Raw genomic sequence first — 70423 nt, forward strand, 5'->3', positions numbered from 1 at the left:
CTCCCTCCTTCTGTTTTGGAGCTCCTGGTCCTGACTACTCCTGTGACACCGTTTTCTGCTTTATCTCCTGAAGCCCCTTTTCTTCCTTCTTCCCCTCCTCAGACTCCCTGGTCTCCTCCTTCTCTTTCCTTCTCCTTTCACTTGCTCTTCCTCTTTCCATTTAGTGCCCTAGACCCCTTATTCTCCTTTGAGCCCCTGATCTTCTGCTTCCCGTCTTTAATCTCCTCTTCCTCCTTCACCCAGACCTCCTCTTTCTCTCTTCTCCCTGTCCAGGTCTCCTTCTCCTCCATTCGTTGGACCCCCTCTCTTGTTCTTTATGTCTTTTGCCATTTCTTCATTCCTCCTTCCTCTCCAGGACCCCCGTGTTCTGCTTTGCCCCTTTAAACTCCTCTTCCTCCTGTAATTACGACTCCTTTTTCTTCCTCTCCTTGACTTTCTCTCCCCCTCCTTCTGGTCTCCGAGCTCGATGTCTCCTCTTTTAGGTTCGACATCTTCTCATTTTTTTAAGAACCTCTTTCTCTATTCCCTTTGACCCCCAGGTCTCCTCTTTCTCCTTCACTTCCTCTTTCTTCTGTTTTCCTCTTCCTCCTCTTCCTCCTCTTCTTTCCTCTTGTACATGAAAGTGTCCACACGGTCCTGGGGTTGCTGAGCTCTAGTCAGCTTTTTCTTCCTTCTCTTCCTCATCTTAGTCTACTCCTTCCTCTTCCTCTTCCTCTCCTCATACTTCTTTTACTTCTGTTTCTCCTTCCCCTGCTCTTTCTCTTCTTCTTCTTCCACCTCTTCCTTGTCCTACTGCTGCTTCTACTTCTGCTTCTTCTTCCTCCTCTTTGTCTTCTGAGACTCCTTCCTTTTCTTCTTGCCATTTTCTTCTTCCTCTTCTTAAACCTCTACTTTATTTTCTTCTTTTTCTTTCTTTTCCTTACTCTTTGTCTTCTTCATCTACTTTCTCCTCTTCCTTCCCTTAGTCTACTACTTCCTCTTCTTCTCCTTCTTCTTCTTTTTCATTCTACATCACCCTCTTCCTCTTGAAACCGTTTCTTCCTTTTCTTATTGCTCTTCCTCCTCTTCCTTCTCTTAGACCGATACTTCTGCTTCTTCTTTCTCATCTTCTTCCTCTATTTATCTTCCTTTTCTTTTTCTTCTTCCACTTCTAAAAGCACTGCTGTGTTTTCTTCATTTTTCTTTTTCTCTTCCTTCTCTTAGACTATTGCTACTTCCTCATCTTCCCCCTCTTCTACTTTCCCTTCTACATCCCCATCTTCCTCTTCTTAAAGTCTTCTTCTTTTTCCTCTTCCTCCTCTTAGACTGCCACTACTATTGCTTCTTCTTCCTCATTTTCAGCTACTACTTCTTTTTCTTCCTTTTCTTTTCCCTCTTCTTCCTCTTTCTTCTTCTTCTTCTCCCTCTTTAAAAAGCACTACTGTGTTCTCTTCATTTTCTTCCTTTTTCATCTTCCTCATCTTCCTCCTCTTCTATTTTCCCCTTTTACATCCCCATCTTCCTCTTTTTAAAGTCTTCTTCTTTTTCCTCTTCCTCCTCTGCTACTACTATTGTTTCATCTTCTTCCTCATCTTCAACTACTACTTCCTTTTCTTTTTCTGCCGCTGCTGTTTCTTCCTCGTGCTCTTCTTCTTCTTCTTCTTCTTCTCCTCCTCTTCTTCTTCTTCTTGTTCCGTGTCTCCCGCTCCCATCTGCCCGGGGCCGGTGCGGCGCGAGTCATTCGCCGGGCGCTCCGCGGCGGTGGTCGGCGGCGGTCTGCGGTTAATGAGCTGCGGCGCGCTCGCTAAGTCATCCTGCCAGGCGCGCTGATTCGCTTTGATTGCTGTAATGAAACGGTCAGAGGATTATTAAAGAACGTGCGCCGCGATCTATGAAGATGTGCCCGCCGCTATCGCTCCATCGCGTCCCCGCCCGACTCCAGGCTGCTCGCCGCGATTGGGCAGATAGCGCGCCCGTCAGGCCCATGCATCACGCCGCGTCGATGGCGGAGATTAGCGAGCCGGGGTGGGCCCACGTGCTGCCCCCTGCCACGGCTGCCGACGGGGTGGATGGAGGCGGCTGGCAGTGATGAACGGCTTGTTTTAAGGGTCTAATCCCTCTCGTCGTGGTGGAAGTGCTGCGTGTGCAAGACGCCAGCCGGTGACGGCTCCGAATTCTAATTAGACGCCCGACGACGACTACTTAAGCAGCTTAATTCAGATGAGCGGCCATCAATTCACATGCCAGGCGCCGCGTGCCCCGTCGAGTGCGCCACCTGTCTGCACACCTGACACGCCCCTGCAGGTGTGCGCTGGCATTAGGGTTACCCCCACGCCCACCCCAATATCCCTAACCCTAAGCCTCAGCCTTTTTCTTCGGGGTCACGTGACTAGGCAGCGGCGTACTTGGCATTCCGGGGTGGCAGCGCTCGCCTGACCCGCGCGCAGCTTTCTAATCTTCCTCACAAGACGCGGATGCGACGGCTGGCAGGCTGCGACATTTTTAACAAGTCGAGGAGATGAGAAACTAAAAAAAAAAAAATGACATCTAAAGTGCGGCTAATGGGCTCTCGATCACAATTAGATGTGCGGATAGCGGCGGAGAGCGGCGGGCAATCGGCGAGGCGGCGATTATCACCAAAACGGCGCACTTCATTACAATAACGGATCTCATCTGCTCGCCATACGACACTGGGCATCTGCTGGCGGGGCGGCGCCAGGTCCTCTGTGCCAGGCGGGCCCCAATAGGAGTGGCGCTGCCCACCTGTCTCATTGCTCCTCACATTCATGCTCCTCTCGTGCCAATGGGGGTGACAGGGGAGAATATATAGCGCCTCGCCGGCAGTGGGGAGGAGTACAGGGGTCTGCCTGCCACGTGTCCAGCCGTTTCTAATTTAGGTCCTCACTTGGGCCGTTCACCCCATCGCCACACGTGGTCCCTCAGTGCCCTCGGGCCGCTCTCCATTGCCTGGCACCACGGCTTGTTAAATATGCAGAAAGACGAATCTTTTTATAGAAATCTTCAATTAGATTCACGGATTGCGTCTCCATTTCCATTTAATCTGCATTTGTCTCGAGCGGCCTTGCCCTGCGTGCGGAATTAACCTCGCCGCCCTGGCATGTCTCTATTTAAAAGTCTAATGCCTCCCTTCGGCCGTCTCGTTTGCCTCGCCGCTGGCACCGAGCAATCCCTCCGCTGGCGCCGCTCCGTGTGCTTTTCTGATTTGTCGATTGGGTCCATCTGGGCACGTGGCGCCCCCTACAAGGCCATGCCCCTCACTGACGCAACTTGTGTCCTGTTGGTGCCACCTCCTGGCCGTCTCTGCTCCTGCAGCACCTTTGGAATTCCAACAGGTGGCGCAGACTCCCCTTCATCAGACTCACTTCTCTTTTCAGGAGCGCTCGGTGGGCACTCTTGAACCCGCTGCATGTATGTCCCCCAGTGTTCCAGGATGTCTGCTCCCGATGCCAGCCTTCATTTTCATGCGACTCATCGGTTGAACCCGCAGCCCACGATGTGACAGGAATGTGCAATACGATGACCCGGGGGCAGGAGCCATGTGTGCCCCTCTAGAATGGCCCCGACACGCCATGCTAATGTGCCGCCTAGGGAGCGGGGGGACGCAGGGGGACGCGGATGAGCCACATAATGAATTGGCCATAAAGAGTAAATTCCTCCTCACGCAGGCTCATTCATTTGAAGGAGGCACCTCGGGATTGCCTTGGACCTCGGCCAGCGCGCTCAGATTAAAGCCCTGATGAGATGTCACTCAGCCGATGATACATCCTCGCATCTTCATAATGCCGCCGAAAAGGTGCCGGGATGAATGGAGAGAGGAGCTGCCGCCCCAGGGGGCTCTAGGGAAAGCAAATTGCTGTCTGGCAGAGGAGGTGTGCGTCGCTGGGCCCGGGTGCCAATGACCTGACGGGCCGGGCCTTCTCGTGCCCCCTGGGCAGTGTGCTGCTCACTCTCTTTATGGTGGCACATTTCCAGCTCTTGCTCCACTGGATAGAGGCGGCCCACTCGTGTGCGACCCCTGTGATGTCTCGTGTTCTGCCCACGGCCACTGTCACACTTCTCAATACAGAGCCTCCTTTCTGGTGCCCCCTGTCTGCTGCCCTCTGATTTTGATTTCTGCCCCACAGCAACCTCGCTGTTTGTGATTCTGCCTCCTTTCCTTTTGCCCCGAGTGGTGCCCTCTGTATGCCAGTCATGTCTGTTTCTTCTTGTGTGCCCCTTAGTTGCAGCTGGCAGACATTTCTCTCTCCATTCCTTGCTGTGTGTCTGCAGCGCCCTCTATTGGAGACTCTTTGACTTGTCTCTCTATAGTGCCTGTCACTGTCACATTATTCTTTCTGCCATCCCTCCCCCCCCTCCCCCCACCTTAAGGGTCAATCTCTGACTTTTCTTTTGGTTTGAGTGGCGCCCTCTACCGGCTACACGGAGGATTTTTTATTTATGTCCTCGTTGGGCTCTCTATTGGTGACTTTTGGACTTTTCTGTCACCTCCACTCCCTTTAAAGGTCCCTCTGTGATGCTGTGCCTAAGTGGCGCCCCCTACCTCCTGTTGTCACTTTTTGTTTTCTTTTCTGTCCTGGCAGTGCCCTCTGCTGGTGACTCTCTGACTTTTTCCCTTATCCTATGCAGCAGTCTGTTTTATCTCTGTCCCTTTTTATATGTCAGCCCTGGGTGGTGCCAACCTGCTGCACTCCGTTTTTGATTTTTTCCTCATTGTGCCATCTGTTAATGACTTTTCCCTTTATCCTTGGCAGTGCCCCCTGTCTACTTCTCTCAGATGGAACTTTCTGCCATCTACACCCACTTTATTGGCCACTCTCTGAGTTCTATTTAGGATTTGAGTGGCGCCCCCTACCTGCTACTCTCGGTTTTGTGTTTTATGTCCTCGTTTTACCCTCTCTTGGTGACTTTCTGACTTCTCTCTTTCTGTCACCTCCTCTCTCTTTAATGGCCATTCTCTGGCTTTTTCTTTTCCAGTCCAAGTGTCGCCCTCTACTGGCTGCTCTCAGGTTTGTTCCTTGTTCTATCCTTGTGACGCCCTCTGTTGGGGACTCTCAGGTTCTTCTTTCTGTCACCTCCTTTCCTTTTAAAGGCCACTCTCTTGACTTTTCCAAGAATGGGGCGTGCCTAAGTATGGGCGGGGCTTATCGTTGGACTCCGCCTGTAATTCATTGACGTCACGCATTTGGGTCGGGCTTGAGCTCCGGGCCAGATGGGAAAGATGTGACCTGCACACAAATGATGGCTGGCATGTTCGTGTCACCTGCTTTGCTCGACAGTCGTCGTCATGTGAGTCAGGTAACTCCTCCCACAGCCCAAATCGGAAGGACAGTGTCACCGGGCAGGTCCACCTGATAGTCATCCTCACACAACGGGGCGTGATGCCTGCTGTTTGTGGGCGGGGTTAAACTCAGAGTAACCCTTTTTAGCCCCGCCCCATTCCACTGGTCACAGAGATGGCTACTCGGACTTTCCTGTTGACTGGCGCCCCCTATCTGCTGCTCTCCGTTTTTCTTTTTTTTCTACTCACAGCGCCCTCTTCTGCTGGTCTAAGATTCTCCTTTCTGTCTCCTCCACTCTGACTTTTTCTTCTTTTCAGTGCTGTGCCCCCCGTCTGTCCCTCTCAGATCGGACTTTCTGTCCCCTCCACGCTCTTTTACTTGTCTCTCTCTGACATTTTCTTTCAGCCCTCAGTGGCGCCCTCCACCTGCAGCTCTCCATTTTTTGTTCTCTTTCCTGTCCCCTACTGGTGACTCTCAGAGGTTTCCCTTATCCCTCTTATCCTATACAGCGTGCCAGACACAGATTGTTCATCCTGTCACCTCTGCTCCTTTATTGGTGACTCTCAGTCCTTTCTCTTTATACTGTGTAGTGTTCACTGTCTGCCACCCTCAGGTTGATCTTTCTGTCACCCTTCTGTCCCTTTCCTGCTCCCTCTCTGACATTTCCATCCAGCCATCCATTATCCAACCCACTATATCCTCACTACAGGGTCACGGGGGTCTGCTGGAGCCAATCCCAGCCAACACAGGGCACAAGGCAGGAAACAAACCCCGGGCAGGGTGCCAGCTCTCTGACATTTCTGTTTATCCTATATAGCGCCCCCTGTCTGCCACTCTGTGAATATCCCTGTTGTCACCTCTGCTCCCTCTATTGGTGACCCTCAGTCCTTTCTCTTTGTATAGCGCCCTTTCTGTCCCCCACTGTCCCCTTTCCTGGTCCCTCTCTGACGTTTCCCTCTAGCCGCCGCTCTCTCTCTCTCGTCCTCTCCGCTGTCCTTGCAGCGCCCTCTGTCGGCGACTCGCGGACTTTTTTTCCTCCCGTCTTGTCCCGAACGAGAGCAGAGTATTTGTCTCGGCACTTGAGGCCGCCATTTGTCACTTTGAGCTTGATCTCTTCCCCCGAGGAAAGCAAACATGAGTTCTTCTCTCAGATCATGTATTTAAGCTGTCAGCCGCGCTCTGATGAGTCTCACAACACGCTGTGAATCTTCCTCTTCCCCGGTAATGACCTTCCCTCGACCTTCGCGCGGCGCCCAGCACTGGGATACTTGGCGGCAGCGGCCGGGAAATTGCACTCCGACGCTCGGTGATTTGTGACCCCATTAGGGAATGTCAGCTTTCATAACTCACCGCAGCTTTTTGGGCTAAGAAGGATGCGGCGCTGGCCTTGAATATTGCATCACCTCGCGAGTGGCAGCCGCGGCCCCGGGACTGGCGTGAGTGAGCTGTCGGCAGACGACGTGATTAGGAGGGCGAGGACGAGCCGGGCGTGGCGCCCCCCTCTGGCCGTCGTGAGGCTTGTGACAGGCTGGCCGCCCGGCTGGCCGCCCGGCTGGCCCCGAGTGCAGTCGCGGAGGTGGCGGTGTGACCCTGGCTGTCGCGCTGTCTTGCAGATGGCTGCTGCTGCTCCACTCCGGCCGGTCCCGGCGCTGACCTCAAATTAATTGGACGGGAAAACAAGGAAATAAAAAGCGTCTTCCCACGGCACGCTGGCTGGCGGGGACCCAACACGGCGACCTTGTGAAGAGTAAATTAACGTGATGGATTAACGCGATGGCCGCCGCCAGATCTCCAGGCACAAGAGCAATGGGCTTCGCTAATTCCTCCGAGGCGGGCGGCCGCCTGCTCCCCTCGATGCCCGCCCGCGTGCCCCGACTGGCATGGCAGTCTCTGACCGGGTGGCACATCTTTGGGATGACCCTACCGTCAGGCGTGCTCAAAAGGCGCTATATAAACGTGAAAATGTGGATAGCCTGATCTTTATATAGTGCCTTTCAAACTACTGACCAGCCACTCGTGTACTGGGAGGAGCAGGCTGGCGCCCAAGACTGGCACACACATTCTGGGCAGCGGACACCTTGTGCTGGTTTACCCCACAGAGCCATGGTGACCTCGCTGTGACCAACACCATTATAAAGGACAATGTGCAGGGTGACCAGCAGCCACTGGCACTGAGCTGTGCCCTGTGTGGGGCTGGTAGATGACCTGCTGTGTGTGCACACAGTCAGGGTCGCTGCCAGACCTCAGGTGGATGGGCGCTGCCCAGAAAGAGAGGGTAGGAAGACAAGAAGAGGAAGAAAACAGAAAGTGTCGGGTTCAAGAGCCACAAAGAGCACTGGGCCGGACAGCGGGCAGCAAAAGTGCAATGCATGAGGTGCCGAGGGTCTCACCTGGAAATTAAGATCTGCCAATATGGCACCCAGGGTGAGCGCCAGCTGAGATATTACATGGAATGAAGAGAAATTCAACCTAAGAATGTCCTCCTGATATATAGCGCCTTACTCGACACCTTCAAGTTGTTTCTAACGCCAACACCAACATTTAGTTTATGGAGGACTTTGGGGTGCCAGCTCATTCATCGACATGCTGAGGGCAAAGGGAGGCGAATGACATGACTTGGGCCCACCAGGCAGGACCTCCTCACCCTGCGGGGTCCGCTCTTCATTCTTCAAGGCCACGTCCAGAGGTGAGTTATGCCAGGCTAGGGGTCTCAGAACCAGCTGCGCCCCTGGAGTTTACCTCATCTCTCACACAAGGCGCTATATGACCCGCTCTTTTGTTCGTCTATGTGTGAAACGTCCCTTTAGCTCACTTTTAGTGTCACCTGAGCTCACCTCACGGCTCCTCCTTCTGTGATCCTGCCGACTACACCATTCCTTTCCAGTGAGCTGGAGACCACCTGGCACACGTCCATTGAGACCCCACCACTCTGCGGGTGGCATTTCTTGTAGATTTCACCAGCACTACTCCAGACCAGGCAGTGGGCACTGACCATCTGGGGGGCATTACTCCTTGAACCCTCAGATGTCCTGCTAGAAGAAAGTAGGGGGGTCCGTCTGGGGCAGGGGGCCAGATGACACTAACCTCACTGAGCCGAAATGACCGCCATCTGAGGATGCTGCAGGTCATCTGAGACCCCAAAACAGCACCCCCTAAACATGCTTGGGCATTTCTACCCTCCACAGCACCTCAGGAGGCCCCGAAGAGACCCCAAAGTACACAGACAGCCCAGAGTGTGGATGCCAGCTGATTGCCTGGTGACAAGTTCACTGCCAGCCGGACGGGTCTTGAAAACGAAGCTGGCACCAGAGGGGGACGTCTCCTGTCGCTCTGTGCAGCATCTGCCGGGCTGACGAGGGACGTCAGCGCTCCAGACAGCCGCTTCAAACAGAAGACGTTTCTGGACAGCCGACAGCGGGCCAGCGCGCCAACAGATGCTCCACTTGATTATGCCAGGATGTGCCGGAGTGTGCAGAAGGCCTGCCAGCCTCTCGATTAATCACGACGCCAGGGTGAGCGCTAACCCAGATACTTCACGAAGGCCGGCGAATTCAGCGCAAGACGCTCAGCCTGATGCTACTGCCCCCCTCCCCCATTATATAGTGCCTTACTTGACACATGCGAGGCATTCGGGGGGCAACTTGTTTACAAAGGTCTTCAGAAAGTTGGCACGGTTGTCACCACCCTGAGGACGAAGGGAGGCAAACAAAGTGAGCTGGGCATTCAGGCGGGGGGGGCGAAGACCCCTCACCCTGACCATTCATGTGGGTCTGAGGGGCAACAGGGCACATCTCTGAGGGTGTGTGTGTGTGTGTGTGTGTGAGCCCTGCCAGTGAAACGGGGGGCTCCTGCAGGAAAGTGACCTTCAAGAGTGTGTGAGAGAGAAGGAGACGGTGAGAGTGAGACAAGGGCACACAATACGTGTGTGTGTGTGTGTGTGTGTGTGTGTGTGTCTATGTGAGTGTGTGTGAGAGAGACAGAAAGGAGTGTGCAAGACATGGTGTGTGTGTGTGTATGTGAACATTCCCCCTGCTTTACTCTTCCGTAGCTGATGGCCGCATTTTAGGTCACACCAGCTTGGCATTCCCTGACTGCTTTGCCCCCTTTGCCCCTCCCTCTCCCCTTTAGTTCACTGTGTCTGGTGGTCTCCCACTACTTGACCCCCTCACTTTTCATTTCAGAGGATGCCCTCTGCTGCTTCTGCCCCGTCTCATCACTGAGATTTTGGCACAGTTTGAGCTCTTGTGGGCTTATGGCATTTGCTCTTATAGATTGGCATCACCTAAAGGCCCCAAGCGGATGCCCCCCTCCACATGCCAGTCCTTTGGTGTTGTCACTTCACATGTGTGCCTGTATGGGTGGGTTTGACCCATCGTGGTGCCCTTCATGGCAAGTGCCATCTTGATGAGTTTTAGGACTTGTGTTTCTCGGGTCACACTTAGAATGCACGTGTGTGTGTGAGTGTGTGTGCGTGAGTGTGTGAGTCTATGTGAGTGTGTGTGTGAGTGTGTGATGTGTGTGTCATGTGAGTGTGTGAGTGTGTGTGTGTGAGTGTGTGTGTGTATGTGAGTGTGTGCGTGTGTGTGTGTGTGTGAGTGTGTGTGTCTATGTGTGTGTGTGCGTGAGTGTGTGTGTGTGTGTGTGTGCGTGTGTCTATGTGAGTGTGTGTGTGTTTGTGTGCGTGTGTGGTGTGTGCGTGTGTGGATGTGTGTGTCTGTGTGAGTGTGTGCGTGTGTGTGTCTATGTGTGTGTCTATGTGTGTGTGTGAGTGTGAGTTTGCGTGCATGCGTGTGTGTGTCTATGTGAATGTGTGTCTATGTGTGTGTGTGTGTGCGTGTGTGAGGCTGGACATGTCCACAGACCGGAAGTGCCAGAGCTTCGGTCCTTCATGTCACTTAATGGCAGGCCAGGCACTGAGCTGAACGACTTCTTCCCCGAGCTGACCCAGAGTGACCATTAAAGGCCCGTCTTTGTCCCCTTGGTGTCACCCTAATCCTCCAAGCCCTCCTGTCCGCTCCGGCCGCGTCGGTGCCTTTGCTCCTCCGACTGCGTCCACTAGAGGGCAGTGCTGGCGAGTGGGGCTTTGAGGCCAGTGGTCATCTTAAGGAGGCTCCCCGTCTCTTTCATTCCCTTCCAACTTTTCCAAGGACACTGCGGAGCTGAGCGTTAATTAGCAGCGAGGCCACCGTGACGCGGCCATCTCCAGCAGGCGAGTCCTGCCGCGATGCGCTAAGTGGCTCTGATGACAGGAGGCGGCAGATGCTCCAGGCTGCTTTCTGGCGGCTCCTGCTGCGTCCGGTGCGAGTGACAAGGCCAGAGCGCGACGCTGACGGCCCCCCACATGGGCAGGGGACGGGCGCCCTCTAGTGGACACAAGCAGTGACAGGTGGCGCCTGAGCCTTTTAGTCAAAGCTGCAATGAGCCCCTGATGAGGAGCTGGCGTTGTGTATAGCGCCTTTCACTGTAAACTCGAAGGGAAGAGGCAGGAAGAGATGAAGAACTGAGGGGGGTTGGCTGAGAGAAGGGGGCACTGGGGGCTCTGGAGCAGGGCAGCCTCCTCACGGAGAAGAGGCCCGGGGTACAGACAAAAGAGACCACCAGCTTCTAAGTGCCCACCAATGCCAGCACTCAGAGATGCAGATAGCCTGATGGGCTGAGAAGTTGAGGGCGGGTGATGGAGCCTCAGCAGTAAGTGGCACCCCTAGGGTGGTCATTGTAGCTCTTTGGTTTTAGTGTCACGTTGCCAGGCCCTGCTGTGCCAAGCCCTCCAGCACTGAGTGAAGATCGTCTTGTGGGTGACCAAAGTGCCAGCTTCACAGGACATGACTCCTCAGCGATCGGGTCCACATGCCAGTTGTTCTTATTAATGGGGGCTTAACATAGTCAGTGTTATTGGTTGTGGGGGGTATTTGGGTAGCATTGTCCCACTCAGGGTGTCATTCTCAGGCCCACCTATCACTTTTCCCTGAGACCCCCCCCGTTTGTCATCACATACTCTCAGGTGACTAAGGTGGCCAGACAGGATAGAAAGGAGTTGGTGGTGCTGAGGCTTGGTAACACAGGTGTGTGTGTGTGTGTGTGTGTTCAGGTGCCCTCCCACATTCAGCCACATAGGGGTCCCGGGGTAGGCACTGGGGTGGGGTGGCACTGATTTGCTCTTGTCACTCACCTTCCATTTGCCTCATCAGCCGTGAACGGCGTCCAAGTCCATGAACTTTAGCGGCGCGCTCTTGCACAAAGCGCTGATGACTGTTCATTTGCTGGCGCTAAGGCCCACTGCCTTTGATGGGCTGTCCGCCCGCCGCAGGACATCACGGCATCGCCATTCTGCTAGAAATATGGCGGCCCCAAGCCCAGCGATGCCTGTCAGAATATCGAAATCACCAGCCGCACTGTCAGAGCTCAAAGGCGACACGGACAAAGGGCCTTTAATCAGGGGACATCAAAGGGACACGCAAGGCGAGTGACCACCGGGTCGGCCAAAAATCGAGAAGATGGAGGACGTCGTCAGCATCGGTCAGCCATCGATGTGAGAAGAGCGAGGGTTCAAAGGGACACAGGAAAAGAGACTTGGGGCAGCACGGGGGACACAGAGTGACACGGGTGGCAAGAGGGAGGGGCGGGGAATGAGGGAGTTAATGAGCGAGCAGGAGTGTGTGAGTGTGAGTGTGAGTGTGAGTGAGAGTGTGAGAGTGAGTCAGCACGTGGGTGTGTAGGAGTGAGCGTGTGTGTAAAGTCAGTGTGTGTGTGTGTGTGTGTACACATGCGCCGTACATCCCCCTGTCCTTGTGTGTGTCCATTCCCGCCTGTCTATGAGTGATGCATACTCATGTGTCAGTCCACCAGGTGGACGCCCTGCCCGCTGTGCCAGTCCACGGGCACTGAGAGGTCAGCCCGCCATTGGCTGTCTCTCGTCCGCTGAGCACCGATTGGAGCTCCCGAAGATGGAGATCCCAAAAGGCCAGGGCGGTCAGTGTTGAAGCATCCAGCGTTTTCCCCCAACATCGCGTGTCCTGTTGAGTGTGGCATCAATGCCACCCCGGTCTCCTGAACTGGAGGGGCGCAGTGTGATGAGTTGGTCGGCAGGGGTCTCCAGTGTTGCGCTTGCCCTCTTGATGTTATTGGTGGACCCAGCTGACCTCTGCAGATGACTGCCAAGCTGCCTTTTTCATGAAGGGTTAGTCGTGCCCATTTGTGCCCAGTCGTGCCCAGCGGCCTCTCTTCATGCAAAACTTTTTTCCTTCTCATTTTTCACGGCTGGGGTGGCATGAGAGGCCAACACAAGGAGCCCCAAAGACCCGCCCCGCCCTCTCGCCCCTGTAAACTGGTGCCAGTGCCATGAAGGGCGCTATATCAAAATCTGACTAAGAGGCTAAATGCAAGTCGTGCGCTTCCCCTACCCGGGCCGGCAAACTCACCTCAGCCCCCGTGCTCCTGGTGCCCGCCACTTAGACCCCCGTCAATTCTCAAGCGCCCTCGGCGGTGACACGGAGGAAGACAAAGGGTCGCCGAGGACGAGCGCGCCGGTGATTACTTGTGCTCAGCGGTGCGGAAACGCCGCGGAATTGAAGCGCTCAGGGTGCCGTCTGCCTCCCTATGGTCAATCCATCCGTGTCCGGCTGGCTCGAGTGGCCGCGGGCGGGACACAAATTGAAGTCGGTCAGCCTGGGCGCGGGTCACGCGGCTTCGACGTGCCACTGCTGGGCAGTGAGTGAACCCAAGGGTCGTGGTGGTGGGCGCGAACCTCCTTGAGCAAGGCGCTATATCAACCTGGCTGCTCCTTCGGCGCGTAGTCACTTCGCCCCACCTCCTCTTCCTCTTCCTCCTCTTCCTCCTCCTCCTCCTCCGTCGACAGCCCGGGCGACTCCCGCGGGACCCGAACTCCGGGATCTTTGACTTGCTAATCCCGTCCCTCCAGGCAGCACCGGGAGGTGGCTGTCACCGTGCGGGAGGCACAAGTCACCTTCCGCCAGGGAGAATATAAATGAGAGCGCCAGAGACGCCGGTGACAGATGGCTAAAAGCGGTACTGACAGGCCACTCTGAACGGCCGCCGCTCGTTTAATAATTCATGACGACCGCCGACCGGCCGGCCGGCCGGCCTCTTCCTCCCGACGGAGGGGGGTGGGGGGGTGATTGGGGGTGTTGGTCTTTTGGCACCTGTCTCTCCTGGGGTCACCTGCCGGCGGGGGCGTTGGTGGCACGGCGCCCGGCTCGAGCCAGTAAATTGGATGAATAAACTCCGCCCACTCAAACACCAGAACGTCGGGTGTCAAATCGTTCGTTTGCTGAACAGCCAAAGGTCGTCGTGACAAGCGGCTTAGACGATGATTAGCGCGCTTCTTATTGGCAGCGCGAAAGGAAATGTCAGCTTTGCAATTAGAACAATTTAGACGAGCGTGATTGTCTTTTTGGGAGCTCGCGAGAAGCCAGTAAACACCCGGCTAATTAGCCAGGTCCACCTCCGCGCTGTCCCGGTAATTATTTTGGTCCTGCAAGTGTCTCTGCGCACAGACGGGGTTATTCCCTTTAATTAGCGCGCGCCCCCGCTCGTTCCCCGTTCGCCGGCACGGCCTCTGCTAAGTCGCTCGAGTGCGCGCAAGCTCGTCCACGCGCCGGACGTTTATCGCGAGCGCTGCTGACTGCACTGGCACTGCTGGAGACACGAGTAGCGCCCCCCTGCGGTGCCCTGCAGCGGTCGGCTTGCTTTGAGCGGCTAGCATTTAGAAAAATGACGACTCTCGTGGGGACTGTCACGGCTGTCCAGCTCTCAAGCAGCACTGGCAGTGCAACCCCCCTCACCTCCCCTGCATCTTGTAGTAAGGTGGGGTGTAAACTAAATCTCTTTTGGACAGACGTGACCCCTCGACTTGTGTGCGGGAGTCTGTCACTGTGGGTTCATCGCTACCTTTGTGTCCAATCAGTTCACTAATCAGTTCGAATGATAGCCCCTGCACGCCCTCGCCCCCCCCCCAAAAACATCCACTGCATTGACGATCGATTAACTGTATAGCGCCTTTTATTGCTGGCACCACCGATACGCTGAAAAGGAAAACAAAGGACAAGAGTGTGTGGTGAGATCCGAATTTCATATAGCGCCTTTCAAAGATAAACAGGCAAGAACACACGTGGGCATTAGGAATGCAGAGTACCTCTGGTATGTTATATAGCGCCTTTCACTGCCAACACCAACATTACATTCAACAAAAACACAAAGCAGAGCATTAGGAGTGAGGGCTGAGTGTGACCAGGGCACGAAATAGGCCGACTTTATATTATATAGCGCCTTTCAGAGAAAACAAACAAGAAGACGGATATTTGCAGGAATGTCCAGAACATTAGGAATGCAGAGTGTTCAATCAGTCAATGGGCGGTTATGTTATATAGCGCCCTTCACTTCAAAAGAATCAAACAAAGCAAAACAATAAGAGTGCGTGTTGAGTGTGACCAGGGCACGAAACAGGCCGACTTTATATTATTATATAGCGCCTTTCACTGAAAGCCTCAACTAAATGTTTCATCCCAGGTACACAGATGTGGGCAGGGGGACATCCAGGGGGAAGGCCAGTCAGCTGGGACAGCTGTATATGCTGATAAGTGACACGTGTCATTGCCCTGAGTGGCCAGTGGGCAGTGAGCCGATCATCTGACAATTGGCAATGCTGGCACCCAACGAGGGGCACAAGGTGGCCTTGCTCTGGCTCCCCGCTGACCCCTGCTGACTGACCCTACAGAGGTCGGTGTCATATTTGGCCCGCCAATGTAATGAGTGGGACAGCGTCACACCTGCTGGCAGACCATTCTAAAGATGTGGACACCCTGGAGCGATGGCACCACAACCCTCTTCATGCTTGGCAGGCCTGTAATTTGTGAGTGGACCGTCATTCCTTGTGTGATTGCTCTCTATGAAAGGCGCTATACAGAATAACTGGTGATTTATGGATTTCAAGCCTCTGTCAAGGTTTGCCACCCATCCAGCTAAATTGATGGGTGGAGCTGGGCTCCATATGAAATTGGTAAGATCCTGGGTCTTTGGCATCTGAATGATTGGCAAACTGGCCATTCAGGGAGCTATAAAAACAAGAGGTGACTGTTATCAACCACACACGCGCCATTAATGTCAATCAAAGCTCTCAGGAATGTCATTGTTTTATCCCTTCCCTCCACACTCTTATTTTATGGAATTCTGAGCCCTAACAGGCGACCTTCTTTATCCTAATTTCCCGAGAATCCCTTGTTGCTGTGTTTGTGAAAGGCGCTATATAAGCAAAGGCTGGAAATGAACAACTTCCTCTCAGTGGGCACCTCCAGAACACTTGGCACGGGTGCTACATGCTGTCCCGTCGAGTGCCGCTTGTGCCACCATGTGCTGATGTGAGAAGAGAATCGAGCTCCGCCAAAAAGAGCAAAACGCGTGCCAGCCAGAGAGCGGAGCCGAGCGCAGCCAAGTGACAGGCGAGCGACAAGCAGGCGCGCGGCTCTCACGAGTCGGCAAATGAAAGGCGCAAACCTGTCGTCACAAAATGGCACGCAGCGCCTGAATGGAAATGAGAATGAGATGGCAGGAGGCAGAAGCCCTAATTAGCTGGCATCGCCAAAGTGGGAAAAAAAAAGTATGAAAGGGTGGCCATAAACATCCGGCAGGACCACCGGGATAGGGCTGGGTCTCCCCTGAACCTTGAGGAAAGACACACCTCCCCCTTGCCATCTGGGTGAGCGCTGAACACTTCCGGGGGGCGACAGACCACAATCGCCAGGGAAGCAGATGCCCACCGTGCCGTCGGTCTGATCAGGTGCCATGCAGCAGCGTTTCAAAGTCTAACAGGCGAGCGGTCGTCGGCGGGCCACCCTGGCAGCTCATTAAGTTTTCCTTGTGCTGCATTTTCTCTTGTGAGAGTTGCACGGTGGCGCACTTCGAGGAGGGATGCCCTGGATATTCCTGTTGGCGATGTACAAATTGGAGACAAAGATCTCTTAAGATGGCTCTGTGGCAAGATGTCAGCCAGGAATGAAGCGGAATTCATTAAAATAAACAAGATGCTCGTCCACGAGGAATTCTAGCGGACGATACGCCGGTGACCCGTGCTGGGTTTGCGATCGAGTCCACGGAGCTTCTGGTCAGCCACCCGCATGGCGGTCCGTGTTTGGGACTCCCTTCAAACGGCCAGGCACTTCAGCGGCCAGGAGGGGGGCAGCGGGGATATCTCTGAGGTCGCCCCCCGGGTCCTGCAGCCCATGATAGGAGGGGCTCTGCCAAGACTTATTTGTGGCACAAAGTAAAATGCAAGCCTAAGCAGCGGAGTCAGGAGCCGACGCTTTTAATTACTCCGTCTATCTGCTCCGTGACTTCCTGTGAAGCCCAAGAAAGGACCTGCCAAGGCACTCGTCTGCGATTCCCTTTTTTTTTGCAAAAAAGCACATCTTATTATTTTTAATAGGAATGACAAGTGTGGCTGCTCGGCGCGTTCCTTCAGGACTCGTTTTAGCAGAGCCGAAGCAATTAGGCCGAGAGAGAAGCTCCTCAAACGCGCTTATCCGACACTTTGTGAGTGGCGGGACCGTCTGTGCGGACTGGCGGGGCCGCAGCCAATGGGAGCGTGGAGGGGCTTCTATAGCGCCTTTCGGGATCAGCCTGACGCCCGGCAGAACTAAGCAGCCTTGCATTATATAGCGCCTTTTATACCCGGAGCTGGGATCAGGGTCTCCAGGGGGTTTCTTGTCCAGTTGGTGTAGTTAGCCAATCAAGTAGGCATAACGTGGGAACCAAGCATGAACGCAGTGCCAGTCTGCTACAGGGTACACACACACACAGGGCCAATCAGAAGCCTCAAAGTGACCGAACACCTGAGTTTAGGATAAAAGCCTGCAAAGCCCACCCAGACAAAGGGGAACAAGAAGATTGTGACAGGGACGAGGGTCTCGGATGGAGTTGTGTCCAATCAATTAATATGCTGCTGGAAGAAGAAGGCACAAGGTGGAAACCAAACGTGGATGTGGTGCCAGTCTGCCACCGGGCACTGACACACCACACAGCCAATCAGAAGTCCCAAAATGACTGAACACACGTCTATGGGATTAAAAAACAGCAAATCTGGAAAAAGCCAAAATGGACAAAGGTGATTGAGTTTAGATTTCCATCAGGCATCTAAAAGATTTGAGATGTCCATCCATCCAATTATCCATCCATCTATGGTGACACCTGTTTGCTCCAGGTCCTGGTGATAGAAGTGGGCAGGAAGCTACCAGCATGACGTGCCCATTCAAATAACACCTCTAACTTTCCATGGCACTTTCCAGAGCGAGGAGCCCGCCAGGGTGATTGGCTCTTCTTTTCCTGCCAAAGACACCCCTGGCTCAAACAGTCAATCTTTATGAAATGTATAGCGCCTTTCACACACAGAGAGATGAGGGTCCTGAAGTGGGTTGGTGTCCAGGCAGCCAATTAATTAAACAGTTAATATGGAGCCTGCAAACCAAACCTGGATGCGGGGTGCCAGTCTGCCACAGGGCACTGACACACCACACAGCCAATGGGATTATAAACCGCAAACCTTTGGAAGTCCAAATGGACAACAGTGGCTGGGTTTGAGTTTCCATCGGGCATCTTGGAGATGTGAGATGTCCATCCATCCATTTTAAAGTCCATATAATCCTGGTCAGGTGATGGAAGTGGGCAGGAAGCTACCAGGATTGGGTGCCCATTCAAATAACACACACGCCACTGAAGAACATGACATGGGGAGAACATGCCAACCGCACAGAGACTGTGATCAGGCCAGGATTTGAACCCGGGGCTCTGCTGCCCTCTAACCACATGGGTGACACAGTGGCATGCCCAACCCACCCTAACTTTCCTTAGTGAAGTGCCAGTCAGGGTTATTGGCGACTCTTTATTTTATAGAGCACCTTTCACACTTGGAGGGATGGGGGTCTTGAGGGTGTTTGTGTCCAGATGGTCAAATCAACAATTGGTTAATAAAAGGAAAGCATCAGAATGGAAAACAGATCTGGATGCGGTGCCAGTGTGCCACAGGGCACTCACACATACAGCCAATCAGAAGTTCTAACGTGACTCTGCGCATGTCTTGGGGTAAAGAGCAGCAGACCTGGCGATGTGAGATATCCGTCCACCCATCTGTCCTTTTTAAACACTTGCATGATCCAGGTGGCAGTGATGGAAGTTGGCAGGAAGCCACCTGGGTGGCGTGCCCATTCAGATTACATGCACGTCACCAAAGTACCCCACAGAGACATGAGAGGGAGACTGGAATCTGGCCAGGATTTGAACCCAGGGCTCTGCTGCCCTCTAACTGCAGGGGTGACCCATTGGCATGCTCACCTCACCCTTACTTTCCATTGGCACCTTCCTGAGTGAGGAGCCTGTCGGGTGGTCGCTGATTCTTCTCCTGTCGCAGACCCCCCAGCTGAAGCAGACTGATGGCTCAATTCAGAGCAATGGCTGTTTATACAGTGCCACTCAGAAAGTCACCCATCACCCCTGCCAGGCCAGTCTGTCATTCTATACAGAGGACCATAACAAGTCAGTTTTCAATGTGCCTGGCAGTATATAGCGCCTTATGCACACACGGTTCCCAAGAAGGATGCCAAGTGAAAGCCCCCTCCCTTTGCCAGCTTTGCTGCCCGTTTCACACTGCCAGGTTCCTCTTTGCAGATGTTTAGCACAATTTGTCATCGGCGCGGCACTTCTGTCACACGGCAAGTCTCCGCGCTTTGATCACAATGAATGTAGAAAGCTGGCAGAGCAAAGAACATTTTACTATCAAAGCGAGCGGCGGGCGCGCGGAGCGACTCATCTCCTCACGCGGGCTCCTGCTAAGTGCTTAAAAGCTCAGGGCGCTGCTGCAGCTTCCATAAACACACACTGTCGTCTATCAAGGAAAGGCTGGCAGGGTGCCAGGCAGGAGCATTGTGCCACCTGTGCCAAGACAAGCATGGCCATTGCACAGCTGGGCCATTCAGGAAGTCTCCCCGACCTGCAGGGCTGCTGTTTTGCTGTTGACACGCCAGCTCCACACCATCAGTGCCCATCATGTCCCCGACCCATAAGGCCTCCTCGGGGGTTCAGGTGTAGTTTGTGGTGGGCCGCTCCCCTCAGTGCCCAGTGTGCTCTTTGTGTTTAAAGGGTCTTACATTAGAGAGGTCACTCTGACCCCCTAGTGGTGCCCCTAATATCAGGGTAAAAAAAAAACATGTGCCACCAGGTGGCGTCATTGGTTCAAAGTGGGTAGTGCCCGCTGGCTAGCTGCCAGACTGTGTCTGTAGATGCCTTAGATATCCCACTGCTGACTCCATCATTGTTGACTTAAACCCCAGCAATAGACTCTGAAGTGAAGGCTTTCCCCGGGCAGCGGGCACCACCAGGCCAGCTCAGCAGCCCACATCAAGCAAAATTGTTCACTTAGCAGGGCGCGTCTCTCCAATAAATTCTACTTTGTTCCCCAGTCAAGTGAGCTCCTTTCTTAACTCGACCCAAAATGAAGAGTAATGACTCGCGTGCAGCGCCAGGCACTTCTGCTGCGTCGATTGGCGCGGTGCAAATGAGCTGCTGGACTTAAATGCTGAATGTGGAAAAAGCTCTTTATATCAGCAAATTGTCACTTGATTAAGAAAAGAAGGGCAGCATTCGTCTAGGAGTACGCCGAGCCTGGCAGGTGCCAGCAGAGGGCAGTGGCGACCTGCTGCCTGGTCGAGACAGAAGAGCCCGGCCACACCCTCCAGGACGGGCAGCAACTGGACAATTTGCAGTCACCTGTAGGTGGCACTGCCCCACCACTTCTGATCTGGGAGGCTTACTGGCACAAAGGCTCGACCAGCTCCCAGTGATCATCCCTCTTCTGAACTGCAAACCCCCCATTCTGGTCTGCCCCTGGCATTACCCTTTCTTGTTTGAGGTTGCTCTGTTTTTAGATCGTCTCTCATTCTCTTCGTCACCTGTTTTGTCACAAGGGGATGCAGTGACTCAGAAGACCCCCGAGGGTCACACCCTCCAGCACGGGCAGCAATTTGACCGTTTGCAGTCACCTTAAGGTGCACCCAGCCCTGCCAGCTCCTTGTGATAAACCCTTTACTGCTTCGCAGTCCCCCCCATTCTGGACTCCCCTGGGCACTGGCGTTTCTGTTTGTGGCTGTCAGTTTTTAAATTGTCTCTCATCCTCTTCACCTCATCCTTCTTCTCAGGGGGCAGCTGCGACCTCCTACCTGGTCGAGACAGGAGCACACCCATGACATTAAGTGCCAACCTGTGCCAGGCCTAGGCTATCTGCAGCACTCAGATGATCTGGAAGATGCCAACAGATTAGGACTTGTGTCAGTTCCAGGCTCTCCTTCCGTCCCAAAGCAGGGTGCATTAGGTCACCTTCATTCGACTTGATGAACAGCAGAGGGCAGCAGAGGGTTTGGGTTTACTGGCCTTCAAACAAACAGCTTTGTATTCCGTATGGCGCCTTCCTACCTTTTTACATCTGGGGCCCCAGCGGGTAAGCACTGGCGTTTTGGTTTGTGCCCACTTCGTTTTTAACTGCAAGACCCCCATAGTGGCACTGGCGTTTCCCTCAGGTTTTTACCTTGTCTCTCTCATCCTCTTCATCAGCATGCAGGGTGTCGCATTGCCACCTGGTGGAGCCCGTGGCACAGCGCCACTCAAAGTCTGGCTGGCCAGCGCCCCCTTTCTCTCCTTTTTGTATTTTTTGTACTCCTTTATTTTTTTCAGACGCCTGCCTTTGGGGTGAACGCCGTGCTATTTGTAATTTTATGAAGTGCACGAGAATTGATTTTGCGATCTATGATTCAATCAAACGCAATTATGGATTGTTCCGCGCTCCGCTTATTCCGATCCTGCCGTTTTGCTTTTCCTAACTTGATTAAAATGAGCAAAGACCGCAAAATACCTGCAGCAAGCCGCGGAGGAGCGCGGGGTCATATCGATCGCCGCACGAGGGCGCTAGACCGCTCGCCGGACAGACGGACACGCGGCCTGCCGTGCCGCACCTGCGCGCTCAGGACCGACGGCTTCGCCGAGCGCGACTCGGAAAAAAAAAAGCATAATTCAGGGGCGATCGATAGCGGGGGGCAGGCACCAATATATTTTTTAATTTTCTATAAGATTTGGTGCGCTGCCTTCAGGCGTTTTCATTAAAATGACAATAAAAATGTTCTTGACTGTCATTGTAAACATCTAGGCTTACATTAAGCAAATGGGGTCAGGGGCCGGCGCAGAAATGCTGAGGCACACAGGAAGAAAGCTCTAATTGTTTTTCCTTTTAATAAAAAGAAGCTGCTTCGACAATAAAAAGGCCGTTTTCCGCGCTTCTTCATTTATTTTCATGAGCGATAAAAATCATTATGGAGGATTCGCTTTGAAAAAAACAAAAAGGCTCGTCGCCAGGGCCAGGAGCGCGACGTGTCACGTGCAGGTAGGACAAAGGCACCCAGGCACACCCCAGCCATGTGACATCCAGACATGGGGCACACCCTCGTGGCAGAGTGCCAACTTATGCCAGGCCTAGGCTGCTTGCCTCCTCGGAGATGCCAGCATTTCAAGACTTGTGTCAGTGCCAGGCTCTCCTTCTGTCCCAAAGATCACCTTCATGAGACTTCTCTAGCAGAGGAGGGTGGCCCTGCTGTCATTCAAACAACTGTACTGTAAGTAGCCCCTTTATACCTTGAGTGCCACCCCCCAGGTGGATCTATACATCGAGAATGTTTGGCAGCGGGGGCACCGAAAGGTAAGCAGTCAGTGAAAGTGGAAATGGAGCTGGAATTCTTGTCTAACATGCAGGTAGGATAAAGACGCCCAGGCACACTCCATATGACATCAAGACATTGGGCACACCCTTTAGACAGAATGCCAACTAGTACCAGACCTAGGCTTCCTGTTGTACTCAGAGACGATGCCAACACTTCAGGACTTGTGCCAGGTCCGGGGTCTCCTCCTGTCCGAAAGCTGGTGGGCATTAGGTCACCTTCATGAGACTTGTCAAATAGTAGGGGGTGGCAGAGGGTGGGTCTGCTGTCATTCGACCAACAAACAGTTTTGAACTCTATATAGCGCCTTTCTACCTTGAATGCCACCCCCTAGCCAAGCTGACTTTGCAGCTGGGGCACCAAAAGGTAAGTAGTGGGTGGAAAGTGGAAATGGAGCTGGCAACCTTGTCCTTCAGAGTTCAGTAGCTTAGCCATTGAGTTTGTGTGCCAGTTTGTGCCAGACATGGGAAAGCACAGAGCACTCGGAGGACCTGGGAGATGCCATTGCTTCAGAATGGCTGGCACTCATCTTCTGCCAGGCTTGGGTGCCCCTTCTGTCCCCATTGTCTCTCACGCTCTTCATCTCCTCATTCTTCATGGGGGCACAGGAGACCTCCTATCTGGTCAAGACATGAACACACCCATAACATAGAGTGCCAGCTTGTGCCAGGCCTAGATTGCTTGACTACTGCAGCAGATGCCAGCAGTTTAAGGCTTGTGCCAGTTCCAGACTCTCTTTCTGTCCCGAAGCAGGGTGCACTAGGTCACCTTCATGAGACTCGTCTAACAGCAGGGGGCAGCAGACAGGGTGTAGGCTGTCATTCAACCAACAAACAATTTTGTTTTCTATATATGGCGCCTTTCTATTTTTAATACCAACCCAAGGTGGTTACACATTCTGCATGTTTACAGTTGGGGCACCAACAGCTAACCAGGCAGTGGAAAGCACAACTGGAACTGGTGTCCTTATTCAACATGCTGATGGGACAATGGCACCCGGGCACACCCCATATGAGATGCAAACCCTTAAAGTGGAATGCCAACATGTGCCAGGCCTTGGCTGTCTATATCCTGCTGCAGTCTGAATTGCTGTGAGATGCCAGCACTAAGCAGTCACCTTCATGTGACTTTTCCAACAGCAGGGGGCAGCAGAGGGCAAGTCTGCTGTCATTCAAACAACAAAGATGTTTGTATTCTATATAGCGCCTTTCCACCTTACTTTATGTTTATTTTATGTATTACGACAGTTGGGGCACCAATGGGTAAGAGTCAAAGGTAAGTGGAAATGGAACTGGCATCCTTGTGCTTTACACTTTAGTTACTCAGCTCAACAGGATGCATCTAGAAGATGGCACTCAAAAGTGGGCACTGTGGGTGATGCATCGTATAAACAAGGCTGTAGGATTCTGTGCCAATGTCCCCTAAAGCCTGTCAGGGTCAACAGGATAAGTTATGGATAGCTTCCGTACAAGGCCTGTCACTGCAGTTGGCATGGATACCCCAGTCTGAGGCTGGGCTCAGGTGCCCGGTGATACACTGGCAACTTGGCCTTAAACACAATCTAGGCAGTGTTGCTGCATTGGGTCTTTGACGCCACTTTTTGAATCACTGCACTCGAGGGGCTCATAGCTGGGTCAGAGAGGTCAACGGGCCTAAAGGGCACAAAGGAGGCTGGCAAATGATTGAGTTAAGTCACTGGCTCTGCATCAAGAAGATGGCGCTGACAGGTGAGAAGAGGAAGAGGGGGGCCAAAGGGTCTCAAACCAAGGTACACGTCCCCCAAAACCAGACACCGGGCTCTGCATGGAGGAGTCGGCCAACTGATTTATTTACTGGCAGAAGAGGGAGCAGCGGCAGCCATTCGCCCGTCGTCGTGCCCGCGCCTCTAATCCTGCCTTTGTTCCTCATTCACGGAAACGGCGGATTGGCACTCCACGAAACAGAAGCTGATGTGCCGTCACCTCCTCACACGCCCAATTAGCGCCTTGATTTTATTAACCTTTCTCAGGCGAGCGTTAAGATTCATTAGAGACGGCGCGAGCGCAGCGGGGCCGCCCAGTCGATTCGTGTAATGGATGTTCCTCTCCAGTATCAATTAAGTGATCTTTGATTAATTTGAATTAGCGCGGCTTATTGGCCGCTCCGCTCCCACGCAATTAAAACTGCAGCCGCGTGCCCAGGAGACGCCTGCAGTGAAACGCCAAGGGCCTATTGATTACCCATTTATGGGAGGGCACCCCCTGCTGGGGCTCTCCACCCTGCTGCCTGACCTCCACCTCCCTGTACTCCTCCCCTCCAACCATCCGAAACTTTGAAGCAAAGCAACTTACAAAGCACTTCAGGCATAGACAGGGAGGTGATGCTCCATCTTTATAGCGCCTTTCACAGATACCAGTGAGTGCTGAAGGGCCTCGGACCAGGATCACCTCTCACAAGTGCTTGGGGTGAAATCGAGTTACTGGTGAGGCTCCGTTTACGACGGTCTGCTAAGTGCATTCAATTGAACTGGGAATGGGGGTCCCTTGAGCAACACAATGCCCAACCGGTCCCCCATTAGATGGCGAGAGATGCATTATAATACATTCAGTCAAGGAATGGGGTGGATGGGATGTTGTCCCCCTCCTGTGATGTGATGTGGTGCAATAACATTCACTTGATTGAAGCCTGGGGAGGGGGGTCCCCTCCTGCAACTTCAAAGAGGTGATGATACCCCAGGTAGGACCCCTGTGAGTCTTCAAGGGCCACATTCATCAAATAGCACTTTGGATCATTCAATAGTATTCATTCATGGGGGGGGGTCTCTCAAGAAACTTCAAAGAGGTGATGATACCCCAGTTAGGACCCCCACGAATCTTCAAGAGCCCCACTATAATACATTCAGTCAAAGAGCATGGGGTAGGGGGGTGCTGGATCAATCAATGATGATCTATTATCCAATAGTATTCATTCATGGGGGGGTCCCACCAGAAACTTCAAAGAGGTGATGACACCCCAGTTGGGATTCCTCCTGAATCTTCTGGAGCCACACTATAATGCAATCAATCAAAGAGCATGGGTGGGAGGTGCTGAATGATCCAATAATGACCCTTGATCCAATAGTATTCATTCAATTGGCACCAGGGGGGGCGGTCACCCCAGAAACTTTAAACATCATGAAATGCACTGGCGATGGTACCCTCCTGCAACTTCAAAGAGGTGATGATACCCCAGTTAGGACCCCTGTGAGTCTTCAAGGGCCACATTCATCAAATAGCACTGGGGGTAGGGTGGATCATTCAATAGTATTCATTCATGGGGGGGGGTGCCTCAAGAAACTTCAAAGAGGTGATGACACCCCAGTGAGGACACCCGTGAATCTCAAAGAGCCACACTGTAATTCATTCAGTCAAAGAACATTGAGGGGGTGCTGGATGATCCAATAATGACCCTTCATCCAATAATATTCATTCAATTGACACCACCATTGCCAGAGAAACTTCAGACATCCCAAAATACCCTGTTGATGGTACCCCCAGTGGTGAAACTACAAGTGCCACGTTATGCTTCAGCAGGGGGGGGTGGGGGTGGGATGTTGTCCCCCTCCTGTGAAGTGGTACAATAACATTCACTTGATTGAAGCCCGGGGAGGGGGGTCCCCTCCTGCAACTTCAAAGAGGTGATGATACCTCAGGTAGGACCCCCGTGAATCTTCTAGAGCCACACTATAATAATACATTCAATCAAAGAGCATTGGTTGTTGGATGACCCAATAGTATTCATTCAATTGACACCAGGGGGGGCGGTCACCCCAGAAACCTTAAACTTCACAAAATGCACTGGCGATGGTACCCTCATGAAACTTCAAGTGCCACGTTATGTTTCAGTCAATTCGAGGAACAGAGGGGTGGGGGTGGGATGTTGCCCCCCACAAGCAAAGTGATACAGTGAAATTCATGAGATTGATCCCCCGTGAAACTTGAAATGCTGTGGTACACAGGAATGATAAGAAAAGCTGACGGTACCCCAGGTAGGACCCCCGTGAAACCTCAAGATATAATACATTAAATCGTATAAAGGGGGTTGTTGTGCCCTCCAAGTGCCGTCGATACCATAACATTCACTATTATTGAAGAGCCCCCCATGACACTTGAGACGATAAGAAAAGGTGACGGTACCCCAGGTAAGTCCTCCGTGAAATGTCAGGAACATTCGATCGAGGAGCGGCAGGGTGGTCCCCACCGAGTGCCACGTCACAATAACATTCATTAAGAAAAGATGGGATTTGAAAGCGATGCCGTTAGTGGGTATCGCTGAGTCCCTGCCCACTTCAGCAGCTGGCACCACGTTTCTACAAGGCACAGCTCAGTATAGCGCCTTTCAGAATGAACACCCAGCCCAGTCCAAATTCTACAGTGGCATCCACTGCGAACTGGTGTGGCTCTGAAGACGCGACCCATGTGGCTTGGTCTTCTGGTCCTGAGGGTCTTGAGTCTCCTCTTGTGATTCACACCCCCACCGTGGCAGTGGCGGCGGCGGCGGCGGCACACAAACGCATTATCGCCCTCGTGTACATGCAGCTCTGGAATTGCTTTTGCTTCCAGCGGCGGCTCCTCCATTACGTCTCACTTTGTTAGCGGCTCATTTTCTCGTGTACTATTATTTTTAATCTGACATTCGAGTGTGCAATCCGAATAATGAAGTCTGTCTCCTGCCGGAGAGGAATCACTGTCCGTTTAATTGCCGGGGTCAGGATGCCAGAGTCCCTGGAGTCACACCGCGGCCTCGCGGCGGCGGGCGACACTTGGCACATGCTGTTCTGGGGTGCCCCCTGACCCTGTCATCATGTTAGGGTTATGGAGCTCCACTATGAGGCCGATCACCACAGCTGGCACTCTCAGATCTCAGCACTTCACCGGCTTGCTTGGTCAACACAGGGGCAGTTCAGCAATGCTGGGTGGGGGAAGGGGTTATAGGTGGGTCACTGTGGTCAGCAGATAATTGGGTCAAGCCATGAATCACAGTGTCCACCATCCTTCCGTCTGTCCACTGTTCCCACCGTGTCACTCAAGGGGCTTTACCTGCCGCCGAGCTGCCCGCCCCGTGGCCACACCCATCCACCCGTTTGCTCTCCCGGACACGCCCCCACACGTAGCCCCACCCTTTCCCAGAAGCCCCAGGCCTCACAAACGAGCTGTGAGGTGCAGAGCGGCGTCTCCGAGCCCCTCAGCCGTCTCCTCGCCTGCGTGACTGCAGCTCGTTAGGCAGCTGAGGACCACATGAAGCAGAATAGAGAAGGAGCAGAGCGCCTTTCATTGTGAAGAGAAGCTCTGGCAGGTAGATGCCGAAGTGAGCTCAGGCTGACTGCTGAGGGAAATAAGAGGAGAGGAGAGCAGTTTGAGCATCGTGATAGCAAAGCACAAAGTTTCTCACCGAGAAGAGGAGGAGGAAAAAAGAGAAAGTCAAGTCTGTCATAGCTTTCTGCTGGCTGAGCGCATCTTCAGCATCCATAACTGCAGTTCCAGGCACGTGAGAAAGGGGCTCAGGCAGGGAGGACAGATGCCCATCCAGGTCACGGACACGTGTCGCCAAGTACAAGGACAGCTGTGGCGTCCTCAACAAACCCAGGGAGAGTCGAGTAAACCACTGGCACTCAGGTGCCCATCCAGGTCACGGCCAGTGTGCCCGCATGTGGTACCAAATATGAGCCCGGACTCCTCACTAAAAGCCACGAAAGGCTGAGTACATCCCTGACACTCAGATGCCCATCCAAGTCAGGGCCACTGCACCCCCATCAAAAACGAGTGCAACCACAACCTCGACAAACCCAGGAAAGCTTGAGGACCCCCCTTAACAGGCAGATGCCCATCCGAGTGAGAGCCACTGCACCCACATCACAGCACGTGGCATCAGATGCGAGTGCAGCTACAGCCTCCCCAACAAGGCTGAGTACACCCTGGCACGCCCAGGAAGAGCTGGTAAAAAGACCATTTCTGAAAGACGCCACATGACCTGACACGACGCCCCTCCAAATAAATGACAATAACCCGGCACTGATCCCGTTCTCTTTTTCGTTTTACCCGTAAGTGCAACCTGCCTGCCTTTGCCATGGAGACAGATACAGTAGAGACATCCATAAATTTGAGCTAAAATGCGACAGAAAGAAGATCCAGCTAACTGGCCACTTTCTTTTGTATAGCGACTTTCCCAGCGGCTCCTGTCACACTAAGCGATGACAGCGCAGTGTTCACTGAAATCAAACAATGAAACGCTGCCCGCCTTTAAGAGTGCAGTGACTGGCAAGGACAGATAGAGGCGACCGCGACGAAGACCCAGAAAATGAAGTGTCACAGATAAAGGATGAGAGTGGCAGTTGTGACTGCGGCAGGGAGGTGGCGGCGCTCCCTGCTTCTGAGTGATGAGACTCCGCTGATAAAAAATAAAGGCGCTCAAAGAGGACTGTAGATAGGGGGCGCCCTAACACCCCTTAAACGTGCTTAGCCCTACCAGTCAGAGCCGCAGAGCGGGGAAGAGGGAATGAGGGGGGCCGTGACAGTACGAGGGTGGGCAGTCCCGATAGGGGGGTTAACTGGGAGTGGCGCTCATTCCGACAGGATGTTCAACATAAAAGCCGCTCAGCGCCCTAATGGAAAAGAAAATTACATTGGAAAAGACTTCGGACAAGTCCGATATCGATTAAGGGGGAGCATAAACGATGATGAATAGCGAGCGCGGGGACCGGCGGTCGTGCGACTCGACACTTGACAGCAAGGGGACTCGCCCAGATCCTCGTTCAGTGCACTTGGCCCCGGGGGTCGGCCTCGGAGGAGGACTGATGATGAGTGGCGCACGGGGGCTCAGTTAGCTGACAGGGTCGCGCTGCCAGTAGGATCTCAGGTGACAATAAACTAAGCCAGAAATCGAGCCAACGTCTGTCAAAGGCAAGGAGCGAAAACAAACACCTCTGTGCGAGGCGCTATATACCTCGGGGGTCCTATTTCTTATAGAGTACCCCCGCCCCCCCACCTCACTCGTCTGTGTGTGGATCTTGGCGCACACCACTGAATTAACGGTAATGTTTATGACGCTGTCTATAATTACATGCAGTTGATATAGTGCCTTTCAAAAGAGGCCGATTTGAGGTAGTGTGGCATAGTGCTTAAAGCTTTGGACTTGAAACCCTGAGTTTGTGGGTTCAAATCAGACATTTTGTGACCCTGAGCATGTCAGTTCACCTGCCTGTGCTGGTACTGGAAAAAGAAAACAAAAGAAATGCAACCAGTTGTATCTCAAATGTTGCAAGTCGCCTTGGATAAAGGTGTCAGCCAATGAATACGTAATAATATGAAAAGCACTCTATAATAAATATATTAATGTGAAAGGCGCTATATGATAGATAGATAGATAGATAGATAGATAGATAGATAGATAGATAGATAGATAGATGTGAAAGGCGCTATATGATAGATAGATAGATAGATAGATAGATAGATAGATAGAAGTGAAAGGCACTATATGATAGATAGATAGATAGATAGATAGATAGATAGATAGATAGATAGATAGATAGATAGATAGATAGATGTAGTGGTTAAGGCTTCGAACCTCAAACCATGAGGTTGTGGGTTCAAATGTGACACATTGTGACCCTGAGCAAGTCACTTCACCTGCCTGTGCTTTAACTAGAAAGACTAAAGAAATGGAGCCAATTGGATGTCAGATGTCATAAGTCGCCCAATAATAATAAACTAACAGATTAAACCTGCAGCCCCAGCGGGCTTCCCAGGACCACGCCCACCCACAGTACCGGTCATAAGCCCCTCCCACTTGAGAAGGGCCAATCCCACTTCGCTATCCGCCCACCACAGAGAGCCATCACGGGTGGGCACGTGCCATGTGCCGCTTGTTTGCTGCACGCTTGGATGAGTCGCGCGTCTCGGGGACAATATCAAGAAGACTTGATGTGACAAAGAAAGGCAGGCGGCGGCGGTGGCGCGCATGGCGGCACATCAACGCGTGGAGACGCCTGACACGCTGGCTGCCTTCTTGTGTGCGCGAACATGCAAAAGGAAGCCGCGACTGATCCGCCATCCCGGCCGGCCAGCTAATGAGTGACAGGCACTGTGCTGTCACCCCTGTCACCAGGGACGACGTCTGTGCGGAGAGCTCAGTCTCTCATGGGCAACTACCGATGAAAAGCGAGGCGCTGCCATTGTTTGTGTTGACAGGCTGTGTGTGTGTGGTGGGCACTGCTAGCCATCAGCCGTACAGCCCCCCTAACAACAACACACCCCCATGGCTCTGCTGCCCAAATTCGATTTCTCTTCTCCAGGCCACTCTGTTTCCCAAAGCAGCTGCCCTTTAATTCAGTTACCGACACAGCAGGCTGGTCTCAGGTACTCCTAGACGGTCACGTCGTTGTCACTGTTGGTGCCATATAGCGCCTTTCACAAAGGATTTCAGCTTTGAAGAGTTCTGAATGAACAGCGCTCAATGTGTGGCTTACCTGCCACTCTGGTACTCATATAGCGCCTTTTGCAGAGAACAACGGCCTCAAAGTATTTCATTTCTCACCTCTGGAGGTAATGAAGGAATGGCCATTTCTTATTCGCTTTAAGGTCACAGTTGGACGGTGCCAGCGAATGCTTAGGAAATGTCGAGGAAAAATGGCACCAGCCAGCAGCGTCAGTCAAGATTAAGCTCATATAGTGCCTTTCACAGTCACGGGGCACACACACACATACGTCACAAAACAAACCCACATTCACCGACTGTACAGCTTGAACCTTCAGGCGCCTTGAGCCTCCCCTGACTTCATATGCCCATGCCACCCTGGAAGTACCCTCACCACATTGAGCTGCCGTTCTCTCTGGCCCCTCCTGGTCACACCTGCCTGGCATCGACTGTCAAGTTCAAAGACCCCCGTCTGTTCACTTTAGACTGGCAGTAAGCTTCAGTGAACTCTGGGGGGCGCTGCTGCTGACTACGGGCAGTTTCACTTGCTGATAAGGACCCTGTATCACCAACCCCCCACCCCCTCGCCCATATTTGTGCCCATTCACTTACAGACAAGGCAGCTTTGTTTGGCTCTCAATCACCATGTCACATGATTCAGACTGGGAACAATGGGGCAGATCAGGTGACAGAGGGCTGGAAACACAGACTGGTCTGAGACTGTACAGGGTGGTGGCTGGGGTGGGGGGGGTGAGAGGGCATGTTGTGGGGGGGGTGTGAATACATGTGAATGTGTGTGAGGGCACAGCTGAGTGTTGATGCACACGTGGCAGTGTGTGTGTGTGTGTACACGAGGGTACGTATGTGTGTGATTGTGTATAAGTACAGCTGAACGTGTGTGACAGCTCAGTGTGTGTGCGTGATTGTGTCAATTGTGTGTGTGAATGTGTGTGTGTGTGAGCACAGCTGAGAGAGGACCTCCATGTGTGTGTGTGTCCTGTCAGTGGACATACTGTAAGCACAACTGAGTGTGTGTGAACATCCTCGTCAGATGGCAATTGTCAACTGGTGATCTGACATGATGATGACGTCTGGCTCCTGTATGACGCTCTGTGTCACCATGTCCTTTAAAAGGCGGCAGTGTGCCAGCAGTAATGTGAGCCGAGTTTGCCACTCTCTTTAAGGTCCTGTGCCCCTGGACTGAGCAGGTGCCCCTCCAGAATGTGAGGACAGACACCAGCTCTGTGCCTATAGACGTCAACAGATGGCATCCTCACTGAACTTGCATTCATGTGCACTTGTGTTGACACCAACAGGCATGAGACTGCCACCCGGGTCCTTGGGGGTTCAAGTCGGGGGCAGTGCTAAGATGCTTCACTGGCAGAATGGATTTGAGGGGCCCACCGAGCGCTTTGTGCCTCTCGTCTACTGTGTGACGCTTCATCGCCTTCTTCTAATCACATTAAAATGCCAGCTTTTCACAAAGCCTTTAGAAATTCGGGACCTCCTTAAGGCGTGTGACAAACAAAGCAATCAAACAAAAGGTGTGACAAGCCCAAGCGAAGGAGGCACCTGGCGATGTGACTGCAAGGCTTAGCAGAAGCCCCAGCGCCAGCAGCTCACCTGCACGATGCTGTGGTGACCATCTGAGAGTGAGGGTTCAAGCAGCGGGCAACACCTGTGGCTACTAAGGAAACAGCCAGGGCCTCATCACTGGGCACTTTGCCAGCGGAAGACAGCGTGGGCACAGAGATCCCCTCCCAGTGGACTCCTTACGTGTGTGTTGCCCCTTGTTGTCCTCATACACTGCCCTTTCTGCTATCATCACACTGTCACTCAAGTATGCCATCCCTCACTGTACCGGATGCCCTTTGGACACTTTATGTCCTGCCACGTCCCGATGTGCCATTTGGGACCTCCTGCCCTAGCTCTCATCAATCTGGCTTAATGCTGAGTCCCATCCTTCAGTTGATCAGCCTCTTTTGAATGTCACCCAGGTGTCCCCATTGCCACCATGTCACAAGTGGAGAATCAAACTGAGCAGATTTCAACACGCCCCAGGTGACCACACGAAAGCCATTGCTTAGGTGACATTCTCCATGGCTCTTTGCAACTGTCCCGGACCGGATCCCCTGTGTCAAGAGAAGCGCCGTATGCGCCCCCCAGATCGGCCACTTTAGGTGTCCGTTTGCAACAGCGCGGCGTATGGGGGCGGGTGGGGGTAGGGGCGTGGAGGCCCCGTGAGCGTCCAGATGAAGCCAATTAGAGGCGCGCAGCTCGCAGGCTCCGCCGCCAGGGGGCGTACGGATACGCAACAGGTCCGACCACCGCGTCAGCGAGAAGACGACCGGAGGAAAGTTCGCGACCGCATTCACGGAAAAGTAAAAGATGTTGCGTGTGCTCAGCCGACAGGCCCGGAAGAAGCCCGGAGTAAGTGTGCGCGCCCTCTCCGTGTCGCTTTGTCGCCTTTCGTGCACTTTCAGGCGCCTCTTTCAGTTGCCGCTTTTCGCGATGCTCGTCGCTCTGGCGTTTTGGGGAAAATCCGTGTGGCCGACTTAACGACATTAAGGTGACAGGAGGTCACATCCCATGCAGAGAGAGTGACCAGGGGTCGGGGTGGTCACTTCTGGAGACAGTATAGCGCAGCAAACTGCAGCACCTGCACGAGCCCCCTTAGCGGCGGTGCCAATTCCAGGCTTTCAGGGGGCGACACCATAACGGGAGTGTCATTCGTAATGGGAATGCATGTCCGTCGAACGCATTCGTTGTTCCGTTTTATCAAAGCCAATGTCGATGGCTTCGTTTGAATAAAAAACTGAAAGCAAAAAAAAAAATGAGACAAATAGGAAGGGGGGCTGGTGGAGGGGGGCACGAAATTAAGCAGATGGAGACGAGCCCTTCCTCTGTCAGGCGGGGAAATAAACAGAGCACTTCCTAAGAAAAATTAAATAATAGGAAAAACGTGAAACAAATTACACGGGCGGGGCAGGCGGTGGGTGATGGGCGATGGGCTTCAACCCGCGTTACAGGACCCCAGAAAAACACAGCCCTCTGTGGAAGTCGAGGAGCAGCCAAGCAAAGAAAGTACACGAGAAACGCGACACACACACACATAAAAAAAACCAATAAGGAAATAAAATAGACCGACGGAGAAAAGCCGAAAAAGCGACAGGCGACCGGGAATAGAAAGGATGACAAGAAATGGCGGGGCGCAGAGAGACAGACAGAGAGACGAAGAAAAGCGGAACCGCACAGCCCGCCCAGCTCGGCTCGACCTCCGCCGGGATGGGGGGGGGGTGTCTGTGAGGGGGTCCCGGACCCTAAAAGTCGACACGTCCTCGGAAACCGGTGTGTGTGTGTGTGTGTGTGAGTGAGTGTGTGTGTGTGTGTGCGCCCTTAGAATGACTCGCACATTATATCCTCCTCTACCTCTGCATTTATATGTGCAGTACATCGGTGTCTGTCGCCATGTCTGCGTCTTGATTGTCGTCTTTAGCGTCCCTCTCTGTCTCTCTGTGTCTACGTGTGTGTCTGGATCTCTCTAGCCATATCTATCTCCATTCATATTTACATCTCTGTATCAATATCTCTCTATCTAGTCTGAGATCTATAGCCACAGCTTTATCCATATCTATAGGTGTATCTTATCTGGTTTTATATCAGTATCCTTAAGTGCATATTTATATCTTTGTATCTGTAGCCATATCTATACTGGTGTCTATATCCGTCTCTATATCTACTTTTATATCTAGATCTATATCTTTATTCATATCTATATCTACCCCCATACATATCTATGTTTCGTATTAATGTCTCTGTCTCTATTCTAATATATGTCTCCATATCTTTATTCATCTACAAACACATCTCCATATCGATATTCGTATTTATGTCTCCATATGAATGTCTTCGATATGTGCCCATCAATGGGCCACACCTCGCCAGTCTCTGGTGCCATGATGGCTTCCTCACCTCCAATCTTGTGTCTTCTTCACACGAAAAATGTCCAACCACGCGTATTTATGACAAAGTGTGAAGGCGCTTTAAACGGCACCTGGCCAGCTTAGTAGATGAGAAGGACAAAAAAAAAACCACGACAACGGGGGCTTTCGTAATCAGTAGGCCACTGTGCCATCTTTAGTTTTTGATTCTCCCTGCTGACTTTTTAATAAGTTGTGTTTGTTTTATTTGTATTTGTACAAAAACGGGCAATCCCCCCGCAGGCAAACACAGAAATGTAATAAAACAACAATAATGGGAAATGTGGCACGAGCCACATCCGCATAGGTGTAGTGCAGTAAGCGTAAAGATTGTCAAACTTGGTAACATAATTAATAATAATAATAATAATAACCATTACGCAAAATACGCACGTGTGGCATCAAGGTTAGGGGGGGCACCGCAGACATTTTCCATTGCCGGCTTTACTATGGATCATAGGATGTCAGACTTCAAAATAAACATTATTTTATCTTGCGGTAAGTTTTGTTTCAATTCGAAAAATACAATTTGATTTTCCGGTTTATTATTGTTTATTGAATTAGAGCGAAAGATATGGGGCATCCTAATCATTTAAGTGCTTAGGGCCTTCTTAAGGTTTTAATCCGACCATAATAATAATAATAAAGGGGCCGTAGTGGTCCAGGGTTTGATTTTCCGCCTGCTGGTCCCTGTGCAGCTTGCACCCTGCCCCGTGTCACCACCCAAATTGTCGCCCACCTGATTTTTTCCACTCCCACCTTGCCCAGCTGTGTGTGGCTAAATGCCCATAATGGCCCAGAGCCACTTCCCGACCCTCAGCCGCTCATGACGACACTTCAACTTCTACATCGCCCACTCCTATTTGCAATGCACCGGCTTGACAGTGTTCTGCCATTTTGTGTGTTTTTATTGCTGGCGTTACTGTTAATGTTAATAACATCGAGACACCCCGCATGCGCGCTCCCGGAAGACCTGCGCCAATGGCTACGCACCGCCTTTTGTTTCCGAACAGCTGATCGCTGCAGGCAGTCTGGCGCGCTAACTAAGATTTTGGACTTGAGACCCTGAGGTTGTTGGTTCGACTCCCACTACTTGACACCACTGTGTGACCCTGAGCAAATCGCTTCACCTGCCTGGGCTCCAATTGAAAATGGTATGTCAGATAAAGGCGCCAGCCAAGTAATAAATAATAAGTAAGACAACGGGGACGCGGTGCCAGGCTTGCCGAGCCGAACCGGACATCCCTTATGTCGCACAGTTCGTGGATTATGCGGGATACCCATCTTAAAGTGACGTCAGAGCGGGGACTCCAACCTCACAAAATTATGTAGAAGAGTTTAGGGAAAGGGGGACGCCTGGACCCCCGGTTTCAGATGTCCATCCCGCCCACTTATCTCTCCTTGGCTGTCTGTCACGCGGGTTTTGCGCAGGCTCGAAGAGATCTCCAAATTTCGATGACGCCAGCAGTTTTCTCACCTTGTGGGAAAAAAAGCGAAAACGAAACGTGCGCGCGCACGTTTTCGGAGAATCGGAGCTGCTCAGGTCCAGGCTGCAGGTGTCGCTGCGGCCCCGCCCCTTGTAGAGATGGAACCCCAGCATACTGTATTCGGCTCGGCGAATCAGATTTAGAGTTGCGTCGCACTGAGCGGGGGGATCGTCGAGGCGGCTGATCTCATCTCGAGCCACTTCAGCACAATGGCTGTCGTTACAAATGAAGATGTGTGTGTGTGTGTGTGTGTTTGTGTGTATGTAAAGGGGCACTCGGGGTGCAGGGATCTCCTCAGGTGGTCCAGGACCCACGAGATCTTCAAAGCCGCTGATGACCGAGCTGCACCGCCCTCATTATTCATTCCTCACTTTATGTATGCTCGGCTCTCCAGAACGTGGTTTAAAAAGGCGCACCGGCAATAAATCAATCGATCTTTGTTTGTGCGCGGCTTCAAATCGCTGAACAGACGAATTAACGAGAGCGGCAATCAAAGAAAGAGGGGAACGCGCGAGTCACGTGGAAAGAGCCACCACGCGTGATGACAACCACCCGACTGGAGGACAGTGCCCTCTAATGCCAGGTGCACTCCGGGCACACACCCGAGTCTCTACAGGCATCAGCGGCGCCCTCCGTGTCCACGCCGTGGAGCAGACGCAGTCGCCTCTGTCACATAGGGCTGATAACGCGGCGTCCCGCAAGTTAAAGCCCATTGTGGCACTTCTTGTCTGATTTTGGGTTATACAAAAAATAAATTGTATTGTATTGTATTTTGTGACAACGGGCACATAATGCGGCTTAGACGATATGCATGAATTATTGAGGACTTCGTGTTTAACCCAAACCGTCCCGGGTGAAACAGCACCTATCGCTTGGCACCACAAGGCATTCAACAGCAGGACGGTTGTCAACTGGGAGCAACGAAGTGGCGTTTAAGGCTTTGGATTTCAAACCCTAAAGTTAGGGTTTCAAATCCACGGTGTGACCCTGAGCAAGTCACCTTACTCGCCTGGGCTGCAATTGTGGAAATACTGTAAATAAATGCAACCGATTGTGCCACAAATGAGGTAATAAGCCACCCTGGGTAAAGTCATATAATAAGTAATAATACTCATAATAATAATAATTCACAAACTAACAAGTTGAACAACGTATATGTCCTCACTGGAAATAACCCGGCTGGGCTAGAAAGCCCCTCGGTGCGTTTATACAACTGACCCATTTCAATCTTAAAATGACAAACGTGAACGGTAGATTCACTCATCCTCATTTTAAGAGTGACACTTCCCTTCTTGTGCATCGTGTCTCGTCGTGTATTATTTGCAGTATGGCCAAATGTCCCGTATAAACCGGCTGGTCACGAACCGCAGACCCCAAGTAATTCCAATCAATGCACGTCTGTAATATGTATTAACCCTTTCTAGCTCGCTTCATTAATTAAGTTGTGTCCCGTTATGAGAGTCTGAGGCCGACTATCCGTGGCGATGGAGGAGTTCACGAGGAAAGGGCCGACATCAGGGCCGCAGGGAGAGGAGAAGTCTACCAAGCTGTTAGCAGACTGCCGGTGGTCTAAAACGAGGGAGGGGAGGCTAGTGGGGTCCTCCGCTTGCTCGTCCCCTGTATTAATAGCGCGCGTGGCTCCAACTCGGTGTATTGAACGTGTGACTCCGCGAGGCCAGCCAATCAGAGCCGAGCGCGTCACCGAGGACCGTGCGAGCAGCAGCTGGCAGAATGAGCGCGGGTTCAAGAGTGGGAGGGGGCCGAGAGGTTGGGATCGAGAGAGCAGAGTTGAGTCAAGGCATATTAAAGCGCCTTTCACAGTGGGCGGGGTCACGGAGCTTGGCAGGAGAAGGCGCTATATACATCTAGGATCTCATTTCACCCGCCAGTTCCCACTGCTGCCAGTCCCTGTGTACAGACGGTCGGATGTCGCGGCGCGCATGGTCGCCCCCCTGCCGTGCGCCTTTCATTTTCAATTCATGTTTATAGACAGACGGCTCTTCTTGCGTGTGATGTTCAATTAGTGAAACGTGCGCGCTTTTTATTTCCCCCAGCCATGTTTAACAAATTGCCGCATTTCAGGTAAGAGACAGTTTTTAAACAGTCGCTAATTACACGCATTTATGGTAATTGCCAAAAAATATATTTACTTTGCATTTATAATGCGTTCGTCGTCTCAGCAAGCCTGGGATGACCGGACGAGGCGCGTGCTCGCCACGACCTTCGCCCTGAGGCACTTCGGGTCGGGACGCCGCCCCCCCACAGCTACCCCTCCCTTACAGACCCTCATAATTATGTAAATATTGTAGCATAAAAATATAGAATCGTGCGCGTGTCTTCTATTAAACAGCAAAGCGGCAGCCGAAGTCGCGCTGGAGAAGGAGAAGGAGGAGGAGACCACCGGGAGACCACCGACGAGGAGGGGATCCAAACTGACGGGCGGCAAAAGCCAAACAGAAAAGAGAATTCCAACTTCAGAGAAAGTGCGACAGTCTTGAGGTGAAAGTAAAAGCCGGCTGGCTGCTGCTCCTTTTATCTTTCTCTGCAGTTGTTAGAAATAAAAACTATAGACGGGCTGGAAAGTTTAAAAAGGTGCAGGTGGAGTGCGGGGGTCTTCGACAGGTGTGTGTGTGTTAAAGGAAGGGGGAAAAAAACAGCGGAGAAAGGAAAAGGAATAAGCGAAGAGTACAGGAGCCCACACTGGGGGCTCAGATGGACTTGGCAAGGGCAGACCTCCTTTGGCCGCAGCCCCACTTACCTCCTTATTTGAGACAAAGCTGTCCGACCCCTTCAAGGCGCTTTATGGGTACTTCATAGCGCAGCCCTGCTTCTGGAGCTTTCCTGAAGGCTTCGCGGGACGGGCACAGGGTGGTCTGTACAGCGCTGCCACCTAACGGAACACTCGTCAACCAGGTGCAGCCGCCCGACGCATTTAGAGTAAGAGGTGGGCGCCTGGCCACTTCATATTCTGCCAGCTGGGCCCCCTGTCCAGGTCATGTCCACGTACACCCGGGGTCTCCATCTCAGATCCCGGCGTTCATGAAATAGTCTTTGGTTCAGAGGCTCTCGGACGACACGCTCTTCGGAGCACTTTGTCCGCCAGTGAGGCTTATTGTCTCTCGGCGTGTTTTATGAAACACACGGGGGTGCAAACGAGCTGGGACTGGCTTTTTAGCTGCCATCTTATTCACATCTCGTTCTCAGACTCCAAATGCAGCTGTTTGGCAGTAAAAGAAGTGATGAAGGGTTCAAAATGTGAACGTGCGAGCCCACTTAAATGAACACAATGAAGACCCCGCCATTGGCGACAATAATCGACTGGAATGACAAACTGCCGGCCACCAGGAAGAGAAGACACCTGAGAAGAACAGGAGGAGGAAGAGGAGCAGCCATGATGGGACAAAGTACAGTGAAATTCTGACTGGCGAGCAAACACGTGCGATGAAAGGCGCTCTACGATCCGAAATGGAGTTCTGTGTGTTACTCCATCCTTAGAAATCAACTGAAATAGCGCACCTCACGTGTTCTGATCTCCAACGTCCTGCCTGTCGCTTCTAAACCCCTGGCGGCAGGACTCGTTTATTGTCCTACGGGGACACTTTCTCGATCGAAATGCAGCGTTTCATTTAGTAATATGTGGTGTCTTTCACATCTCTGTCTATAATGGAGTTCCTTTTAAATCTTTTACACTTTTCACGCCTTTTCAATCTATTATATAGTGCCTTTTACATCTATGTGTTAATGTCCAGGGAAATTCACCGGTGACCGTCTGACCGACATGTAGCACTGTGAAGTGCCAAGACAGACAAGAATGGGTTAAAATGCAGCACTCCATTTAGTATTATACAGGGGGGTTCAGATCGAATTATGCAGATCCAGATTGTCCGGCTGACTTTGATTTATGTGAGGACGATTCCAGTTCGGCGCGAAGACGATTCTTCATGTCGTCAGTTCGCACACTTCTCGATGGTCTGGGATTTTTCTGGTGATTTTCTATGTAATAAACTCGATAAGTTATAGCGTAATGAAAAGTGCATAGTTAGATCTGGACCACCCTATATAGTATATCATTATTTTAATATTGCTCTAGTATATAGCGCCTTACCTATCTAGCATTACACTTCTGAATTCAAGTCTGTTTTACAGGGCCTCTCATACACTTAATGTCTCTTAGCGCCTTTCACGCCTCTTATATATTTTTTTTCAGTATTCTTCTATTATGTAGCGCCTTTCCCATCTATCAAGAGTTTAAGGTCTATATAGTTTATAGTATTTTTCAAGTTAATCTTACATAGTAACATAATAATGATGCCTTCACATCTATTTTTTTTTGCGCTTTTTGTATTTTACTGTTATATAGTGTCTTTCCAAATGATCATAATGCTGTTCATATTTTTCAGTTATAGTACCTTTATTGCGGTGGGCTGGCGCCCTGCCCGGGGTTTGTTTCCTGCCTTGCGCCCTGTGATGGCTGGGATTGGCTCCAGCAGACCACGTGACCCTGTAGTTAGGCTATAGCGGGTTGGTTAATGGATGGATGGATGGATGGATAGTACCTTTACGTCTGCCTCCCCAACTATTTTGTAGTGCTTTGCACATTTGTCCATTATATAGCGTCGTCCCTGTCTATCATACATACCAAGCCTTTATTTCACAATTCATATTTTACTATTGGGTCCTCCCTGCGTGGAGTTTGCATGTTCTCCCCGTGTCTGCGTGGGTTTCCTCCCACAGTCCAAAGACATGCCAGTTGGGTGGATTGGCGATTCTAAATTGGCCCTAGTGTGTGCTTGGTGTGTGGGTGTGTTTGTGTGTGTCCTGCGGTGGGTTGGCACCCTGCCCAGGATTGGTTCCTGCCTTGTGCCCTGTGTTGGCTGGGATTGGCTCCAGCAGACCCCCGTGACCCTGTATTCGGATTCAGCGGGTTAGAAAATGGATGGATGGATATTTTACTATTATAGAGTGCCTTTCATGTCTCTTTTATAGTGCCTTTTGTCATTATCTATCAGTAATATAGTGCCTTGCACATTTCTTGTATGATGGTTTTAATACTTTTCTATCATATAAGGCCTTTTCTGTCTATCATTAATTAATACTGGATAGTGCCTTTGACGCCCCTTTCACAGTTCTTTTTCATATTTTTCAATGTAAATATCTTTCCAGTCGGCCATTAAGATTGCGCCTTTTCTATCAACACACCTTTTAGTGGTAGCCCCAGTCATGTTGTCCCGTGTACAGAGGCCAGCGCCATTCCTCCTCCTCACCCGTGCCCATGACAGACTCCATTGTATGGCACACTCGGCCGGTGGTAGGAGAGGAGCTCTGTAAGGTAGAGGTTGATTCAGAGGAGTCCTGCTCTGTCTGACTGGACTAAGGGTGCTGGTCTCAGTACCACTGACCGAGGGGTCGTCCACATTGCGTCCTCGGAAAGCTCAAATAGACACGAGGCCCCCCACTAATGGTCCTCTCTTCCCTTGCAGCTCATTCCACTCTTCTTCTTCATCAGCGTGGGGATGGGGGGAGCAGGCCTGTACCTCCTGCGCCTGGCACTGCGCCACCCTGAGTGCAGGTAAGGCCACATTGCTTTATGACGGAGAGCTGCCATGATGGCTGCCTGCCACCGGGCAGACAAAGCGGCCATTGAGCCTTTACTCACAGGCTTCTCTTGTTGTCGCTTCTTTTGAATGGCAGCTGGGACAGGAAGAACAACCCGGAGCCGTGGACCAAGCTGAGTCCGTCTCACCAGTACAAGGTAAAGCCCGACGCCACCTCATAGTTCACGGGTGTGACTCCCACTATACCCCTAGGACCTAAATGGCAGGGTGGGCAGGCTGCACCCCGATGACCTCTTTGGTCTGCACTTTCTCTCTTTCAGTTCGTCGCCATCAACACGGACTACAAGAAACTGAAGAAGGAGGGCCCCGACTTCTGATTTGGTGGGGCTCATGTCTCGATGCCAATAAACACGAGTGCCCAACCTCAGCCGTGCCCCTCCTCTCTTCTCTTTTCCCACGACTCCGCTGGCCTCGTCTCCCGGGCACCCGCATAAAGGAGGCTCTGTGTATGCAGACGAGAGCCGACGGGACTGAGCCGAGCGAGAGCCCCCCATTCCCCCCACCCGCTCGCCTTGCCACGCAAATGAGGCTTCAGCTGGACACTCCATGGTGCACAATGGCGTCCGTGCCGCTGCAGCGATGCGCTCAATCAGACAGCCTTCGGGCGGCCCGCCACGGCTCCAGTTACTATGACAAACTCATCTCGGGGCTAAATATGAAATAAAGCGCCCCGATGGGGGGGCTGGCAGGGGATCCGCCGGTCTAGCGCCATTCATCAAGCATACAACGAGGGGTGTGCGGAGCTCGGAGTGAAAGAGGCAGCCGTCAGTCACACCTTGGGTTGGGGGGGGTGCTTTTGAGGGATGTCCTGGGACTATAGAGGGGGTGTCAGGAAGTGGGCTGGCTCTTCATCTCACACGAAAGGCACTACATCAACACGGCGCACGTGACCGAGTCCCCTGTGCAGGGACAGACAGGCGGCCGTCAGCAGAGCAAAAATAAACTGAAGAGAAGGTCATGGGAAAGAAGCGGGGGCCAACTTCTCAAGGAGCGCGCGCCGTGAACGCGCTCCGAGCCTCCCCCCTGCCACACAGCTGGAGAATTCCGGTCCGGCCGCCGCAGCAGGACCCCAAGTCACGGGGTGTGGTGTCGCACTGCGCTGAGCCACAAGGGGGCGCCGTGTGCAGCAGAATGAAGAGAGTCGCGCAACACGTGAATGGCTGCCAGCGATGCGTTTATTAAGAGGCCTTCCGCCTCCGCTCCGTCGTTTAGATGCAGGATTTCTACGAGTTAAGAACAGAAGGAATGAAGAAGTCCAGCCACGATGGGGCGCTCACCTGGTGCCCTCTGGCGCCACCACTTCGCCTTTTCGCTCACACGAGTGCATTGCTGTTATTTACAGGTAAGAGCCATCAATACGCCTTGAGATGAAGTGGCAAATGACCCCTTGGGCGAGGCTACCACAGGTCACCGGTCAGTCTCTGCAGAGACAGCTAGCGCTCCTCGAAACCTGGCATGGGGAAGACTCGGGCAAAGGACTCGACCCGGTGCCGCACTTCAGCCACTCGGGCCTTGGTCTCTTCATCGGTCAGCAGGAAAGATTTGAAGTCCTGGAGCTTGGCTGAAACACAAGTGGGCACAGAGGTGGTCAAACCTGGACCATGAACTCGCTAATGCGACAGTGTGTTGCTCTTTTTCTTTTCTATAAATACACTCACTCGTTTTCTTCTTCACGTCCAAAGCAATCTTGATGCCTTCATCTATGAAATCCACAACTTTCTCAAAGTCGGCTTCCTTGAAGTGCCGAGACGTGAGGGCCGGGGCGCCTACAGCGGACGAGAGCAGCAGAGATGCTCAGGGCCGACTACCGCAAAGTGGGGCCGGAGGCCGTGAGCGCACAAAAGGGGTCCTTACCGAGTCGAAGGCCGCCGGGCGTCAGTGCGCTCTTGTCTCCGGGGCAGGTGTTCTTGTTGGCGGTGATGGACATCAGCTCCAAGACACGTTCAGCTCGAGCTCCATCCATCCCCTGGGGTCGCAGATCCACCAGCACCAGGTGGTTGTCAGTGCCACCTACAAGGAGCAGAGCGGAGCATTCAGAAGACCCACCAACCCACAGGCCCAGACCCTGCATGGGGGGGACCCCCACATATACCTGACACCAGCGTGTAGCCCTTCTTCAGGAGGGCCCCGGCCATGGCTTTGGAATTCTTCAGCACCTGGGTGGCATACTGCTTGAATGCTGGCAAAGACGCCTGAAAGATGGAAGCTGGTCAGGACCCCATCAAACAATCAGCAGCCCACCGTCACTCTGTCAGCACCTGAACGACACGACACGACACAACTCGACCCGCCTTGTGGCACCCCCTGCTGTGACAAGCTTAACGGCAGCAGCTGGCGTCCGGCGAGCTCGTGCTGCTGCTTGCCGGGGTTTAAAGGATCACAAGTGTGTAGTAATTTAAAAAACAAGTGGACATTTAAAGAGAGTCGCCGGCACTAATCGCCAGCTGGAGTCGCCTCAGTGGGGGTGTTTGCAGCCCACCGTCCCACTCACTCACCTGCTTGAGTGCCACCGCAACCGCAGCAATGGCGTGATTGTGCGGGCCACCCTGCAGGGACGGAAACACAGCAAAGTTGATGCGGTCCTCAAAGTCGTAGCGGAGCTCCTTCCCCGTCTTCTTATCCACAGACTTGACGCCTTTGCGGTAGAAGATGAGGCCGGCCCTGCAGGGGAGAAGGAAGGAAGGGTCAGAGGAAAAGGCCGCTCAGCTTTGGGGTCTCCTCACTCATCAGTTCAAACTCTGGGGTCCCAAAAGGGAACGTTGGTAGAGACCACTAAGGCAACAGGGCGCCCAAAAATAAATCAACAGAATCGAACAATAAGCAGAACACTCGGTGAAACCACATGAGGGCCTTCAGGGAGCGGGCGGTTTGTCAGCCACGGCCGGACGCTTGTGATCTAATGTGCCACCATATCAGGCATAAAAATTAAACCAACATTTTAGACATTGGGGCACAACGTACTGCTGGGCACTCTTTCCATATTGCGGGTCAGGCGAACAAATGCCACATGGAGGACCCTGGCACCTGCTAATGCCCTTTCCTTTCTGAGGATGTCATGCCAACTTGCCACGTAGTGGAAACCCCCCCCCCCCCCGCCTGCTCACCTGGCCCCACGCAGGGTCTTGTGTGTCGTACTGGTCACCAGGTCTGCATACTCAAATGGTGATGGGATGACCTTCGCTGCCACCAAGCCACTGATGTGAGCCATGTCAGCCAGAAGGTGCGCCCTGACCTCCGTGCAGATCTGATGGGGAAACAAGATGGACACTCGGACGTCAAGAAGCCACACAGCTAGGTGTGACATTTCCTTGTTTGGCCGAAGCCTTACAACATTTGAGGTACAACTGCTTACGTTTTGTCTTTTCCAAATACAGCACAGGTGGGCAGGCTGGCGGGCAGTAAGCGTCAGTATCAGCATTTGAACCCATAGCCTCAAATGTTCCAAGTCCACATCCTTCACCGCCATGCCACACGAGGTCACACCTGACCACTCACCTTTGCAACCTGAACATCTCAATACATCTGTGAGTCAAGGCACCCTGGGTTTGCTGGGGTCAGACTGGACGAAACCAAAAACCCAAAGTGGTGACCACTAAAGCTGGCCTGACAGTAAAACACAAACCCTTACCTCCTTCATTCTGGCGTAGTCAATCAGGCGGGCATAGGCACTGGTGCCCGCGATGACGAGGCGGGGCCGAAAGAGACGTGCAGTCGCCTCCAGCTGCTGGTAGTCAATGAGTCCAGTTTGAGGCTGTGTGGGCAGAAACAACTCATCAGGCCTCGTCGCAATGCTTGCCTTCCTCAACCCGCCTCTGCCTATCGCGCCAGGCATTCGCCTCAATTCTAAAAGTCCGCCCAAGACTGGCCAGACCGCCGTTCCCACCACCTGAAACCACACGAGGACCGGTGCGCCTAGGAACGCACTCGGCAACAATCCCAAGTTGGCGTCCTCGTGGACAGCGGCTCCCTTCAGGGAGCGGGCGGTTTGTCAGGCACGGCCGGACGCTTGTGATTAACGGCTCCTCGCTGCACGCTTAACATTAAGCAGATCAATCTTTGCAGCGAGGCCCATTGTTCACAAGCGCCTGTCGATTTTCTATTAGTGGCCGCTCCCGTGCCGCCTCTGTTTCCAGCGTGCGCGTTACCAAGGCTCCGTCGTAAATCATACTCACATTTAACTTGTATGGCATGGACTCGAAGAAAATGGATGTGGCCGAGATCCGCTTGATGTCAGACATGTATCCATGGGTCAGGCTGAAAAAGAGCAGCGCTTTTTGACGTACTCGCTAGACACCCCGGCCTGGTCCGATCGATCCCCTCACTACCCACAGAGTCATACGCGACGTTAGCAAGAGGAACAAACTTAACGCACTGTCCGCCGTCCGGCAGGTCCAAGCCCATAATGCGCTCGTGGGGCTGCAGCAGCGCCGTGTAGGCAGCGAAGTTGGCCGGGGAGCCCGAGTAGGGCTGAACATTCACTCCCCAGAGCTCGGGGTCCAAGTCGAAGGCTTCCAGTGCCCGCTTCTGGCACAGCACCTCAATCTGGTCAACAACTTCAGCTCCCCCATAGTACCTGGCACAAAAAAAAAAAAAAAAAAAGGAGACCACGGGTTAGAAGGGGCAGCTTCCGAGCCAAAAGGGTTAAACCGCATGCCAATTTCGACAGAGTATTTAATCCAGGATTCCTGAAGCTTTGAAAGGTATTAAGGATCCAAATCTTCAGGCCGTAAATAAAAGCCTCAATTTAATGGGGTCTGTGAAACAACAGGATTAAGAAAAATTGGATACGTGGCCTTCCCTCAGCTAATCCTGCCAGATAAGCAAACAAGCACATTTACATGAAAGAGCTGCTGGGCGACAAGACGGCCCACCTTACCTCTTCCCGGGGTAGCCTTCCGAGTACTTGTTATTGAGGCACGAGCCCAGCGCCTCCAGGGCTGCCCTGCTGCAGAAGTTCTGTGGAGAGGCAACAAGTGAGCGGTCAGTCAGTCGGGCAGTCAAGTCAAGTCATTGTCCAACCCGCTATCTCCTAACACAGGGTCACGGGGGGTCTGCTGGAGCCAATCCCAGCCAGCCCACCGCAGGGCACACACACACATACCAGCCAGCCCACCGCAGGGCACACACACACATACACACACACACTAGGGACAAGTGGTGAGCGGACGTGCAAAAATACGAGAGCCGGCCCAGCGAGCCTTAAAAGCGGAGAGGCGCTCAAAGTGAGCCTGCGGGTGACGTCAGAGGCACGGGCACAACACTGAGGCATGCTGGGTGCGCCCAGAGGTGAGAAGGGAGCGACAATGTGAGTCAAATGGCATTACAAGGTGACATCTGCCCCACTGGCACTCAACACCCACGAAAGAGCATCAGGACTGCTTTACATGTATTTGCTCGACAGACGCTTCCCCCCCAAAGTGTCTTATAAAAGAATTCAACCCCACCGAGTAAACATCAGCCAGCGGAACTGATCTGTAATCTTATCCTGTAACAATTCTTCCAAAATTGAAAACACATTTCCTGTTCTGTTGTTGGGATTGGCATGTCCCATGTGACTGGTACCTCCTCGTTTTTCATTACTCGGCCTGGGCTGTGGTCCCGGGGGGTCTCTAGTGCTGGAATGCTGTGTATCTGTATGCCGATATATATATACGATTAGGAAACTGGCAACTCCGAGGGCTTCTACACCCACCAAAACAAAACGCAGCCATCACCACTTCACAAAGGACCATACCGCCAGCGTCGTCACCTGCAGGTCCGTCAGGCAGAAATGGAAACAGAAAAACAAAAAGATAAATGCCACCTCTGCCCAGCCTCTTAGGACTGCCCAAGTTTGAACATCCTCGGCTGCATTCAGCACAGCTACACAGTATGCCTTCTCTTGAGGTTCATTTCTCAACGTGTACCAAAGCAGGAGTGCCGCTCACTCTTTAGTCAGGACAGTCTGGTCGTGCGTCTTTATTTCTGGGTCCCCTACGTTTACAGGGAGGGTCCGGTGCGGTTCCTAATAAGGCTTCTTGTTGCGATTTATATGGAGTGACGCTAATTGGGAAGATATGTCAAGATGGGCCTGAAACGTTCCCTCCACTAGGAGTTCATACGTGGCTCTGAAGATGGCTCAGGGCCGAGAACTTCTTGCCATTTCAGAAGAACAATCGAGTCTCTGAGCAGTTTGGATTGCGGAGCGAGTCTGAAGTCGGCTCCTCTGTCATTCAGAGTTTTCATTTCTCAAACTGAGTCTTGGTGTTGCTTTCTATCAAAACAGGAGCGACCCTCACTTTTTAGACAGGATAGTCGAATTGTACCGCTTCACTTCGTACTCCCTTAAGTGTGCAGCCCCCTGCATCGTCCCCAATAAGGAGCGGCTGTCGAACTCCAGTCCTGGACGGCCGCAGAGGCTGCAGGTTTTCATTCTAACCGCCTTCTTCATTAGTGACCAGTTTTTGCTGCCAATTAACTTCTTTTGCTTTCGTTTTAATTGACGTGACTCAGGCCCCTTAGTCGTTTCTTTTTCCTTAATTAGCAGCCAAGTAATAATGAAACACAAAATGAGCCGCCACCTGCGCCCATCGCACAATATCTGAAAATAAAGAAAGGTGAAGGTCTCAGTAAGGTTGATCTCTCAACTCACCAAAACATCTCGAGGGGAAAAAAAAAAAAAAAACTGAAAATCAGCACTTTTGGAAATGTGTGTTGTGGCAGAATGAGAGCAGCAACAAGCCATGGCATTGAATAACGGGTTTAATTATCAGTTGTGGCCAAAATTATTAGGCCCCCTTATGAAATTAGGCAACACTCCTGATTCCAATATAAAATGACCAGTAACAACAAATGTTTGTTTGTTAAAGCATATCTGTGTCCAAAATAACAAAGTCCACTAATTGTAGTTTGGATATTTGATTGACACACTGAGTGGAAACAAGAAAGGGCAAAAATGAGACATCCAAAATTATTAGCCCCGTGCCCATTAATAGTCAATACTGTACCCTTTTTGAGCCACAACTGACAACAATCTATTAGAGTAGGTCTTTACTAGATTAGCACAGGTCTCCTGAGGGATTTTGGTCCATTCCTCCATTGCCAATTGTTCTAGCTGGTCCAAATTGCGTGGTTTCCGAGCTTTGAGCACTCGCCACAGATTTCTAAATGGGATTGAGGTCTGGGCTCTGTGCGGGCCACTCCAAGATCTTGGTTTTGGTATCCTTGAAACACTGTCGAACTCATTTTGATGTGTGCTTCTTGTTGGAAGACCCAGCGACGACCTAAGCCTAGACTACGAGCAGATTTCTGCATATTCTCCCTCAGAATGTCAACATCATTTTCTTTTTTCATGATGCCATGCACCCTAACAAGGCTCCCTGTGCCCGAGGCTGCAAAACAGCCCCACAGCGTGATGCTCCCACCACCATGTTTAACTGTGTTCCTAGGGTTGAAGGCCTGTCCCTTTCTTCGCCAAACATAAGCAACATCCATGTGCCCAAACAGTTCCAGTTTAGTCTCATCAGACCAAAGCACAGACTTCCAAAAATCATCTTTACATTTCAAATGTTCAGTCGGGCTGTGATGTGCCGCTCTTTGAGTAAAGGGGTTCTTCTGGGACGATGGCCGTGAAGCCCACCACGGTGAAGAGCCCTCACAACTGTGTTCCTTGAAACATCAACTCCAGAAGAGGCCAGGTCAGCAACAATCATCTTGGCAGATGTCCGGGGTTCCTTGCTGACATCTCTGACTATTTTTCTCTCCAGAGTTCTTGAAATCTTGCGCTTATGGCCACGGCCAGGTTTGTTTCTAACAGAATTTGTCTCCTTGTACTTGGCAATGATGCAACGTACAGCAGTTCTAGACACTGTGAATCGCTTGGAAATGGCAGTGTAGCCTTGCCCCTTATCATGAGCCTCTACTATCTTCTTTCTGAGCTCCAGACTGATTTCCTTTGTCTTTGGCATGGTCAGTAACAGTAGTCCCTCTCATGTGTTCAAGAGCCCTGTTCCTTGGGAGTCTTTTGATGCTGATTGAGTGTTGTTAGGAAGCCAATTGACTGCACAGGTGTGGTTTCAAAGCTGATTGGTTAATTAGTGTAGGTGTGTTTTGAAAGCAAATATTAACATGGGGCTAATATGTTTGACCACCCCATTTTTTATTATATTTGCTATGTGTTGGCTGGGATTGGCTCCAGCAGACCCCCGTGGCCCTACATTCGGATTCAACAGGTTAGAAAATGGATGGATGGATGATATAAAGCAAGACTAAAAATATATTTTATATTACAAAATGTATCAAAAGCTAGTAAATAGCACTGGTGGAAGTTTCATCAATGTTGCAAACTTTGGGAAGAAGTTTAGGAAAATGTCCCATGATTCCAGGGGGGCTAATAATTATGGCCTCAACTGTATCAGCAAGAATTGGCTTCTCATTAAGAGACTGGTTGGAGTGAAATTGTGTGGAGTTTGAAGCCCCCCGGCTCTTTTCTGTTTCGCTGCCATTTAATGAAGAAAAGAACCAACTCAGAAGACTGAATCCTTAAAAACAGGGCTATTCAAAAGAAGGGAAAAGGTGTTAACTAGCAGTGAAAACTGATTAGGAAAAGGGTCAGAATGGAAACCTGCAATAAGGCTTCATTCTGTAGTTCGTAAGGACTTGCAGGTCAGGCTGGCACAGCGCGTTGCCACTCCCACCACACGACCAAACAGCTGGGGGTCCTGGCTGGCAACTCTCCGGGCAGACACGCGGTCCGGTCCCAACCTCCAGAAATGACACAGCCAGGTGTTACGTGGGGACCCCCTTGGCCTGGTCCAGTCACTCGGGTCCTTTAACTCTCAAAGGTTTCACATGTAAATCAACGGAAAACGTCTGTTGCTGTGGCTGCTGTCGGCGCCTGTTCAGGGTCTCTGGTGGCCGTGGCCGGTAGGAACGTGTGGCGGGCCAGCTGCCCGGTCCGTCTTCTAGTGGCAGAGACACACAATCTGGTCTGTACCTCTCGTCATCGTAAGTGGCACTACGCCCAGGTGAACGCTGCCGTAGGCAGCACCACGGATATCTGGGGACCGATCCGCTGAAGCCGGGACCTCACTTTCATTTTTTTTCAATCTCCATCTTCAGATCACTTGCATCAAAACTGAAGTCCGACAAGTCAGAGTCCGATTCGGTGATATTACACAAGATGTCGACCACAGAGTATTTTGCTTTGTTCATTCACTCTGGTCGCTCGCCATCTTAGAGGTCGTTTGCTCTTCGCTACTCACGCTTATGCAGGTAAACCAACGAAGCTAACTTTCCTTCTAGCAAAGAGAGTCCAACTAAAACGCAACGGTGAGTTCTACGGCTGATTACCGCCCTCTACCCCTGAATTTCGACAAAAGTCGACATCCGCCCTGAAAGAGTTAAGCCAGATCACCCTCAGGTAATCGCGGTGCCATAACCGACGCTCCCTCACAATGCCGGTCATGTGCCTCATCTGGGACTCAAACACAAAGTCAGACCAGCGGCACCCGAGGACACACATGAAGAAGGAGTCCAGTCTTCATCTCGGGTCACTGGATGGCAGCCATGTCTCAAAAACAGGAAGCACCAGGACTCAAGAGACTTGGACAGACGGCACCACCCACCCCTTCATGGCGACCGTCATACGAAGAGTCACATGACCGTCACTGCCGAGGTCAGTAAACCGCTCTCCGCTGGCAGACACGCTTTAGGTTTCTCTTCATTAATCCTCCTGATCCCAGATCTCCGCAGTGTGATTTCGTTATGTGTGTCTCAAGATGGCATCAAATGGAAAACACTGTTTACCACATTCTGATCACGGTGCCACGTGTTGATTAGCATATGCCAAGTGACAGGGTTTATCCTGGCACGTGTGTCGATTCTAAGAAGCCTCACAAGCCACATTTCATCAGCGGTGTTGGACGGGGCTGTCAACTGATGACCCCTCCATGCACATCAAGGTCTACACAAAGACGCTTTGGACTCAGGCCTGCCCGCTGGTCACTCGCACTTCCAAGTTACGCTAGTGATGGGTGGAGGGCATAAGAATGCAGTCCTTGTATTGTATTATATATAACAATCTGTGTGTGTCTGACTGGGCACTATAAGGTGATGGTGCACCATAAGCATTAAGGGCTACAAGACAACACCTGAATTTGGAAGGCTGGTCATTCTCTGGCCTGCCCGCCGGTCACTCGCACTTTCTTAGTTATGTTAGTGTTGGGCCTAAGAACACAGCGCCCATGTCGTCCTGCCCAATGTCTTCTGTCAGGTTAGGACTGGTAGTGGACCTCCTAGTTATTATGCCAGTCAATTCCATTTTACATGGCACCATTTCTAGAGCCCACCATTACCAGGCGCTCTACAAGGCCAACAAGGGCGTATTTGAAAATAAACGGCTAACACGAGAGTTTTCAATTCTGTGTTACAATCAAAGACTAAAGCATCCAAAAGGCCGGCCTGTGACAGAATAGGTGAGGGTTAGTAACAAATTCTAACTGTTTCACAAGTGTACCACTTGGTGCCCACTGCCCACCTAAGGTGAAGGATCACAGGTATCATCAGGTGCCCAACAAGGGTGTATCTGAAAATAAGCTGCAAGCCCAGGAGGGAGTTTTCAATTCTGTGTTACAATCGCAGGTCAAGCATCCAAAAAGGACGGCCTGTGATAACAACCTGGTTGAATTAGGAGAAGTAAAAAGTGTTGGTGACCCGGGCAAGAAGATTAAAGGACTCGCCGCCTCTTTTCGCGGGTCGATCCCTGGAGTGATAAGAACAGAGTGAAGGGAGGGCCATCCACAGAGCCAAACGGGCACAAAGAGAGCCACAAAACGAGGCTGTGGAATCGGTGCCCTCATGGCAGCACTTCAAGTGCCTTTGCCCCACAGACAGAGCTCGGGCCGAGGGACTATGTACTGAGGATGTGCACCGCCCATACCGGGGGCATGGTGCAGGCATGGAGATTTCAAGGGCAGGCAAAGCAGAAGTGAAAGCTGCCAGCATTTCGCAACACTTTCCACAAGTCAGCAAGTCACAACTGCTGACCACACAGTCCAGAGGATGGCTGTGTGTGGCTTACCGAGACGGCAGACTCTTGCACAGCAGCACCCTAGCCGTGTGGCATCCGTGCCACCCCACGGCAATAATTGGTCGCCGAACACCCGCCGTCTCAAGACACTTACAACTCCACAGATGAAAACCAGAATTATGCCGCTGTCTTCTCATTTATTTTTGATGGAATTAATATTCGCATTTGTAGAGCGGCACACAGACAATCCCCGCAGCCGCTGGCGCGAGAAGTTGGGCTCCGCACACTGATGATGGGAAGACAAGACGCCAGTGTGTAATTAATGTTTCATGTCTGATGCACATCACTTACAATAAATGCAGGTCCTCCACGGTAACACCAAAGAGATCTGAGGCCGGACAGTCTTAATTAGTTAGCATGGCGGCACCTTCCACCACCTCAGGGTGGCTCACGCAGTTTGCATACGCACTGTGGGGTGAAGCAAATGAGTCGGTGAACCCAAATGGGGTCAGAGGACCAACCATGCGAGACCCTCAAGACCCTTAACCCGCCAAAGCATAAAGCCGGACTGACGTGTTATGACGAGAGTCAGGAATCAACTGCTGCCTGACAGCCTCACTTTGGACATCGGGGCCAAGCGAGTACTTCTCCGTCATTGGAACACATCTCACACAAATCGAAAGTGCCAACAGCCGCGAGGGGGTCATGGATCACCAGGCCCGGTGACAGATAAGGAGAGGGATCTGCGCTGCTTAACAGACTCGATGACTTCAGGGCTGGGCCGTCGAGCCAAGAGACGCGAGGCAAGTCAGCAGCCAGGAGGGCACCTGCTTATCGTGGGTGTCATCTGCACCTGAGAAATGACCCATCACGCACATCTGTGGGACCTTCTGCACCAGTCATACCCACTACATCGGAACGCCAAGTCACCACCACAGAGTGGTGGGGTGTTCATGGTGAGGGGAAAGCACAACACTGGTGGAGGTGGCGCTGGCAACCCATTAGCAGGTCACAGCTGCCTCACTGGTGACAGACACACCCGAAGAAGCAGCAGGATTCCAGAGATACTCGTTCCTCGTGGCACTGCGGGAGTGGAGACATATTGATTAGCACATACAAGTGGGAATTTCACTGGACAGCATCGGCACGTCTGGACGAGAGCCTCACAAGCCACACTTTGTAAGCTGCGTTTAACAACAGGGCACTCCAAGGCGGCTGGCAACCGGTGATGGTGCACCGTGAGCATTAAGGGCTACAAGACGACACCTGAATTTGGAAGGCTGGTCATTCTCTGGCCTGCCCGCCGGTCACTCGCACATCCTTAGTTATGTTAGTGTTGGGCCTAAGAACACAGCGCCCATGTTGTCCTGCCCAATGTCTTCTGTCAGGTTAGGACTGGTAGTGGACCTCCTAGTTATTATGCCAGTCAATTCCATTTTAAATGGCACCATTTCTAGAGCCCAGGCGCTCTACAAGACCAACAAGGGCATATTTCAAAATAAACGGCTAACACGAGAGTTTTCAATTCTGTGTTACAATCAAAGACTAAAGCATCCAAAAGGCCGGCCTGTGACAGAATAGGTGAGGGTTAGTAACAAATTCTAACTGTTTCACAAATGTACCACTTGGTGCCCACTGCCCACCTAAGGTGAAGGATCACAGGTATCATCAGGTAGAGGGGTACTTTAATCGGATTGGCTGGCCAGGCGCAGACTCGGCTGTGGAATGGCCAATAGGGGGAGGCAGCTTGATGGCCGAGGTCTCCAGGACTCTGAACCAATCCAAGTCATATTATGGGATGTCATCTACTGTGGAATTCTGCGCTGTACTTGTAATATTTTCTGTTGTACTAGTGTGTTGTATTGAGGACGACTTGTGTTCTGTTCTGTGTGTCGTATTGACCCCCCACTGCATGACCAACCTACCTGTAAAGGGGTCTCTCTTTGAACTGCCTCTCCCCAGGTTTCTTCCATTTTTAAAGTTTTTTTTGGGAGTTTTTCCCTTGTCGTCTTCTAGAGGGGCGGTCAAAAGGCAGGGCCCGTTAAAGCCCACTGTTGCACGATTTTGGGCTACACAAAAATAAATTGTATTATATTATATTATATCAGGGCTGTGGAGTCGGAGACAACTTTGGGTACCTGGAGTCGGAGTCGACAAAAAGTTAACCGACTACTAAATTTAAATGGGAATTAAAAAAAGTAAGTTGAAATGTCCCAATTCACAAACAGTCATAATGAACTACTTCTCTGCTGTAAGAATAAAGCCCAATGCATGCAGTGCATAATGTTACCACAAAACGAACATGTCAAGTAACCATGAAGCATGCTTTTCATTGACTGTATGCGTCACTATATGGGATGTAATGCACAGCTAAGGTGCGGCACCGCTTTCCATTGTGTCGTGTTCCACTGTTACAGGGAACTGTGAACCTGGCCTAAAGCCCCCCATACATTTACAGATGCACTGCCAATTTTTCGGCCGTTCAACGAGTCATCACGCGCCAACGCCTGAAAAATCATCTGGTGTGTTCTCAGCTCCGTCGGCTCCCCTTCGCTATGCGCTAGTGAAGGGGGCCGAAGGAGCCGAGAACACAGATCTCCCTACCTGTCTCCAGCAGAGGCTCGTCCTGCTGATCAGCTGGCCGGTGAGTGACACAATGCACTAAACTACTGGCTGGCTGACAGACAGAGGAGACGGCCACCGCAGCAGACAGAGGCATCACATTACTTTGGATGGGGGCGGTGGTCGAGATTTTCGCAAGCTGGATCTGCCGTCCATGTGGACGCCCGCAATCTGCGCCGCCAATCAATTGTGTTTGTCTTTAATCTGGCATTATAGTAGAGTGTTGGCCTCCTAGCCAGTAGTTCTGTGGTGAAATGACATGTATGTTGCCTTCCTTTCCTTCAATGGATGTAGAAAATACATTAGCATAGTATATACATACAGAGGAGTCGGAGTCAAAGCATTTATCTACCGACTCCACAGCCCTGTATTATATAACATCTGCGTGTGTCTGACTGGGCACTCACTATAAGGTGATGCTGCACCATAAGCATTAGGGGCTACAAGACGACACCTGAATTTGGAAGGCTGGTCATTCTCTGGCCTGCCCGCCGCTCACTCGCACTTACTTAGCTACACTGCGGTTGGGCGGATAGCAGAAGCACGCAGTCCCTATTGTCCTGCCCGATATCATCTAACAGGTTAGGGCTGGTAGTGGACCTCCTAGTTATGCCAGTCATCTCCATTTTACACAGCGCCATTTCTAAAGCCCACCATTCTTTGGCGCTCTACAAGGCCAACAAGGGCGTTACTTCGAAATAAACTGCTTAACACGAGAGCTTTCAATTCTGTGCTACAATCAAAGACTAAAGCATCCACAAAGGCCGGCCTGTGACAGTAAGAAGCTGCTAGTAACCCTCGCCTTTTCGGTTTTTCTTCTTGGTACTCAAATGTTGCACTTGGTGCCCACTGCCCACCTGCCTGCCTAAGGTAAAGTCATCTCTGATGGAGGATCGCAGGGATTATCGGGTAGAGGAGAACTTTAATCGGATTGGCTGGCCAGGCGCAGACTCAGCTGTGGAATGGCCAATAGGGGGAGGCAGCTTGATGGCCGAGGTCTCCAGGACTCTCTAGACCAATCCAAATCATATTATGGGATGTCATCTACTGTGGAATTCTGCGCTGTACTTGTAATATTTTCTGTTGTACTGGTGTGTTGTATTGAGGACGACTTGTGTTCTGTTCTGTGTGTTGTATTGACCCCCCACTGCATGACCAACCTACCTGTAAAGGGGTCTCTCTTTGAACTGCCTCTCCTCAGGTTTCTTCCATTTTTTTTTCCCCTGCTAGAGTTTTTCCTCGTCTTCTTCTAGAGGGGCGGTCAAAAGGCAGGGCCCGTTAAAGCCCACTGTGGCACGATTTTGGGCTACACAAAAATAAATTGTATTGTATGGTATTATAGGACGATCTCGTTGTGTCTGACTATAAGGTGACGCTGCACCATGCGCATTAGGGGCTACAAGACGGCGCCTGACTACTCGTTCTCTGGCCTGCCCGCTGGTCACTCGCACTTCCTTAGTTACATGGCGGCTGGGTGGAGTGTTTAACAACGCAGCACCGGTCTGTCTTGAGTAATGACTTGTGCCAGTTCATGTCCACCCTGGCAGTGGACCTCCAAGTCATGCTACTGGTCAGCAGCCCTCCCGTCACTAGGTGCCCGACCAGGCTAACGAGCGTAGATCTCAGAATGAACAGCAAACACAAGTGTGCTGCGACCGCCAAGAGCTGGGTGTTCAAGAGGAGGCGAAGGACAGGAAATTAGGGTGGCAGCTGCTTTGGACTGATGGGAAAATTCAAATACTGCACCTGTGAAAAGCTATTCGTACGATATGAAATTCAGGAGGGTGCAAAGTTTAACGAACTCAATTAACTAATCATCCACAACTATATAGCGTATTTGATTCTGTTTATTATTTTATACTTGCTGTTTCCATCCGTCATCCAACCCGCTATACCCTAACTACAGGGTCACGGGGGTCTGCTGGAGCCAATCCCATCCAACACAGGGCACAAGGCAGGAAACAAACCCTGGGCAGGGCGCCACACACACACACACATTAGGGACAATTTAGGATCGCCAATCCACCTAACCTGCATGTCTTTGGACTGTGGGAGGAAACCCACGGGGAGAACGTGCAACTTCCACACAGGGAGGACCCGGGAAGCGAACCGGGGTCTCCTAACTGTGAGGCGGCAGCAGCAGCGCTACCCACTGCGCCACCGTGCCGCCCATTGCTTGCTGTTCATTTTATGTAAAGCACTTTGGCTACAGCATTGCCGACGTTGTCTCAAATGTGCTCTCTGAATAGACATCGACAAATCACTCATGTGAAAAACTAATAGCCCCCTTAGTCACAAATTTAAATGATTAGACTCACCCAAGCTGAATCCAGGCATCACAATCACAGAATGTTTCCGGCAACGTGAAGTTGGCTAAGCGGTCTTGACAAGCGCAACACCGTGCCCTCGATCAAAAAAGAAACTCCAGAAGATCCGAGGAAGAAAGTTACTAAAGTTTACGAGTTGGGCATGGATGACAAAGCAGCCTCTAACACCCTTGGACCCCAGCATGCAACCATGAGGGCCTTCATTTGAAAGCGGAGAACACGTGGAGCAGTGGTAAATGTGCCCAGTCTAGCAACGTTACCCTACGAGCACATGGAATGCCAAACTGGGAAGTCGCAGAAGAATTCAGACAAACACTGGAGGATCTGCAGGCGTCTCCTTCATCTCCGTCAGCACTTCTTTATTCCAATTCCACCAATTTAGAAAGACGCTGGTATCCATGGGAGAGCTGCAAGGTGAAAACCCCAGAAGACAAAGGCTCCTCTAACACTCTGATTACCCCCCAAAACTTGTTCTGTAGACTGACGAGTCAAACTTGGCACACTCGGGCGACCCTACGTCTGGTGCAAAGCTAAACGCAGCTTTACGCAATAAGAACAGCATGTCTACAATCCAACATGGAGGGGGGATTGTGATGTTGTGGGGCGGAAGCGTTGCTGCTTCGGGTGACTCCCGGGTGACTCAGGGAAGCCTGAATTTAGAAAGTATGGCCGGTGATCACTGTGTGAACTGAAGCTCGAGCACAATTGGGTTACGCAGTCAAACGACGACCTGAAGCAAAAGAAGCAAGACTACCTCTGAAAGAATGGGGAGAAAATAACTAAATAAATAAAGGCTTTAGTCCTGACTTGGACCCCATTAGGACCTTAAAAATGCAATTTCATAGTTTAAGGCTTAATAAAGACAATTCTGCTGAGAAGAGTGGGCCACAAGTCTGATCTCCTGTTACCAGAAGCATCTCATTGTAGTGTTTGTCATTAAAGGTGGCACAACCAGGTCTAAAGGTCAGGGGGCAATTACTTTTTCACATGGCTGATACAGTAGTTGAACGTTTTTCCTTCACTAAAACAAGTGATCAGTTCCAAGCGGTGCATTGCGCTTACTCGGGCTGTCTTGTACTTGTTTGGACTTTTATGAATAAGCAAACAAATAAAGAAAAATTGGGGAAGGGGGTGAATACTTTTTCACAGAGGTCAGTAAAGATAAGCAGGTCTTACCGGGAGCCATCACGCAGGAGTTGTAATCCCGACAGCTGGGAATTGGAACACGGTAGAAAGTAATGGGCACACATGAGCTGGCAAGGGGGCAGATCTTAATAGAAGAGCGATAGAAACACTGCAGCGGTGAGTGTGTAAACCGTCCCAAACCCGAAAACGGCCCACCATACCTCCGAGGCAATGAGCTCCAGGCCACGACACTGACGGTCCTTCTCCAGCTGCACCAGTCGCCACATCTCTGCATCGTCCTCTGCCAGGCTCTCCTGGCCTGTCCAGCGACTGAAGTCCGAGGCGTGCGAGGATGCCAACCTCGCACACTGCCCTCGCACCCCACCGCATACCAGGGGCTGAAAAGCAAAGAGTGACAATCATATAAACACAGAGAGTCGCAACGCTGCCTGCAAGTCTTCAGAAAGCTGACTGCACCCGGCTGTGTGAATTAAATTCAAATGAGTCTTATTTAAGTCAGAAATGCTGATTTGCATAGATTCGAATTGTAAATGAGCACCCATGACAGCACAGCTCCCACGCTGGAGGCCAGGATACAGGGCACTCGGAACCTGTTCAGTGGCGAGGAGCATGGCACAGAGGAACGGCAGGCAAGCACCCGCCAGGCTGAGCCCCAGTGGCACCGCTGCACAAAGTCCTCACAAAGGACCCTGAGCCCACGTTGTGCCCCACCCTCCAGAGGGCTGCCAGATGCCAGTCTGAGCCAAGCGTTATCTCCAGAAATCACACATCCCGAGGGTAGGGGGAAGGGGTGTCCAAACTGAATGAAACGTAGTGGTGTGGCTCTGACGGATCTGTCATACGTGAATTATAACGAAGTCGGTGAAATCCACTGCTTAAAGTGGCACCAAACCGCATGTCTCTGACAGCAGCACTGGCGTATGGCCAGAGGACTGGCAACTGCCCTTTGAGGGGGGAGGCGGTGCGGGGACTTTAATAAAAATACAAGTCACCAAAGTCATCAGCACAGCACTGGCCACTGGACAGACCCTGAATAACTACCCGCAAAGGGCACTTTAAGTGGTAGAAGTCACAGGGTGGCACTGAACAGATGCAACAGAGTACACAAGGATCACACTCGATATAGCGCCTTTCAACAGCACACACACACACTTCCTCTTACACAGATTCATTACTTTGTGCACCCCAGCAACTTCAAGGGTCTTTAGTGACGTCTGAAAACTTTCACCGCTTTAACACACAGAAAAAGAAAAACAGGAAGTCATATAAGGGACCACCTGCTCCCCCAGGTGTGCACACCGGTCAGCTGACCTGGCAAAGCACCTCACCATGATGGTCAGTCTGAGGGCACTGTGCGAAGAGAGACCCCCACTGCACTCAATCACGAGGGACCGTACCAAAATAAAAAATAAAAAACAACTCTATGGCATTGGGGCTGAATTTGTGCCGAGGGTCCCCAAATGTCACTCAAATGTGACCCGGAGCTGCCGACACTGCCAGCGTAGCGGTGCGTGCCACTAGACAGGGCGCGAGAAGCTCTTGCCACGTCCTCAGTTCGATACCGGGAGGACGCGTTGCCAGACTGTGGTTGCGTTCGTGACCGTATCTGTGCCAGGTACAGCGACTCGTTGCCCACCTGAGAGTTTTGACGCGAGGTGCCAGTTTTGTGATTGCACGAGTGTCGTTAGGCCGAAAACTAAGTGCTGGCGTCAACACGTGGCACGTCTCAGGTTGGGGACCTTTGAACCTGTGGACAACAGAACGGGCTGAGGGTGGGAGGGCTCACATATCCCCCTCAGCCTGACTCCCTCCCCTTACCCCTGAGTGGCCCCGCTTACCCGAGACAACTGCCGAAGACCAAAAGCCAGCATCATCCTCCCCAAAGTGTCAGGCACGCAGGAAGCCAGACGCGCAAGCCGCCGTTTTTAAGGCGCACGCAGGCGCGAGGTCGTCCTACGTCTAATCTTTCCCGCGTAAATGCTGGGATTTGTAGTTCTGGAGGAGGACTCAGCGCACCACGTTCTTCCCGGGCGGTTTCAGTGATTTGTAGTTCTTTATCAAGAGAGGCATGCGCACAGCCTACTCACGTGACGTGACCCAAGCGCTTCTGGAAGTTGTAGTGACGTTGCAGTTGGCGGCCTGACTTCAGGCGCGCTGGTAACACGGAGAGCGAAGTGGCGGAGCGCTTGTCACTTGTTACTTCTCACGGGCTCCTTCTTGTTGTGAGGCGACCGAAAGATTTCTATCTACGCGCCAGCAGCTGTGCACCGAGTGACGTGTGAAAAAGTCTGCACTGACTCCAGACTCTAACACAGGGTGACACGGGTGAAAAGTAAGGCTCTGGAACTAGCAGCACGGTCTGACACGTTTGGTGACTTTAAACAATGTTCTGAAAATTGGGGGGTGTCCCCATCTGATGTTCTGCCGTGACTTTGTCCATCTCTTTCATACACGTGCGCAGTTTCAAGGGGACTTCACAGCAAGTTACTTTCACTTTCTGCAGCAAAAATCTTTTGACTGGTCTATGGCTTGCATTGTCCATGCTAGTCGTCATGCTGAAGGGGCCTAATGTATGACCCAAAATGTGGCAGCCCTTAGGGCATGAAGATGCTGACAACAAGCCAGCATGGGCACATTCCATTCTGCTGTCTGGCCTCACTGGGCATGCTGGGGTGTGGCTAAGACACAATTGTTAGGGCTTGTTTAGGGGGAGTGGGCTTAGTGCAAGGGGCGGGGCATATTTATAATATGTTACGGGAGGGCGGAGCATTCCAGGAAGGTGTGTCTGCCAAAGTGTTTGGGGGCGTGGTTAGGATGCCGTGTGCACATTCTCATTTCAGGTTTTGTTATCATGTGCGGGCGTCAGTTTGGTGGTGGGCACAGCTACGAGGATGCTTCTCAGTTTGGTGAAGGGTGTGGTTGTGAAAGTGCCTTTCAGTGTAGTGATGGGTGCCACTCAGTGCTTTGAGGAGCATGGCAACATACCATTCAGTTTAGTGATAGACATGATGATGAGGATGGCACTCATTTTAGTAGAGGGAGAGGCTATGAGGGTGCCACTGAGTTAGTGATGGACGTCGGGCACCATATATTTTATCTGTAGGGTAGACCATGAAAGTGCCATTCAGTTTGAAATGGGTACGACCTTGACGGTGCCACTTATTTGACTAGTGGGCAAGGCCATGAAGGTGCCACACAGCCACTGAGGGGTATGGCCACAAGAGTGCCACACATTTAGCGGTGGGCATAACCATGATGATGCCATTCAGTGAAGGGTACGACCAAAAAGATGCCACTCATTAAGTAGTAGGAGTGGCTATGAGGGTGCCACTCAGTTAGAGGTGGGCATGACCATGACCATGATGATGCCATTCAGTGATGGGTGTGACCAGGTATGTGCCACTCATTAAGTAGTAGGAGTGGCTATGAGGGTGCCACTCAGTTAGTGGTGGGCATGACCATGATGATGCCATTCAGTGATGGGTGTGACCATGAAGGTGCCACTCATTCAGTAGTAGGAGTGGCTATGAGGGTGCCACTCAGTTACCAGTGGGCATGGCCTCGAGGGTGCCCCATATTTCATTGGTGGACTTGGCCATGACTGATGGGCCTTGGTCAATCCACTACCCTTGCCCACCCAAACCCCACCCCACCCCACCATCCCAGCACAGCCAATGAGCTCGAGACGCAGAGGCAGGCGTGTTTTGGTTTTATTTTACAAAGCAGGCCGTCAGCATCGACATGGGCTCTCTTTCCCGGGGTACATCTTTCGCTTGGCTCACATTGTCCACTCCAGCAGCTCACGTTTCCACGTCAAGACTCACAGTCAGGAATTTGGTGGCCGCGCCTCACGGCAGGACAAGCGGCCGAGGGTGGCGTTCCTCGGGGCAGGGCGAGGGGCGTGCCCTCCAAGAGAAAGCGGAGGGCAGGCGTCAGCCGAAGTAGGGGTGGTCATTCTGGAAGTTGTAGTCCGGGCAGACCTTCTGCACCAGCTTGTAGTCGATGCTGAAGAAGGAGATGAAGATGCAGATGACCTTGAAGGGCTTGGCACACAGCCAGGCGGCATGGCTCTGCGTGTGCTCCGAGAAGCAGGTCTGCGAGGGGTCATACAGGCATGGCTTGTTCTTGCGGGCCCGGTTGGTCTTCTCGTACTCCACCCGGCAGTTGAAGGTCTTGGACTCCTTTGTGTCCAGCGTGCTCTGGGGGTGGATGATGTCGAACTCGACCAGCTTGGTGGGCGGCACGATGCTCACGGACAGGTTACCCAGGCTGGATGAGTTGTGCCGGAAGTAGACGCTGAAGGTCCCGTTCACGTGGTCCACGATCTTGCCCGTCACCAGGAGGCTGAACTTGATGGTTTTGATGTTGAAGTAGAAGTCGCCCCAGCCAAAGATTTTTTTCGTCCTGGCCGTCTTCAGCGAGGGCTTGCGTTTGGACCGGTAGCTCGTCTGCTCCAGCAGCAGGGTCTGGTTTCGGGCCCATTCGTACGGGTTCAGGAAGCTGTACGTGGGGGGCTTGGACTTGAGGAAGTCGTCGGCCGTGGAGAGGACGCCAGAGGTGTGGAGGGAGGTGCCAGGCTTGACCCCGTAGGAGGAGGTTTTGATGACGGAGCCCGCCGGCCCGAGGTCGAGGTACTCCAGGGCCTTGGCTGCCTGCTTCTCCAGGCACGCGGCCTACGGACACAAGGGGTGAGAGAGAGAGAGAGAGAGAGAGTGGGCGTTAGTGCTGGACCAGGCTCGGACGGGCACCACGCCCATTGGGTCACATGTGGCACACCCCAAAACTCCCCGCGCCAAGCCAAGTACGGGTCTGCAGTGCCCTGATCATGCTGCTTTACTAGAATGAGCGGGCCGAGGTAAGAGACCAAGTGTGGGCAAGCAGGCAATGCCAGGTGTTTGCCACACAGCAGATTCTCATGCAGTGCCATGCTTGTAAACAATGATACTGCATTTGAAGTCATGGCAAGACTAGCCTATGGCGCATTCACAGACTCAAACGGGCACAACGAGAAGTAATCGTGTGGTCTCCTGAACCATCCAGGGCATCAACACTTGGGGTCACCTCACAGTTAATGAGGAGGGAGATGGTGACAAGGAGGCATTGGGGTGACACGGGCCCACCCGCCTGGCCACATGGCTCAAATGGCCTTGTCTTGTTCAGGCTCTCATCAAGGTCTCCCTGCTCTAGCAGGATGTCTCCTGGGCTATCTGCTGGGCACATTAAAGGGTAGTGCCATGACAGCAAGAAACTCGCCTGGCATTGGCACCTTTGGGCCACCTGAGCCAGCATGAATCTGAGTATCAAAAGGTCACTTGAAAGTGGAGGTGACACCCCTTGGTGGGAGACCCCGCCCTTCTCCTGTCATCATCAGTACTGTGGGGGTGCGACCGCGACCCCGCTTATGACCAGGCGCTCTGCTGTACCCCACCTGCGACCCCCTGGCCATGCCAATTGACAGTGGCACAACCGCTCTAGTGATCGACATTGGCTGACTGATGTCTGCAGGATGATGGATCTGCTCTGTGCACCACCGGACCTTGGTACTGTGCCAGCCTCACTGTGTGTGTGCCAGGCTCAGGCCTCTTTACTAGTGGGTGTTCATGGCCTCATTAAGGGATGTGCCAGTTCTGATGGGTCATCCTGATTATTCTTGATCTGTCTGCCTCACCCAGAGACCTGAACAGCTGGGCACGCCAATTGGCAGAATAGCCAACATTTACTGTCTTGTCTCTGTAGAGATCGTTTATTGGTGCCCACCAGCATGCAGAGGGACGTTTTGCCCGCCCACCAAACAGTTTCTGTCATCCCGTCCCACATGACTGCTGCCAGGCATTGCGATTATTAAAGAAATACAATATATATGGAAATGGGGCTCAACACTGGCGTCGCCAACACGGTGAGGGAGGAGGTGCCAGGCAGGGATCTGCACTCTGAAGTCCCAAAGTTGATTTTTGTAGCAATCATACAAATGAGAGATCACTGGCACCAACTGGCCCGTGTGCCAAATCTGTCCTGGCATGTGGCAGCCTCATCCAGACAGAAACACAATAAAATGCCTTTCCGGACAGACAGAATGCCAGCAGCCTCATTGACTGGCACTACCTTAGAGAAATGCACATTGATCCTCACAGAAGAAACCGAAGCCATGCCCGTGGAGTATGCGGGCACAACTGCAAGCCCCTTCCAGCTGGCACCAGAGTGGGCACAGGCAGGGAGATGTACTGTGTGTCACCTGAGGGCTGCACTACTGCCCTGTAAAAGCAACGCTGAATTAAGGACATGTGCTGCTGGTGCCCGCTATAGTGTGTGGCAGATGTAACAGGCACATGCCAGGGGTTTATACACTGAAGGCTGAGGCTGGTGTCTTGCTGATTTTTTTTTATGCTTGGGCTGAGCTGGCATTTGCCGACACGTATCGAAGTGTTCAAGTTTGTATGTGGAATATTCGACACTTTACAGATCGGAAGGGCTGTGTGAGGTGGGAGGCACAGTGCGAGTAGGGGGCGCTAGATAAGTTTGGTGGTGCATCCGGGGGTCCTTTGATGTATCCAAGACGTTGGCAGCATCCTGTGGGCACAGAAGGACTGGGGAGCGCATGGCACTTCGGCAGTGCCAGCTGGAGTCTTGAGGGTGGCACTACTGCCAGCGCACAGGCCACGCGGAGCCCTCTGCAGCGCCCCCTGCCGGCCGCTCTAGTCATGACAGCGAGTGTCAATGTGAGATTTTCATTTACATTTTCATAGCCTGCAGACCGCGAGTCAAAATTAAATCCGGGGGCCCGCGCCGCGCCGCCTTTCTGTATTTTATTAAGCCGCAAGAAGGTCAGCGGGCGCCGTGCTCGCCGACAAACACAGTGACACGTGCTGGGGGGGTGGACCCCCATTCACGAGGCAGACCCCACCCGGGCGGCACCTTCCGGTCGGGCTTGTCAGCCATCAATCACTGTCACTTAGGAGCCGCCGCTCGCCGCGAATTTTAACTCAATAAACGCACGGGGGCGCAGAGTTCAGCGCGCCGGTATGCAGATGAGAAATGAGAATCGAAGGCGCGTTTAAGCAGACCCCCCGGGCGGGCGCCGCCGCCTTTATTTAGATAAATGATTAAAGTTAAAGCACAGCTGGGCGGCTCGTCCTTCTTATTTACAGGCGAGCGGAGCTGTCAGCGCGTGATGCATTGCCGGCGTGAGCGCGTGCGTGCGTGCGTGCGTGAACGAGCGGGTCGGGGAGCGCGCCTCGCCCCCCATGAAGGGCCCCCCGGAGGCCCGCGCCCACTCGCACGCTGCTCAGCTGGGCTCGTAATGAAGCGCCGCTCGCTGCCCATCCGCCGCGCGTGCCGGCCCGTTAATGTTCCTCATTAGCGCTCTCCGGCGCCACAGCGCCCCCCACTGTGGCGGCGACAGAATGAAGTGGGCAGGGGAGCGCGCGCGGGACCACCCCAACAACACACACATACACACACTTCCAAACTGGCACAGCTGCCAAGCCCGCAAAGGGTTAAACGCCGAGCGCCGCCGCCAGCCGCGTCTCGTTTCGTGGCAGTCGGCAGAAATAAAACGGGAGGCTGAAGAAAGAAAATTGGGGAAGAAAAATGACAAAGATGGAGCGCCGTAGGTGGAGGGGACTTGAGAAGTGGCAGATTAAAAAAGAGACGAGAGAACAAAAATTCAAATTAAATTTCACAGAGCTGTTTAATGCAAAAATATACGGCGAGCCGGCGAGCGAGTGGGGGGCGGTGGGGGGATCGGATTGGGGGAGGGGACCAGGCCTGCTGCACAGGTGACCACAGCAGTCAAGGAGGACCACCACTCTGGGGTTGGGGGCACTGCATGTGACAGTTTGATGGATAAGCGCCGGTCGGATTGGACTGCCCTGATCAGTCACTTCTGCCCTCCGAGTCTAGCGGGTACCACTTGGTCACACCTGCCCTGTGCCCACTGCTACTGGTATTAATCCTTCTCTTCTGCTCTCTGCCCAGTCTACTGATTGGTCACCCCTCCCTCTGACAAGTCCAGTAGGCACTAATCAGTCACACCTGCTCTTTACCCAGTCTACTGATTGGTCACACCTGCCCTGTGCCCAGTGCTACTGCCATTAAGCAGTCACTTCTACCCTCTGCCCAGTCAAGTGGGTACTGATTGGTTACACCTGCTCTTCCAGCAGTCTAGCAAGAATGAATCAGTCACTTCTGCCTTCTGCCCAGTCTACTGGTTGGTCACACCTGCCCTCTGCCCAGTCCAGCTGGCACTAACCATTCACACCTACTGTACTCTTTGCCCAGTGCTGTTGGTTTTAATCAGTTTCTTCTGCCCTCTGCCCAGTCTAGTAGGTATCATTTGTTCATAGCTGCCCTCTACCCAGTATATGGATTGGTCACACCTTCACTCTGCCCAGTTGAGGGGGTTCTGATTGGTCATTTCTGCCCAGTGTTATTGGTATTAGTCAGTCACTTATTCCTTCTGCCCAGTCCAGCGGGTACAGATACTAATCAGTCTCTTCTGCCCTCTGCTCAGGTGAGTGGTACTGGTTGGTCATATCTGCCCTCTGCCCAGTTTACTAATTGGTTATACCTTGCTTCTTGACCCATCAAGCGGGTACTGATTGGTCAGCAGGTGACTCTTCACAGCCTCTCTGCCAGTCCCGGCTCAGATGAAAATGGCAAATAAAGAGGGGCACTTGAAATTCCGGAAGGGCCAGGGCATGAAAATTAGCCAGAAATCCAACAAGTCAGTCAGCTGACAACATAAGTGGTATTTGGGGGGGTCTCATCTCAGCTCAATGACCCCCTGTTGCCCCCCCCCAGCTCTGCTCCTGTTGGTCATCTTACTTTCCACTCTCAGACTTCAAACGTCCAAGCTGGCACTGGTAAAGATGCCACTTGGGTGCCTTGGCACAGACACCAGTGTTGTGTCCTGGCCTGGACTCTAAGGTCGGCATTCTGTGAATGTCCGGCTGCGCAGTGGCCACCCCCCCTTTGAGTCTGAACTCCCACACAGTGCCAATGAGTGGCCGGGCAGAGCGCAGCACCAGCGGGTTCGCACATTCTGCCTGGCTTGAGACAAAGGGGCCTGATTACGGCGTACGGCCTGATTGGAGCCGTTGGGCACCCCACAGTGCCACTACCCAGAGAACAAAAGGCTGCTGATGGGTGCCGAGTCTCCCTGCGGTGCCCACTGCGCCTGCAGCTTTGCGTGAGCAGCCCGGGGGCACCACTGGAGCTGACGCCGAGTCAACGGCGGGACACATGCAGAGCGTACGGTGCCGCCATTGCTTCATTTTATTGGTCGACTCCTGTGAAGGGTGCCATACAGACTGTGACCTACGGTGGTGTGACAGACTCGGTGACAGTGCAGCTCTCTGCTCCTTGTGCTGTCCTACTTGAAAGTGCAGGCCTGTCGTGTGTGGCACACGGCCCATCGCTCCACCTGGCACAGCTTTAAACAAAATGACAGGGCGCATCCTGAGGAGCTGCCCATGTGGGTGGTGGCACAACTCACATCTGTCACTTGGGGCTGGAAACCCACCTGATAGGAGAACTTGTGTTAAGAGGTGACCGTCCTTAACTGCTAACCATGAGACCACCCAGACAAGTGACCTCCCAACTGACTGTCCTAAGACCCCGTGAGAACTGACCGCTCTAAACCATTAACTCGGATGAGTGACGACCCAAACAGCGGACCCCGACGCTCCTCATGTTATGTGTGACCACCCTGACACTCCCTGTGTTCCTGGGACCCTGATAAGAAGTGCCCACCCTAAAGCATTGACCCTGCGGTGTGACTCCCTATAGAGCACTCCACGAGAAGCGTGCCCACCCTCCATCCTTGACCCTGACTCTGCTGCTGCACCTGAGACCCCCCAACCCGCCGCGCTTTCTCCTCTTCGGACGCCCCCTAGCGGACTCCTCGTTTACGTCTTTTTTCTTTCTTTCTTTTTTTAATAAGCGCCGAGCGGCCGCAGAATTAACGGGCCCCGCAAACGGCGCCGCTGCCTTATTAGAAAACTAATCCGCGCGCACACGGCCAAGCGGCACGACAACACCTGTGCGGCGCCGGTGACTTATGGCGGAGCCGCGCCGCCGGATTTCTGTTTCATATTTCATAACGCGCAGAAAATCCTCTGCTTAGGGCTCGGCGAGCGCGGGGCGCCACGGCCGCTTTTAATCAAAGTTGTAGAGGAGGAAATGCCAGGCTCGGGCCTCGTGGCCCCTCGGTGCCCGCCGAGCCTCCGTGCGTCACGGCGTGTCACGCTCACAGGGGCTGGCAGAGGCGCTGCCGCTGTTTACCGAGCCGGCTGACATGTTGTTGTCTTTCCGAGCCGCGCGTCTTCACTTCCTCCTGAATTTTTAAAAAGAATCGAAAGTGGAAGACGAGGAGGCCGGCAGACAGGGCGCGCGTGCACGCGCTCTCGTGTGTGAGTGTGTATACACGAGTGACAAAACGTGCGACACGTGGAGGTGCGCGTGTGTGTTAAGTGTGTCAACGACGGGTCTGCGCCAGCGACAGTGTGTGTGAGTGTGAGGTGCATCAACGTAACGAGCAAGTGGAGGTGCGATGTGAGTGTGTCAAGAAGCGAAGGCGGTGTGTGTGCGCGTGTGTGTGTCTGTGTAAACGATGTTTGTGCCCGTTAAGAATGTAAGCAAGTGCGTGTGTGTCATCGAGTGACAAGTGTGCGCGCGTGAACGTGACAAACCACTGAGAGTGTCGACCTGCCTTGGCGTACGCGCGCGTTAAGGGCGCGCTCGCGTGTACAGGTGTGAGTTCGCGTGTGCGCGCGTGCCTTCCAGTGATGACCGTGGCCGTGCGCGTCTCTTAACACTTAACGTATGAAAAACGTCTGTCAGCGATGGTGGTGCAAGTGCCCGACGGGTTGGGTGTGTGTGCCGCCATGGACGTGGAGTGCGTCAGGCAGGCTGGCAGCCAGTCCATGTGTGTATGCCAGGTATGGGTGTCACTAGTGATGGCCATGTGGGTGCACCCTGTGAATGCGAGTGACCCCACGCAGGTGTGTAAATCCACGCGTTTCCGATGTCGTAGAGCGGGTGAATCTGAGGAATGGAGGTGGACGAGGCTCCTCACCTGTCGTACCCACTCTATGCCAGTCTCAGTTGGTTGCCTGGCCTCGCTGGACTCCATCGCCCTCAATGGTTCGCCCGTCTGCCCTCAGATTCTTCATATTTGGGGGGTCGCTATACCCACCTGCCCCGGACAAGAATGTTGCGCTTTTCTTCCATGCGGCTACGAGTGGCATTTACTTCAGGCCCGCCACCCCAAAGTGGGGTCAGATGCCTAGTGCCCCCCAAACTCCCCTTTCCCTGGCCAACCCGAGTCTCCCCTCGCGACCGGCCTACGCAGAGCTTCACTTAGAGAGTCTTAACGAGAGACTAACGCGTGGCGGCGCGCTTCGAGGTCACCCCGTTTTCCCGTCAGCCACGGCCTTGACCCCCTTCGGACGAGCTGGCACATGGTGCCCGGGCCGCGCACGTGCTGGCAGGCTGGCAGGCAGGCAGGCAGACTCGAAGGTGTCGGCTGCGCTTCACACATCTGCCAGGCAGGTGCACAACTGCGAGCGGCGCATCCTAATCAGCACCTCGGCGAGGCAAAGGCTGCCACTCGGAGCAGCGGGCGGGCGGGGAGCGGTGGGCTGTGGGCAGCGCCGACTGTGAACTAACAAACTGACTCGATCCAGGACCGCGGACGGGGAGGCTGCACTAGGGCCTCCTTGACTGGCGGGGTCACTGGCCGCTGACCTGTGAACGGGACCCCCGAGA

At 52.5% G+C, this 70423-nt stretch overlaps 3 protein-coding genes across 3 annotated transcripts in view; 1 reads left to right on the plus strand and 2 right to left on the minus strand.

Annotated features, from left to right (window-relative positions):
* Nucleotides 1–32782: 32782 nt before the first annotated feature.
* On the plus strand, nucleotides 32783–41921 carry LOC120524807 (NADH dehydrogenase [ubiquinone] 1 alpha subcomplex subunit 4-like 2). The gene is made up of 4 exons (XM_039746561.1): nucleotides 32783–32902; nucleotides 41420–41508; nucleotides 41631–41691; nucleotides 41815–41921. The coding sequence occupies exons 1-4, from the start codon at nucleotides 32861–32863 to the stop codon at nucleotides 41869–41871; spliced, it is 249 nt and encodes an 82-aa protein (XP_039602495.1). The 5' UTR covers nucleotides 32783–32860; the 3' UTR covers nucleotides 41872–41921.
* Nucleotides 41922–42709: 788 nt separating this feature from the next.
* shmt2 (serine hydroxymethyltransferase 2 (mitochondrial)) lies at nucleotides 42710–60625 on the minus strand. Its single transcript, XM_039746560.1, has 12 exons — nucleotides 60496–60625; nucleotides 58858–59034; nucleotides 46431–46510; nucleotides 45927–46127; nucleotides 45727–45808; nucleotides 45183–45305; nucleotides 44659–44798; nucleotides 44050–44215; nucleotides 43647–43746; nucleotides 43409–43564; nucleotides 43213–43320; nucleotides 42710–43115 (listed from the first exon to the last, which is right to left on the minus strand). The coding sequence occupies exons 1-12, from the start codon at nucleotides 60529–60531 to the stop codon at nucleotides 42988–42990; spliced, it is 1497 nt and encodes a 498-aa protein (XP_039602494.1). The 5' UTR covers nucleotides 60532–60625; the 3' UTR covers nucleotides 42710–42987.
* A 1730-nt stretch (nucleotides 60626–62355) lies between these two features.
* Nucleotides 62356–70423, minus strand: part of LOC120524812 (neurexophilin-4) — an 11064-nt gene continuing 2996 nt past the window's right edge. The window contains exon 2 of the mRNA XM_039746565.1: nucleotides 62356–63330. Coding sequence (XP_039602499.1) covers nucleotides 62590–63330 — 741 coding nt within the window. The 3' untranslated portion in view covers nucleotides 62356–62589. The remainder of the gene's footprint in view (nucleotides 63331–70423) is intronic.

Source organism: Polypterus senegalus, chromosome 3, assembly GCF_016835505.1.
Source record: "Polypterus senegalus isolate Bchr_013 chromosome 3, ASM1683550v1, whole genome shotgun sequence".
NCBI lineage: Eukaryota > Metazoa > Chordata > Cladistia > Polypteriformes > Polypteridae > Polypterus > Polypterus senegalus.

Bases quoted from the DNA above. Each gene is read 5' to 3' on its own strand.
- LOC120524807 (XM_039746561.1), top strand. From the start codon at position 32,861: ATGTTGCGTGTGCTCAGCCGACAGGCCCGGAAGAAGCCCGGA. The intron at 32,903-41,419 runs GTAAGTGTGCGC...CTTCCCTTGCAG, and splicing joins AGGCCCGGAAGAAGCCCGGA to CTCATTCCACTCTTCTTCTT. The intron at 41,692-41,814 runs GTAAAGCCCGAC...TCTCTCTTTCAG, and splicing joins GTCCGTCTCACCAGTACAAG to TTCGTCGCCATCAACACGGA.
- shmt2 (XM_039746560.1), bottom strand. From the start codon at position 60,531: ATGATGCTGGCTTTTGGTCTTCGGCAGTTGTCTCGG. The intron at 59,035-60,495 runs GTAAGCGGGGCC...TTTGCTTTTCAG, and splicing joins GTCTTCGGCAGTTGTCTCGG to CCCCTGGTATGCGGTGGGGT. The intron at 45,809-45,926 runs GTGCGTTAAGTT...GCTCTTTTTCAG, and splicing joins GACCTGCCGGACGGCGGACA to CCTGACCCATGGATACATGT.